Genomic DNA, 72,089 nt, shown 5'->3' on the forward strand with positions numbered 1-72,089 from the left:
GGTGGCTCTTGTAAAAATTTGGAGCATCCCGCTGAATGCAGGAGGGAAGGCAAGCCTGCAGCAGACAGAGCCAGTGACAGCCCCTTCCTTCTGCACTTACGTTGTCTCGCCGTGGAAGAGACAAGCGACGGACAAAGTGTGGCTGCTGCTCTTCCAGACACACACGTTATTTTGGCTTTCTTTCCAAAAGACGATGACTGCAGCTGTGTCAAGAAATAGGATAATGGCAACTGGTAGGAAGGGGGGAATATAGGGCGATATGTATCAATTATCAGGTTTTAGACCAGGTCATTGTAATTTCAGTCAGAAATGATCCACCACCTAAAAGTATCAAAAACCACACACACACACACAGAGACACTGATGCTGCTTTCACACCGCAAAACCTGCTTAGACCAGGTATTTAAAATGTTTTTTAAAGCGGGTTAGAGCAAGTTTAACCCCTTTCACATCGCATGTAAATACCTGGTCTAAAGCAGGTTTGCGGTGTGAAAGCAGCAACAGTGACATGGCCCTCCCTCCACTCCTCTCTGGCTGTGACCCTGGCTCGCTCTCCGGATGGGGATCTGACACTCGCTGCTGGAGTTAAATGGGGCGGAGGGATACTACCCCGCTCATACCCCCTCATCCCCCAGTACTTGAGGCAGGGGCAGGGTACACTGAGCATTAGCTGGTCCCCTCTGAGCCAGCAGTGAGCACTATTTGTCACCAGCGCCGTGCACATTTTATATGCTGGTGACAAATAGTGCTCACTGCTGCCTGGGTACCGTTCAGACAGCAAAAGAAAAGGGTCTGAAACAGGTAGGACCCTGCTTTTTTACCGTTTTAAAATACCAGTTATTTTAAAACAGTAAATTCACTCTGGACCTTTCATTCTGCTTTCAGACCGCATACTGGCTTTGACCCTGTATTTGAAAACGTCTCCAAAAACGGGTCTGCCAGGTAAAACCCCTTTCACACCGCATCTCTTAAACGGTATATTACCATTTAAATGCCGTTTTTTTTTCACCTGGCAGACCCGTTTTTGAAAACGTTTTCAAATACAGGGTCAAAGCCAGTACACACTCCCTGTATAGATGCAGTGTAGGCCCGGCCCGTTGTGTGCTCCCGCGCCACCTCCGTCGCTGTCCAGAGATGGTCCTGCTCTGGCTGCTGCTGTTGATAGGCTGCGGCGTTGTGGAGAGGCACTGTCCAGGGTTGATCTGGGCACCTCCGCTCTCATACCCCATCTTCCATGCAAGCGTCTTGTGCTGTCCAGACATTGTGCAGGGGATAATGTGTTGGGGGCCGGTTCCTGGCAGAAAAGTGACACCCCATAACATGGTAATTGTTATGAACACGGGGGGGTTGGAGCCCATGAGGCAGACATTACACAGGCAGGGAGTCCCCTCTGAGCCAGCGCAGTGCATATTTAATGAGCCGGCTGGCTCATTAAATATGCACAGCTCTGGGGACCAATAGTGCTCGCTTGCTGCCTGGGTACAGTTTCAGACCGCAAAAAAAAAGGGTCTGAAACGGGTAGGACCCTTTCAGACCACACATATTACTGTTTTAAAACGGTTAAAAATTGGCCAAATACCATTTTTTTAGTGCCGTCTGAAAGGGGCATCAGACTGCACATATTACCGTTTTGAAACGGTAAAAAAATGGCAATATACCGGTTAATATGTGTGGTCTGAAAGGGGCATCAAAGGAACCTGTCCCTGCTATGTGGGGAGTTGGATAGAGAAAGTGCTGGGAGAGATAATAGACTACTGTTGGGTAACAATCTTCCGCATGCTTGTAAATACTTTTTTCAACAAATGACTACAATATTTACAGACACATTATTAAGCAACAGTGAAACATCTGCGTGTGGTTAAGATTACCCCTTATATTCAAAGTGGCCTTAAGTTTTAAAACAAAATCCGGTTGGTTCTGCCTAAAAACCAATTGGCACTTTAAATCAAGTGACCAGAATGGCCCCAGTACCTGAACATCTCAGGTTGTGTCACAGGAGTAGGATTTGATGGAGTCATGTGGTGCTCAGGAACTGTAGACGGACCAGGTGATGAAGGGTTAAAATGGGATGGTTTAATGAAAAACTTATTCATATATAATACAGGAACGGCAGCACTCAAATATTTATTTGAGAAAACAAAAGTCAATGATAATTAAAGCAAAAAGTTCTTGTAAGAAAACTTAGGGTGACAGCAGCTGAAGACTTTAGGGGTGATGAAGGAAACTGAAGAATGAGGCAGGTAGTTTGATGAAAGACTTGAGTAATGATATCCGGAAAGAGAAGTGATTGTATGACCATTGGTTGGATCCAATGAAAGAGACTGAAAAGACTTTGAAACTTTGACTGGCGATGGATCCAGGACCGGAGTGGAAGCACACTGTCAAAACCACAGGAGACCAGTTGGACTGGACCAGAGGCAACGGACCGAGTCAGGCTGTAAATAATGCGATGGGATCAGGCCAGCAGATGAGAACTGACAGGTTAGGCTGCGAGCAGCAAAAGGCACTAAGAGAGTCAGGGATCTTTCCAAATGATGCAACTGGCTCATAACACTTTTTGCACTGACCCAGATCAGCCTAGGCATATCCCCTATATACCTAGTAGATGACTGTCATTGGCTGAATGGGCAGGCATACAGGAAAGAGTCTGACCTGAACCAATAGCTCACTTGCCTTAAATCCAGATGGTGACGCCGTCCTCACAGTGCCCCAAGCAAAGTCTGACTCCAGTGCAGCACAACCATCCCCCTGCCGCCGCTCACATGCCGCAGACCCCTGCTGCCTCCTGCATACCCTGGACCCCCGGTGGACACATGCTAGCCAACGGTGGCTACTACGGGTCAGTAGCATGCCCGCCGTGTACCGCCATTGCGGCATGTGAGAGGCTGTTTAGTGTGTATCTTCTGTTAAGTGCATATGTAAAGCACTTGTGAATCCTAATAGTAGAACATTTCTATATTAATAATTGTTATTATTATTACACCTGAGTCCATAAGTGTGTTTAATACAGATAGCTATATAGAGCCACACTGTAAAGACAACAATTCATTTTTCTTGTTTTGTAACCATGAAATCTGCATTTTATTTAAACAACGAAGAGTAAGTCAGTGACTTCATTTACACACGTAACATATTAAGGGGAGAAGATTCAATTAAGCATGAGGTTCTGTTGGAAGCTGCACACATTGCGGGTAAGTTACAAGAGGAAACCACACTTGTGCTTGCTTGCAAACCATAAAAGTGGAGCAAATATGACTGTGACTTTACCTTTATATAACTCTATATATATATATATATATATATATATATATATGGTACAAAGATGACCCCAAGTGCACCTGTAGTAAAGCAGCTACTCTAAAATAATCGCCTCTGTTAGTGCGAGATAGAAATGGGTACAAATCATGTGGCATAGAGAGCGCTAGTAAATCCACCACCAAATACACTTACACCAATAAATTCTGCATAAAATATAACAGTTTGTATAGGTGTACAAAAAAATATTTTTATTAAAAATGACTTAAAACTTCGTAATCCAGATCAGTTATTTCTTCTTATGATAGTCATATAGTCATAGACAACACGATAAACGTCCAAAACCTACGCGTTTCGTCTAACAGACTTCATCAGGGGTTGAACAGTAGTCTGTGGGTGGTAGAAATGCCAATATTTAACAATGTGTATATATCAATACATATACACATTGCAGCTTTGTATATATCAATACATATACACATTGCAGTAGCAGACTGGAAGCCTTTCTGATTTATCCACTCATAACAAGCCAAACTGTTTGAACAGCCCTGGTTTTGAGTCATATACTGTTGTGACCAATATTTGATATGAGTGAATATTTACAAGTCCTTTAAGAAATTCCAGCAAACAGATATTCACTGATCTAATGTTTCTGATCATGTTCATACTTTTGATTCGTAACCCCTGATGAAGTCCAGTTGACGAAATGTGTTGGGTTTCTGTCTGATGTTCATTCTACGAATTTATGAGTTTTGAATATCTGGACCAATATATGCTACAAATGGAATTTGTATAATTAAAAAAAAAAAATGGAATTTTATTAAAAATTGTTTACTTCTGTATCCAGTGAATTGTTATATTATCACTTTCTTTTGTGTCTATTCCTTATCCCCCCACTAACAGGGTTATGTATTGGTCTGGTGATGTATTAAACCTTTTTCTGGACTTTACCTATGGATGTTGGTACGTGCACTTTTATGCAGATGCTTTTGTGTCTGTGCCTACTGGATATATACGGTACACCTAGTGTGTTTACTTTAAATTGAGCACCCCACTGCTGGCCTGTATTTCTGAATTGGAGTGTGGATTTATTCTCTGTTTATATCTGTTTTTATATATATATATATATATATATATATATATATATCTACATGGGGAGAGAGACTGGAAAAAAACAATTTACCAACTTTCAAAAACTTGTAAAGGCTGCAAGATGTCATGTTCGTGCACATTCTTAAGGAGCACTACGGTATCCTGTTTGCATTCCTAAGTCAGATCTGCTCATACATTAGCCTCCAATGATTTCCTGAAAAAGCATATGGAAGCAATAGTGTGGCTCTGCAGTCACCCGAGCTGAAGATATATTAGTGGAGAATAAGCAAAAAGCTGCAGGCTATATATTAACCAGCAAATGGCAACATCTAACTGTGCGGAGTTCATATATTCTCCCCTTACTTGCGTGGGTTTCCTCCAGGTACTCCGGTTTCCTCCCACAATCCAAAAATATACTGGTAGGCTAATTGCCTCCCAACAAAAAAATAACCCTAGAATGTCTATGTGTGCGTGTAGGGAATATAGATTGTAAGCTCCACTGGGGCAGGGACTGATGTGAATGTTCAAATATTCTCTGTAAAGCGCTAAGAAACTGTTAATAAATAAACAAATGTAAGGAGCAATGGGGAGCCTATACTGCATACTTTTGAAAAGTAATTTCAGGGAGATTATGGATTGGCGTTGAGGGGGCCTATCACAGTCTACCCAAGATGGGGGAGGGGTGTGTGTGTGAGGAGAAAGTGAGCAGGAGAGGGGTACCTGTAGAGAGGGGGTGCTGTGGGTGGGGAGGGGGAAGTTAGCAGCTGTAAGGGGAGAAAGCATGAGGAAACCGAGCCTACCCTACAGGATAATAGGACCGCTGTGTCTCTGGTGCGGGTCACCGTGGTGCTGAGCAGATAATGGTGACTGGTGACTGGATCAGCATCTTCCAAGCGCGGAGTGCCTGTAGCTGCTGGCGGGTTGTCTGTAATCATTGTGACTGACGCATTTTTGGGGGTAGGCGATGTGCTGCTTGGGGCAGGGCCACATGCTGTATACATTTCCCCACAGTACTACCAGTCTTCCTTTCAAGTCCCACCGCTGTTCATTCTGGATTTGCACATGCGCAGTCCATATTGTAAAAGGGGGCTGCACTTAAGTTTGCAGGGCAGCGGGGGACTTATGCTAAAAGCGGGAGGGTAGGCAGGTCTGCACCCCATATTATTACCCCCAGTATACACAGCACATTGCACACATACACCATTGTACATTATACACAGCCCCCCCATATTACACCCTTACATACACTATATTACATACAGCCCCCACTCCCCCAGTACATACACCACTATGTTACATTACACATAAACACTCCCCTTCCACTTGCAGCCAGTACACACACTACTGTAATACATAACACACAGCCACCTCTTCCCAAACACACATACATTACACACAGCCCCCCCCCCCCCCCCCCCACACACACACACACACATCATACACAGCCAGGAGGAGGGAGGAAGAGGCAGCTCACCGCAGGCAGAGGAGCAGGAAGGATACTTCCTCATCTTTGCGGCCAACGCTTATGCTATGGAAATTATGTACTGTATGGCAAGCCATACTGTACGAGCAAGAATCACTGAAAATAAGCAATTACAGTGTGTAAACACTACCACCCTGGGTCCACGCCACCCTCATGTGTCCATGTCACCATGTATTACCTTTAGTAAAGTTGTGGCGAGCAAAGCCGAGCAGAGCGAGCCACCGGGCCCAAAGCGTGGCGAGTGAAGCGAGCCGGTGATGGGACAATGGTGCTGTGAAACATCATCGTTCCCTCGTGGGCTTGCTTCGCTCGGCTTGCTTCGGCCTCGGTGGCTCGTTCGGCTCTGCTTCGCTCGTCACAACTTTACTAAAGGTAATACATGGTGGTGTGGACACAGGAGGGTGGCGTGGACACAGGGGGGGGGAATTTACTAAGAATATGATTTATCATATTCTTAATACGAATGCATTCGGCTGTTATAGCCGCATGCAAACTCGTATTCCGGAGGGGAATTTACAAAGCAGTCAATTATGTATGTACATATATATGTACATATATGTATATATGGCCGCTAATACGAATTCGTATAGGCAGCCTGCAGGGATCGGTCAGATGCAGTGTGTTAAAAAAATAGAAAAATAAATAAATACATTTAAAAAATAGAGTGGGGTCCCCCCCACAGCCGTATCCAGTCCCAGGCTCACACAGCCGGGCTTGGTTGTAAAAATCAGCCAATCAGAAGCCGCTAAGCGGCCAAAATCAGCATTCGGGAGGAGGATCCACAGGATGTAAACATACATCCTGCGTCTCCTTATTCAGTCCGGTGGTTCGGGTTTCTTGCATTTTATTTTTTTGCCAAGTCCCCCTGGATGCCTACTTGGACAGGAAAGGACGTGATCTACGCCGGAGGACCCATGTAAGTATAATTTTCTTCCACAGGTACCCCCATGGATTACTTCAGGAACGGACCACCGAGGGACGGATGGAGGACGACCTACCTACGGGATCAAGATAGGTAAGTATCAGTATGTATGGGCTCTGTTGAAATAAAGCTTTCTTTTTCTTATGTGTCAGTGTGTTTATTTAACTATTGGTTTTGCTGTGGAACTAAAGGCCCCTTGTGAAGCCCTTTACACTTGTCCAACTTATTGTTTAACAAGTTGGACCTGATTGACTCGAAATATATCCTATGTGCAATATCTCTTGCAATCTCTTGGTTATACCCAATGGAACGGGATTGTGCATTGTGTCCTACACATCAGGCACATCAGATGTTGTCAGATAAATTGACTCAATTCACCTGAATTGGGTCAAATCTCACAAGTGTAAAGGTGGCCATACACACGCAGATTTATCTGCAGATCTGTCTGGTTGGAACAAAAACATGGTTATGGATGAGAGAAAATGACAGTTGACCATTTGCTTGGAAATGCTAGAAAACTGACAAACTGTCACTCATCCATAACCATGTTTTTGTACCAACCAGCCAGATCTGAAGATAAATCTTACTAGTGTATGGGAACCTTTAGGGGCCCTTAAGAGTCCCAGCAAGTCCATTAATGGGCTGCATGCTGGGACTTGTGGTTCTCCAAGTCACAGTATGCGTTCCAGGCTTGCTGGGACTCATAGTTCCACAGCAAATCCCAATGGTTTTTCTATTTTTTACACAAGTAATCAGCTCGATGCCCACCGCCCAGGGGCATCGAGGACAGCCCCAGGCTTCAGCATGGGCAGGTAAGTTCTGGAGGGGGAGACCCCTTCTTTGGGTGCTCCCCATTTCCCCAGGACCCCTGCCCATGCTGACTGACCAGGGGGATAATGCTTTGGCCGGGGGGGACTTAAAAAGTCTCCCCCTGATGTGGCATTACACCTGCTAGCTGGTTGGGCCTGGTCCTGGTTCCTAAAATATGGGGGACTCCTAGTCATTTTGTCCCCCATATTTTGGGAACCAGGACCGGCCCTTGGGCCTGGTGCTGGTTGTAAAAAAGAGGGAGGACCCTATGTCAACTGTTCCCTGATTTTTTACAACCAGGACCGGCTCTGTGAGCCTGGGGCTGGTTCCGGCCATGGAAGGGGACCCCACGGCATTTTTTAAAAATCTGATGCTTCTGCCAAATACGCCAGGAAAATGAAGTGTATTTTCCTGGCGTATTTGGCCGGCAATTAGTAAATTAGGAATCACCATTCTTTTGAAAGGTGATTCCTACTCGTATTCTATCCATTGCGTATCCATTCATACTTGTATTTACAAATACGAATGTGCCATCAATATGAATTTATGTATTTTCAGGATAGGAAATCCTGAAAATACGTATGCACATAAAAAATTTGTATTTTACTATACAAATACAATTTTTTTTATATGATTTTAGCTTAGTAAATTCCCCCCAGGGTGTCTATAGCAGATTTGTACCGGATCCCTCACTGAAAATCCTTACGTACGTTTAAGTAGCGGCTAACGTAACAGGCGTACCGGTGGCCGCAAAGATGAGGAAGTACCACAGGAAGTCCTGGCTGGCCTGATGCACAGAGTTTATTGTGACTGTGGTGGGCAGGACCAGCTGAAGTGAAGCAGAGGCCTGCTTGCCAGCTCCCCTGCTCCTCCCAAGGCACTACAGACTGACTTCCTGTCAGCGTACGCGCAGCAGCTCGGCCACCGCTACCCACAGCCCACGGCGACCGGCTGTGAAGTCTTCCTTGCACATTCCGCCCCCCATCATTTCCGGATGCGCGCATGCACAGTTCATATTTTAATGAAGGGGGGCGCAGAAACCGGTGAGGAATGTGGGGCTTTGTGGGGCAGCGGGAGGCTCAAGTGAAAGTCGGAAGCCTCTCGCATTTAGGCAAGCATGGTACAAACCCCTCCCACATCTGGCACAGGGCACCAAAATGTCTACTTATAGCTTGTCATAATCTTACTTTAGATGCCCCGAAAGCTACAGGTAGATAATAATTCATAATCAAATAATCACTGACAGATATTTATTGGCTGAGCTGTTAAGAATAAAATGTATATTTTTATATAATATTGAAATAAAAAGATTATATAAAACATGTATTATAACCATGGTTGCCTACCTTATAACACATCTGTTTAGTAGCACTGGAAGAAAATGAAGTAGAAACTGGGGGAAAAAAGGTTATTAAACTTTCTTAAATATCCCTTTATGTATTTTAATATCCTGAATAAAGTATATGGAATATGTTTATATCTTTCATAGCAAAAGAGGACAAAGAATTTCCTTTCTTTGAAAATATAATGTCACATGAAGAAAAGCTGAAAGGGCATCCTAGTGCAGCTATATCTAGAACCACTGTGTGTGGAATCCTTCGTAACAATAAAGTAAAAAAAATCTACAATAAAAAAAAAAAAAAAACGAAGCCTGTGTGGCGCTGTGTATCACGTGACTCGGGTGACGTCTAGCGGATGTGGCCACGTCGTGACGCAGCGGCAGGCTATGGCGGCCTTAGCTTCCTGGTAACGGCACCGGGCAGTAGCGGCGGTGGTCTCCGCTGCGCGCCCAGCTTGGCAGAAGCACCGGAATGGCGGACTTTGATGAGATTTACGAAGAGGAGGAAGAGGACGAGGAGCGGGCCCTGGAGGAGCAGCTTCTGAAATACGCGCCTGACCCGGTGGTGGTGCGGGGATGTGGGCATGTCACAGTGTAAGGCTTTAGCGAGGCATCTGTGGAGAGGGGGCTGGAGCTACACAAATGATTGCGGGGGCGTCTGGTGGCCCGGTTTAAATCGGCAGTAGAGAGGACGGTATTAGTCTGTTGCTGCTATGTGACTTATGCCAAGGGGTTTGGCAGGGGGTCAGTAAACAAAGCCAATGGCCTTGTAGAAGGTTGCACTGCAAGACCAGGGAGTCTGGCAAATGGTTGCGTTACCCCATGGCTTAGATCAAAGGTTCCAGTGTGGCCCTCAAGAACTCCTAACTGTCCAGATTTTAAGTATATCAATGGCACATTATAAGTCAATTTACCTGAGGTATTAAGTCGCCTGTGGCCAAGCAAGTGTGGATATCCGGTCTATGGGGTGTATTCAATGTGGCCGGTGAGGGGGTTATACAGCAGGGATCGTTGAAAACCAGGGATCCTTGCTGTGACAGCCACTCGCCCTATTCGATGTGGTGCCGGATGGGGTCCTGACAGGCATTTACCTGACAGCCACCTGCTATATTCCCTCGTGGGGGTCCACGACCCCCATAGAGGGAGAATAGAATAGGTAGCGAGCCACAGTGCCCGATGCGTGGCAAGCACAGCGAGCCCGCAAGGGGCTTAGTTGCGCTCACATGCGGTCTGAGTCCGGCCAGTCGGGATCCTGATGTCGGGCTAATGACTGTCAGGATCCCTGTACCACACATATTCAATGCGCCGGGGATATCCCGATTCCCCCAAACAGCTAGGCTGGGGGCTAATGCAGAGAACCTGCTGCATTTAGCCACGAGCCTCTCTTTTTTTAGCGGCCGCATATGCTCGCTCCAAAAAACTAGCGAGGGGGGAAATGGCATGTGGCAAGGGGTCAGTTAAATACTCGCTGTCGCAGTTCGCAGAAAGCATTGAATACACCACAGTATGTGGGCAGATGGGATACATACATTATCTTGGTAATGGGGATGCTGGTGGTCATAACTGACCCAGAATCATGATAGGAGAATCCCGAGAGGTGCTCTGTAGGTGACTTAACCCTCTCCTTCTACCCACTATCCCTCCCTACTTGCAGTCTAACCCATCACCTCAGCCTGACCATAACCCCTGTACTTTGCTGCATTAACCTAACATACTCCCTAACCCTTTCAACCCCTTGTGAATGCCTCAACCTAACCCCTCTCCCCCTGCAGCCTAACCCTAAGTCCCCCCTTAGTGCTAAAACCTAACCCCCCCCCCCCCCCCCAATCCCCAGTCTGACCTGCCCCAGCATACTTATGTTCGGGATACTGGCTGTCAAGACCATAATCCATTTTAACGATCCGGTGTTCTTGCTGCAGTCTGATACCGACAACTGACCACCATGATTATAACTGCATCCCGGGAGGATCGCTGCTCTAGGTCATTCAGTGATGGATTGTCATTTTAACTTAAGTGTTTATCAGAGTAGTTTTTGCATGGTTAGCCTAAGCTGCTGGCGGGTTGTTCTCCTATACCAACATATTGGCCCGTTGGGTAGGATTGCCATGCTAACTGAGGCCTTGGTAAAGGAAGATCACAATCCTTAACATTCATGCTTTTGCAGTTTTAGTGGCTCATTCACAACTATTATTTTGTTTGCTCCCTTTCACAAGTTTATAAACACTTAAGGGCCATTCCATGAAAATGTCCTTTTCATGTAACATTTGTTATCTGTTTTCATGACAATCTATGCATCAAAATTAAAGCATATCATGTGCCACACAAACAAAATAATCAAAACACATGCTCAAAAAAATATTTTACATGATGTGTTCAAAATATAACGTTTGTTACCATGGAATGACCCTTAAGTCAATAAAATTAGTTCATTGGTTCTGCCAGCAAGTTTTTGGCTTTGAACATATTTTCTATGTAAATAGGTGTGACCATGTGTTCATAGAATTCTCAAGTTATCAGTGTGATGGGTTAATCAGTTCTTTTTGCAGCAGTTATTTATATAATGCAGACACATTTTGCAGCGCTTAACAAAAAATATTTAATTATTCACATCTAACTAAATATTCAGGAATCGCATATTATACTGTTTTTGGATTAATCATGTATTCAGATAATCGTACAATGTTATAAATAAGGCATCTTGTTTATCGAACAAATATTATATAGTACATGAATGTTAAATTCTGTTCTTGTTTTTATATTTGCATGATGTCATCTCCAAGCGCTGCCCCCTCCCCCAGTGTGCTGGTCCAGGAATATTCAGGGTCTGCAGTGTAAACAGGGAAAATCCCGAATTGGAACAGTGTTCCAAATACAGAGTCAGATCTGGGATTTAGGTGTAAAAGGGTTGTAACCCTGATCGAGCAACCTGGCATTTCTACCCGGATTTAACACTGGTCGAACTCGTGACTGTGTGCAGTGAGAGACTTGGGTCAATCAGCCTGGGTCTCACAAAAAGGTGCTTATTATTTATTTCTGTCTTGATGTTTGCATCCAGATCCCTGCTCAGAGGTAGCACACTGTATATATCCTATTATTAAATACTTCACTTTCATAATGGCAAATTGTAGCGATGAGGTGGTGAGGGAGCTGCTGAGGATAAGAAGGGAAGCTGAAATCAGAGAAAATTACAGGCACTGTAGAGGAGGACATTATCTACAAAATATTACAAAGATGCTTGCCATGATTGCTGCACTGCTTAGAGCAGTCCCCAGACCCACTTTTATTAACTTTTGACACCTCAGCATTGTGAGCCAGAAAAATCCATTTTAAAATACATCCACAGGGGGAAATTTACTAAGATGTGTATTCTATTTCATATGCGATGTTACTATGGGTCAACCAATCAGATCCTGTCTACTATCTTCTAGAGGGTGCTAAATAAGAAGTAGATTCTGATTGGTTGCCCATAGAAACATCACATGTGAAGTAGAATACACATCTTAGTAAATTTCCCCCACAATGTTTTACATGGGTTTAGTGTGAAAGGAACAAACCTAGCAATAACCCGGGCCAAAACTGCAATGTGAAAGGGTTTGAACCTTGATCAGATCCAGATTCAAATTTATTGTCTGACCTGGGTTTGCGATGTAAAAAGAGAGATATAAGGATTGCTCACATCATTGCCACAATTATGGCTGATGGAGCGTGTGTGTAGCCCAGGGTTCATTATTGTTCTATTATACTGCTGTATGATTCAGCCAGTGAGAGGTTTTCAGGGTCTGACATTCTCTAGCATACTGTACAGCTATTTCGGGAGGAAGGTGGCACAGTATTTGGCAGTGTTTCACCTCTTCATCACTCCAAATTGACCATGGCAGTTAAATATCGCACCTTTTTGCTGATTGATGGGTTGAAATAACCAGTGTAAGAAGCCTTCACACTGCATATCGACCCCTATTTAACCCTTCAGTAAACCCGGGTTTAAATGCTGGGTTTGCTTGGCCAGGGACATTTCACTTTGGTGCTTTCACGCTGCACCTCCACCCGGCAATAACCCAGGTTATTCTGGCGATGTGAAAGCGCCCACAGTAAAGCCCGGTACTTGTTTCCTATCTGGGCGCCCACTAAGTTAATTGCGCACCATGCTATTCTCCGTAGAGAAATCTGATCGCATCGCATCGTACACATACACGATATTGAACGATGCGATGCGATGCGATCCGATTCGATTTCCCATAGGAAACAATGTTAAATGGCTCAATTTAGCCAAATTATCATAGGAACAATAGTAAATGGGCCAAAAACACCCCTGAACATTGAAATGTCCCCCCAAAAGTAGTTGACGCCACCCCGCCATCAACGTGAACCCGAAGCGTGGCGAGCGCAGCGAGCCCGCGAGGGGCGGCGGTACGCGTCCTCCGACCTTTTCATGCCCTACTATCCACTAGGGCGTGGAGTGAGAATAGAATAGTGTGGCGAGCGCAGCGAGGGGACGTGGATACCTTCACAGGTAAACGCGTCCCTTTGCGGGCTTCCCAGGTGTCCGCGTCGCCATGGACACCTGGGAAGCCCGCGAGGGGACGCGTATAACTGTGAAGGTATCCGCGTCCCCTCGCGGGGCTCGCTGCGCACGCCACGCTTCGCTCGCCACGCTTCGGGCTCGGTGGCTCGCTGCGCTCGCCACACTATTCTATTCTCACTCCACGAGACAATGGATGTGAGTGTTCCCTCCACAGGCGCCAAATACAATATGGAATGGGAGAAAAGAGCAAAATACACCCCTTAATGATGGGTGACGGTCCTCTTCTCCCAATATCAGACAAAGCCAATGGTATTGAATCAAAACAATACCGTACGTCCCTCCTAGTGGGTAGCGTCTCCTCTTCTCCCAAATTTGGAATGCAATAGCTGATGCTAACAGAGTTTCACCGTGAAGGATGCCGGTGGACCGGGAGACTTGTCCCCAAGGGGTTCACTCCAGGGAATACCCAAAAATGAGGGAACAAATAATAGTGCAACTCCACTTTTATTTTTCAAAAAACACACAAAATAAACGTTAAAAAAGGAGGACAAAAAGATAAAACAATGGCCAATTACCACAGTTGGTGGAGAACTGGATGAAAACAGCTCTCTATCTGCGCTTTTTAAATGAAGGTCAACCCGGAATCGGCCTCCACAAACAGGCAGGTAGGTATCAGGTCCAAAGTCCTCTCAAATGTCCCCTCCAAATGGTAGCTGGGAACTCCAAGCGCGCTTTCGACCGTCCCTACGGTCTTTTTCAAGGAGAGTGCTCCCAGCCACACTCTGCACATGTTAAATCCAGAAGGCTAACCAATCAGAAAGCCCTTTTCCCGATTGGCTGATTTCCAGCCAAACAGAACATAATGACACAAACCACTAGAGAGAAAAATACACATACAATTCGGGCTCCAAACAAATTAAGAAAATGAAGGTCACAATTACATCTAATAAACAGCGTTTTCTATGTATTCGCCATTGATGATGAAAAAAATAGTGTATGACTGTGTTTACAAGCGGATAATAGATTATACCGTCCAGACGCATATCTGTCCCGCTTCCGGCTCACAAATAGTCTCCATTATGTTGAAGGATCTGGCCGGCAGACAGACCCTGCCGTCCCAGCATTGATTCGCCCAACTTCCGGTCTCCACAGGCGCTACACATGTTGTCAAGGACGCCAGATCCGGATAGTGTGCAGGTCAGCGGAAGCGCCCGTGCCCCGCTTCCGTCTCTCGCATTGTGGCAGCCATCTTGAGTGGGGACTGCGGCTGTCATACGAAACGCCAGTTCCGGACAATATGTAAACTTGTGGACGCACATATGCCCCGCTTCCGTCTATGGCGTGGTAGAAGCCATCTTGGATGGGGACTAAAGCTGTCACATAAGGTGCACAATTCAAGGTGCCAGATAGGATCGTTTCATAAGCGGTCCGCCTCAAAAATACAGATGAATGACACAATTAGATACAAATATATAAAAACACACAGAATACCATAAAAACATTAAAAGCATTAAAAAAGACTGGTAGGTAAATATAAAACTAAAAGCAAAATTCCCACTAGGATACATGATTATAAGAACCATTTCACTTCGAAATCCAGGTTTAAACCCCCTGGAGCCAAGGTGTTAAAATTGTATATACAACGCATCTCCTCCTTTGCTAAAGTGCTTGTAGTGCTTTTGTTCCTTTGGTTTCCCGTAACATGTTTTAAACCAAAAAAACGTAATAAATGCTTGGGGGATGAATCATGTTTGATTTTAAAATGATGGGATAAGGAATGTGTGGCTAGACCTTTTTTGATGTTATTGAGATGTTCAGCCACCCGCACTTTTAAAGGTCTAGAAGTACGACCTATATAGAACAGGTGACATGAACATTCCACTACGTAGACCACATTACTGGTATTGCAGGTTATAAAATCGTCTATGGTGGTTGATATTCCATTTATAGATGTAGAAGTAATTTTGGAGATGCCCTGACTGGCAATCTCTCTACAGCCTTTACACAAACCGCACCGGTGAAAGCCCTTAGTGAGGATTTTGCCCTTTGATTGGGTGGTGGGGAGGAAACTCCGAACTATCTTGTTCTTTATAGTGGGAGCCCTCCTATAAATGAATTTTGGACGTTCCGGAAGAAAGGTCCCCAGGACCGAATCCATTTTTAGAATGCTCCAATTTTTGTGAAAAGATCTTTCAATGGCCTTATATTGGGCATTATATCCTGTAATAAATGCCAGAGAGAATTTGTCATTCTTAGGTTTCACCGGGGCATCTCTAAGGAGATCCCCCCTGTCTAAAGCTCCAGTCTGAATAATTTTGTCTTCGATGAATGAAGGATCATAGCCACTCTTCAAAAAATTCTTAGCCATATTGTTGGATTGTTCGCAAAAAGTCATTTCATCTGTACAGTTGCGTCTCAGCCTTTTCAGTTGACCCCCAGGGATTGCATCGAGCCATTGGGCATGGTGGCAACTGTCACGTTGAATATATGACTGAGAGTCTGTTGGCTTTTTAAAAGTTTTAGTTTTAATCATCGCGTTATCAATGAAAATAGTTAAATCTAAAAAGTCAATGCTGGCCTTATCCATGACAAAACTAAGGTCGATATTCCGATTGTTTGAATTAAGATGGTTACAAAATAAAATCAAATCTTCATCGGAACCCTTCCAAAAAAAGATAATGTCATCTATATATCTTCTCCATGACACCAGGTCCGCCCCGTACGCATTATTAGACCAGACTACGTCTTTCTCCCACTGGCCCATGAAGATGTTAGCGTAACTCGGGGCGAACCTGGTGCCCATGGCGGTTCCCGTTTTCTGTAGATAAAAAACTCCTTCGAATAAAAAATAATTATTACTTAAAATGAATTCTACCCCCTTCATTAAAAAAGACTGTAAATCAGAATTCAAAGTGCTGGTGCGTAGGTATTCTTTCACTGCTTGAAGGCCTATCTTGTGGTCTATAATGGTGTACAAAGATTTAACGTCTGCAGTGACCATAGTAAGCCCTTCAACATATTCAATAGTAGGAAGGAGATTTAAAACACTTTTTGTATCCTTAAGGTGGGAGGAATTCAATAAAACTAGTGGTTGAAGATGGTAATCAATATATTCGGATAAGTTTGCCGTTATGGAGTTGGTCCCAGACACTATCGGTCTTCCTGGTGGGTGGGTCACACTCTTATGTACTTTCGGCAAAAGGTAAATAGCAGGAATGGATGGTTCTTCATTATACAAGTATTTGACATTTTTCTCATCCAGAACTCCTTTTTGTTTATATTTATCTAAAAGGTTTTTTAGTTTTTTCTGGATAGCTTCCGTCGGGTCAGTGCGTAGCTTCTGATACACAGACCTGTCCTCGATTTGAGACAGAACCTCCTTCACATACCAGTCTCTATCCATCACGACAATTCCACCGCCTTTATCGGCGGGTTTAATCGTAATGGATTTGTTATCGCCCAGATCTTTCAAAGCTGCTTTTTCTTTCAGAGACAAATTATATTTAACTCTGTTTGGTTTGATCTTTTTTATATCCTCCTGTACAAGGTTACTAAAAGTCTCAATATAATTTCCCTTCACATGGGCCGGAAAGAACAAAGACTTCGGTTTGAATTTGTCATAGTTAATATCCGACTCTATCTGTGTGGATGTAGGTTGTTCGGATTCCTTAGACAAGAAAAACTTTTTAATACACAATTTCCTCACAAACTTGTGTATATCGACGAAGGTTTCGAAATGATTTAGATTATGAGTGGGGGCATATTTGAGACCTTTTTGTAATACACTCAATTCTAAAGGGGATAAGGCATGTTTGCTAATATTAAAAATCTTAATGGTTTCACCTGTGGGTTCTCCTGATTCATTAGATGGAACTAGTAGTGCACCCCTCTTGCTCTTATGTTTTTTCCTTTTTCTAATGATCTTCTTTTTTGTGCCCCCCCTTTTGCCCCTTTTTGTGGCAGGTTTCGCAGTCAACGTCGATGATGGTCGACATCTCTCCCCCCTAAAAAACGCACCCTGTTGGGCTCGTGTCTTAAGGGATCATATCTATTCCTCATATTGATGGGAGTGTGAATCTCCCTATCTTCTTGGGAAATTCTGGATCTGGTGTTATGGTCCTCCCTGGGCAACCAGGATTCATTAGAAACAGGTGCTCTCTGGGATACAAGATATTCCGGGGTGAATCTTCTATTGTTTCTCCCCCCTTCATCCCTGTCCCTAAATCTCCTTTTTATTGAAAAAGGGGAATGAGCCCTCCAAGGAGGGTTACCTCTATTGACGGTGTTCCGTTCGTAATTAGGCCTAAACGAATTGGGGGATCTCCACCTTTCCCTAACGGCCATTCTGTTTTTTCTCATCCTTACAGGGGTACGGTTCCTTCTGACTGGGGGGTCTCTTCGATGGGCATTTGAAATCCCATCCCTTTTATTGGAGAAATGGGGGCAACCTGGACTATGGAGATCGATTTCATCCTCAACCCCATCATCTATGTCCTCATTGGCCTCTCGTTTATCCCTGATAAATTTTCTAATTTTTCTGTCTAAAAGACTTTTCTCTGATTTTTTTATAGAGAGTTCTATCCGTTTTTCAAGTTCTTTATATTCGGGGGTGTCTTTGAAAGGACTGATGAGGTCCTTAGATTTCTTAATTTCTTCATCTAACCTATTGAGTTCACTCTTTCTCTCCTGTATAATAAGTTCTATTAATCTAAATGAGCAACCGGTAATGATTTTTTCCCAGTCGTCTTTAAAGGAGACAGAAGAGGACTCAAAGGTGGCATGTTTATTAATCTGGAGACCTTTGGGGATGATTTCATGTTTTAAATATTTTTCTAAAGTGACCACCTCCCACCAGATTTTATTTTCTTTAAGGAGTGTTGTTTCAAGTTTTTTCATAATGGTCTCAAGATCCTGATCCAACAAGTCAATATGGTCTCCATCATCCCTAAATAATTTCTCTAGGAGAGTTTTACGGTGATCTCTATAACCGAACATATAGGCAGCTCTGACTGACCAACCCTATGGGGGTAAAACAGATATGCAACAGGAAAAGATTGGGTAGGTCTGTCAATGCGCCAGGCAGCCCACTGATGGGTACACTCAACAGTGGTACCCTTGTTCCACTTAAATACAGAATACAACAAGACAATGGATGTGAGTGTTCCCTCCACAGGCGCCAAATACAATATGGAATGGGAGAAAAGAGCAAATACACCCCTTAATGATGGGTAACGGTCCTCTTCTCCCAATATCAGACAAAGCCAATGGTATTGAATCAAAACAATACCGTACGTCCCTCCTAGTGGGTAGCGTCTCCTCTTCTCCCAAATTTGGAATGCAATAGCTGATGCTAACAGAGTTTCACCGTGAAGGATGCCGGTGGACCGGGAGACTTGTCCCCAAGGGGTTCACTCCAGGGAATACCCAAAAATGAGGGAACAAATAATAGTGCAACTCCACTTTTATTTTTCAAAAAACACACAAAATAAACGTTAAAAAAGGAGGACAAAAAGATAAAACAATGGCCAATTACCACAGTTGGTGGAGAACTGGATGAAAACAGCTCTCTATCTGCGCTTTTTAAATGAAGGTCAACCCGGAATCGGCCTCCACAAACAGGCAGGTAGGTATCAGGTCCAAAGTCCTCTCAAATGTCCCCTCCAAATGGTAGCTGGGAACTCCAAGCGCGCTTTCGACCGTCCCTACGGTCTTTTTCAAGGAGAGTGCTCCCAGCCACACTCTGCACATGTTAAATCCAGAAGGCTAACCAATCAGAAAGCCCTTTTCCCGATTGGCTGATTTCCAGCCAAACAGAACATAATGACACAAACCACTAGAGAGAAAAATACACATACAATTCGGGCTCCAAACAAATTAAGAAAATGAAGGTCACAATTACATCTAATAAACAGCGTTTTCTATGTATTCGCCATTGATGATGAAAAAAATAGTGTATGACTGTGTTTACAAGCGGATAATAGATTATACCGTCTGGACGGTATAATCTATTATCCGCTTGTAAACACAGTCATACACTATTTTTTTCATCATCAATGGCGAATACATAGAAAACGCTGTTTATTAGATGTAATTGTGACCTTCATTTTCTTAATTTGTTTGGAGCCCGAATTGTATGTGTATTTTTCTCTCTAGTGGTTTGTGTCATTATGTTCTGTTTGGCTGGAAATCAGCCAATCGGGAAAAGGGCTTTCTGATTGGTTAGCCTTCTGGATTTAACATGTGCAGAGTGTGGCTGGGAGCACTCTCCTTGAAAAAGACCGTAGGGACGGTCGAAAGCGCGCTTGGAGTTCCCAGCTACCATTTGGAGGGGACATTTGAGAGGACTTTGGACCTGATACCTACCTGCCTGTTTGTGGAGGCCGATTCCGGGTTGACCTTCATTTAAAAAGCGCAGATAGAGAGCTGTTTTCATCCAGTTCTCCACCAACTGTGGTAATTGGCCATTGTTTTATCTTTTTGTCCTCCTTTTTTAACGTTTATTTTGTGTGTTTTTTGAAAAATAAAAGTGGAGTTGCACTATTATTTGTTCCCTCATTTTTGGGTATTCCCTGGAGTGAACCCCTTGGGGACAAGTCTCCCGGTCCACCGGCATCCTTCACGGTGAAACTCTGTTAGCATCAGCTATTGCATTCCAAATTTGGGAGAAGAGGAGACGCTACCCACTAGGAGGGACGTACGGTATTGTTTTGATTCAATACCATTGGCTTTGTCTGATATTGGGAGAAGAGGACCGTTACCCATCATTAAGGGGTGTATTTTGCTCTTTTCTCCCATTCCATATTGTATTTGGCGCCTGTGGAGGGAACACTCACATCCATTGTCTTGTTGTATTCTGTATTTAAGTGGAACAAGGGTACCACTGTTGAGTGTACCCATCAGTGGGCTGCCTGGCGCATTGACAGACCTACCCAATCTTTTCCTGTTGCATATTCTCACTCCACGCCCTAGTGGATAGTAGGGCATGAAAAGGTCGGAGGACGCGTACCGCCGCCCCTCGCGGGCTCGCTGCGCTCGCCACGCTTCGGGTTCACGTTGATGGCGGGGTGGCGTCAACTACTTTTGGGGGGACATTTCAATGTTCAGGGGTGTTTTTGGCCCATTTACTATTGTTCCTATGATAATTTGGCTAAATTGAGCCATTTAACATTGTTTCCTATGGGAAATCGAATCGGATCGCATCGCATCGCATCGTTCAATATCGTGTATGTGTACGATGCGATGCGATCCGATTTCATTACGGTGCCGTACGTAGAAAACCTGGGCGCCCAGATAGGAAACAAGTACCTAAAGCCCCATACACATGGGGTGATGTTTGTTTTACTTTTATGCTGAGCAATCTAGTTAGCACAGATCGCTTAGCACACATCGCCCTATACACACACAGTGATGTTTGCTGAGCAATCTCTGCTGATCAGTGTTTTTATGCATACGCAGGTGATCTGACTAGATCTTGATTGCATGTACTAAATATCTGAACTGGCGATGCGGTCATCGCTATGGAGCATACACACTGGGGTTTTGTGCTTAATTTCTACCAGTCCCGTAGAAAATAAGAAAATATCGCCCCACGTGTATGCACCCTAAGAGAAATGCTGAATAAGTCTTGGAGACCAGAAAGAATAGATGTCGAAAAAGAGAAGGAAGTGCTCTTCCAGTGAGATCATACTTACTAAATTACATACACATCTTGGCCTTTTTAATGTTATTGTAAATTATCATACATTCCATTTTTTAAGTCTGAGTGGAGAATATTCGATTTTTATACCAACATAAAATCCTTGCAGTTGGTCCTGGTACCAACACCAACCATGCTTTCAATATAGCTAGTGGAGCATTTAATTATATATTTTTGTCAGACTGAGAGCAAACTAACCCCTCGGTCCTGAAAGCTTTAGTAGGGTAATGTAGGGCAGTGGTTCCCAAACTTTTTTGAATCACGGCGCCCTAGAGCATCAAAATATTTTCAAGGCACCCCTAGGCCAAATGCTTCTTATTCAGAAAAAAAAATTTAATTAAGTGCATTGTGTTTGTATGTCACAGTTATGTGGTGAGGGACAGGATTTGCTTCTGTTTGTCCACATATGTTATGATTGGCAGCCACCAACACTGGTTTTGCCTGGTACATTGACCATAAATAATATGAATTGATATTGGTCCACTAACCCAAGGCACCCAGTCTGCAAGTGTCCTGAGGCACCCCAGGGTGCCTAGGCACACAGTTTGGCAACCACTGTTGTAGGGTATTCTTTATGTCAATGTACATTTTTAGTGGCATTGTCGGTTAGTTCAAGCTAAAAATCAATGTTTCAGCTGAGCAAAGTTTAATATCGGACAGTTGAAAATTTTGTATGATTTGTGTTACAACAATGAATATGTACATGCACGGCGTAAGTTTGTCCCAGTTGCCCGGAGGCAAGATAAATATTGATATATTGAAAACCTATTTTTTTCAGAAGACAGACTAAATACAGTCCTATTTTCTAAATGAACAAATATCATTTTAGTTTAAACAACATTGTTTAGCATCCATACCTAGGATTAAAACCTGTGACCTGTCTCACTGGAAGCAATTGAAAAGGTAATAGTTTTTTTTTTTAATAATGGGAAGATTTTGTAAATTGCACATTTTCACTGTGCTTGTCTCACCCCCAGCCTAACTAAAAACTGAGGCTTGACATAGGGTCATGCCAATGTCATTCCAAAAGCGTGAACACAAAAATGGGGCATGGCCTTGTACCTGAAGCAGTATGAAATCCCAGCGGTCGGGATCCCGGCGTTCAAAATCCCGACGCTGGAATCCCGACCGCCGAAATCCCGACCGCCGAAATCCCGACAAGGGGGGACGTGGATCGCCCCCCCTAGCGGGCTCGCTGCGTTCGCCACGCAGCGGGTCCGATCCTCGCTATGCTCGGCACACTAATTTATTCTCCCTCCAGGGGTGTCGTGGACACCCCAGGAGGGAGAAAGTGTCGAGATTTTGGCGGTCGGGATTCTGAACGCCACCCCTATCCTAGAAAATAAACAATTTTTGGACAAGTTCTCTGGACCCTGAACCACAATTGATCTGGTGAGCAGGGTGTCATTCTCTTAGTTTTGTCTGTAACGAGTTCATCCTCATTAGTCATGGGCTTGATTGTTATAAGTGGCCAGTTTACTGCAATTGTTAGAGGCATGTGAGACATCTGTTATGTCTATGGTTACCAGCAAATTGTAGTGTGCCAGAATTATGTTCTTGGCAGCTCTAGACCTGATCATTAGAATTTCTTATCACCATTGTTTGTGGCTACAAGAAGTTGTGTTTTATGAAGCACATCCAGGATCTCTGATATTAGCCCATCCCTGCAAAGTGGTCATGTGATCATATCACATGTTTGCCAGTAGCCATTACTTCTCACAATAGAATCTGCTGGATATGGCTGCTGCTGTCTTTTAGATGGCACTAGCTAACAAATTCCAAACTTTTTTTTTTTCCCCCAGAAATGGGGGAACCTCCATCCTACTCATAATATGCATACATGTTATGGGTATCCAAAAAATGTCAGTCTTCAGAATAATACCTGCAAAATATATTTGATAAATATGACCTTTACTCCACATTATCACTCATCCTGTGTTGAGCACTACAATAGCCTCAGAATATAAATGGCTGCACATACGTTTCTCGACACGCATTGGGTTGTCACTAGGGTGACCAACTCATCCCTTTAATCCGGGACACATATTAATTACACAGGTTCTTTGGCTGGCTTTCACCTGGTTTTAAACTGCCACAGAACCTGTGTAATTAATATGTGCCTGCCAGAGGTGTTATTCTGCATTGACCCCCCCCCCCCCGACTGTGCCTTTTGAGCAGCTGTCTGAAAAGGGGGCATGCTCTAATTTAAAGGGGCGGGTCCTCACACGGACCCCATTTTCTTCTCTTTGGGGTCGTGTCCATAATCCCTGGAGATGGTGGGTGCGGTCATCAGTTCTGAGACTTTGGGGTCACCACTGATATCCCCCACCTAGTGACACCACTGATGCCCATCCAGTAGCTACATGTGGCAGGACATATCGGGTCGGTCAAATGTGTACACCGCTTGAAGATTATCCTTTCTTGGCAGATTGCGTTTGGGACCCTTTTTTCCTTCTACCATAGTATTGTTTTGTTACATTATCTTTCTAAATCACCCAGTGTAGTACGCTGTGTTTTAAAAAAAACAAAACAAAAACCTTAATAAATGGTTTGCATTTAAGGAACAATAATTACTAAGATCTAGGAAAATCCACAAGGAGATGGTGAAAGCTTCAATTTTAGAAGAGTGTGTCTGCGAGTAGGGAAACAACCCTCATGCTGCATATTTCCAGTTTGGTGCGGCTTCATTAACCGCATTTACATAAATCAGGCCTACTCCAGCCAAACGGTGCTTTCAAAATATTTTTCATCTCTATGTGGAAAAGAGTAATAAAACGAATCTTTGCTGTTCACACTAGCTAATGGTTTCTGCATACTTTTACATCAGCAAATAATGGATAAGTGCCAGACAGTCTAGTTCTTTATTTAAAAGGGAAACTTCTAGTTGGTAATAGGTTCTGAAAGGGAGATGGACATAGGAATGCATTGAGTGACGATGAGCAACAGTAACAATGCTGACCCTTCCCCTCCGCAATAACATTGCAGATTCCCTTGCCCCCCATAGGGAAGAGCCTGAAAATGTGCGCTCTTGGCTACTGTGTCTGTTCTAAATGAAACACACCCTAAAAATGTCACCTATTTTAGAAAGTAACCAATCAATGTAAAATATTCTCTATTCTTTGTAGGAACCATTGACATGAAAACCGCTTAGAATTGGTTGTAAAGGGCTGATATAGGTTGTATCCTTCTGCTGTCAGGATTTCTGAGATGTACCTACAAAATGAGCCATGTGCTCTGTATGTGATTTCTGTATAGGCCCTTTGGTATTATCAACAGTAATCTTCTGTCTGCCCATTACTGAGAGATCCGTAGGGTTAGATGGCAGTTGGGTATTCTGTGCATTTATATAGACTCGCGTGAGAGCCCATCGTCCATTGTTGAATGCATACAGACCGGACGATATACTGAGCAATATTGCTAAACTGAGCAATATCGCTCATATTGCCCAGTGTGTACAGTGCTTAACTGGCTCATCTGTGTTTTTATGATGACCAGGCAGCGGTTATTGCAGTGTTTTCAGTGAGGGGAGAAGTGATTGTGTACCCAGCATTACTAGTAGACAATTAGTTATTCCCGTGGCCACCGATGTAGTTAACTATATCGGCAGTGGAGCGGGAGAATGATATTGATCGTGCAGACTGGACGATATTGTTCACGATATCTGTCAGTGCCGAAATTGTCAGATTGAGCTGCATGTACAGACGAGAGGGGTCATTAACAACCTGCAGCAGCGCATCGTTAACGATATTGACTGTGCACCCTGGATGATACATGTGCAATATCCTTGACTATATATCACCCAATGTGTACCCAGCTTTAGTGAATTTGCTGAGATGTGGATACAGATTAGTTATCACTGCGTTGGTGAATTTCAGAGGATCGGGAGTGGTACATATGATGATCGGTCGACACCATATGGTTGACGGGTTCAAAAGGTCAACATGACAGTGATTGACAGTTTTTTTTTTCTTCTTAACATTTGCTTGAGTTACTGTCCAAGTGGACTACTATCAGCAACCATAACCTGTTGCGAGCGCACCTTGAATGTCGTGTGTCTGGCACAGTGAGGGCCAGATTCTCTAAGCTTCAACAGTGATAAAATGGAGAGTGATAAACAGCCAGCCAACACAGTCTGTTACATGGCAGGTAGGAACTGTTTATCACTCTCCATTTTATCACTTTTGAAGCTTAGAGAATCTAGCCCTGAGTCTACTAGGATACGTATTTGTACAGATGTTGGGCATATAACATGAAATGTATAAAGATTAGCCCAAAAATATGTCGACCTTTCATCTCTCGACATATGGGGGCAGATGTACTGAACCTTGGAGTGAGAGACAGTGCCAGCTCCTGTTATTTTTCAATCACAGCCACTAACACATTGGGGCAGCTGTAGTAAGCCTTAAGTGATAAAGTGGAGGGTGATAAAGAGCAAAAGTACCAGCCAATCAGCTCCTGGCATTTTTCGAACCCAGCCTGTAACCTGGAGCTGATACTGGTACTTTTGCTCTTTATCACCCTCCACGTTATCACTGGTTTAGGCTTAATACATCTGGCTTATTATCTTTATCCACTTTATCCCTCTCCAAGGCTCAGTAGATCTACCCCATGGAGTGCTATTGTATGTAAAATCAAATTCTTTTTTTTTTTGCACCACCTTAAGAGCACAAATATTAGAACTAGATTACGTTATGTAAGAACACAAATTCAAAGTCAGGTGCCATATCATTTTTCCTGGCTGTATGTACAGAAATGTAAAATATATACTTCTCATGAAGATGCTGGTCTTCACTATCTATACTGGTGCGTAATGTTGCAGGGTCCCTCTGGTTAGTATGCAGCATGTCTTCAGTAAGTAAATCCCTATACACTATAGGCAATGTTGTTCACAATATCGCTCAGAAAGGGCTTTCTGCCCGATAATTGTTAACCATGCGCACTCCCACTGGTCGTTAATGCCCCCCTCACTCGTCCAAACATGTGCGGACGAGGGAGTCCTTGTTAACAACTGTCAGGCCGCAGCATGACCGTCTCTCCCTGACATCGCCGGCATTGGCAAGTTTGTATGCACTTGTATACCGGGTTTCTGCTTACCAGCGGGGACTCGTTAAGTGTGTATTGGGCATAAAGCTGCTGAATGCTGACATCTACAAAGTTATTCTTCTGTACATAATTGCATCATACATACAAATAAATAATTGGGTCAACCCTTTAACATTTCATATTGGCAATCACAGCACTGAAGGTGCCCATACATGTTACAATTATTGTATACAATATCGCATCTCATCGCATCTCGGTTTTGCAATTAGATCTAGTACAAAAAGTATGTGCAGCACATACTTTTTGTACTAGATCTCATCGCAAAACCGATATGCAATGAGATGCGATATTGTATACAATAATTTTAACGTGTATGGGCACCTTTAGGCCCATATTCAATGCGGCCGGCAAGGGGGTTAAATGGCGGGGATCACAGAAAACAAGCGATCCTCACTGTTTAACCTCTTCGCTCACCGTATTAAATGTTCCGGGGGAATCCACGCTGTCACAGGACAGTGAGGATTCCCCCGAACAGTGAGGCTCGCTGCTAATGCACTGCTTGCTGTCACAGCTCGTCCCCGGCATTGAATACACCCCATAGTATGAATATACTATATATATATATATATATATATATATATATATATATATATATATATATATATATATATATATATATATATATATATATATATATATATATATATCTATATCTATATCTATATCTATATATATATATATATATATATATATATATATATATATATATCTCTTCCAAGAAGGGGAGCGGCACTCGGTCAGTGAAAACACGATACACAGGATTTCTGCAACGTTTCGATGTTTTATTTTACATCGTCTTCAGGCAACAAGTCCGAGTGCCGCTCCCCTTCTTGGAAGATATTTGTGGGGTTCCTCCTGAACCACCTTTGGTCCGGGCACCGGTACCATTACACCGATTGAACTGCGTGTGTGCTGCCCTTCCGGGACTATATATATATATATATATATATATATATATATATATATATATATATATTCGCTTATTTCGCATGCTATACAGCAGGACAGGCCAACCTGTGGCTCTCCAGATGTTGTAAAACTACTGTGTGCCTTGCCACAGTTTTAACACTCCCTTATAGCAAAACTGTGGCAAGGCATGATGGGATTTGTAGTTGCACAACATCTGGAAAGCCACAGGTTGGCCAGGCCTGCTATACAGGCTTACAGGCGATGTCCTGTGTCCTTATTGAATCCTCTAACATTTTATTCCTTCTTTTAGGTTTGGCCTTAGCAACAAATTTGAAGCCGAGTTCCCTTCAACTTTAACTGGCAAAGTATGTATACATGAAATGGCCCTGTGCACCGAATCTAGAAATCTGTAATGTAAGTTATTTATTTTATGTATGTTTCACTCCTAGGTAGCGCCAGAGGAATTTAAATCCAGCATTAACAGAGTCAACAGTTGTCTTAAGAAGAACCTTCCAATTAATGTCCGCTGGCTGCTATGTGGGTGCCTCTGTTGCTGCTGTACACTGGGATGCAGCATGTGGCCAGTTGTGTGTCTCAGTAAAAGAGTAAGTTATTCCATAATTTATGTATCCATGTGCCGTTTGGAGATAATGTTGTTTTTTGGCACCTCGGTGTGTAGTTTGGCTGACGATTTAGCGTTATTTCTGCTGGGGCTTCCTGGTATATTGAGGGTCTTTTAGGACATGGCATCCTTGATGTGCTCTGTACTTGGACCCAGAGCAACATTCTGCCTTTTTTTATTGCCATATAGCAGCTTACCCACCTTTGGGCAGCCTCAGTGGGCACATTGAGTAGAGGATGAGCTGAGTGTGCCACCCTTCAGAGCAGTATATTCCTTGCTCAGTTTCCTAAAGAATATTGTGCATGTTGGAAAATGTTGTTCAAAGGTTATGTAAATTTGCCATGATTCTCTATTGCCTGTGAAATGTATCCAAATGTCCCCTACTATGTGTATTTTTAGGAAGTACGTATGATCAAATCTGACATACTGCTGACATCAACAGAACCCTGTATATGTACATGCGTCATTAGGCTGTATGCACACACACGTTGAGAAGCAAACACTACTTGAATCAGTTATTTTAACCTTTCCTTGTGGAAGGATTTAGATGCAGTTCTCAAGGTTATGTGCAGCTACAGTACGTGTATAAGCTACATACACATTAGACAATGTTATACTATATGCACGATAACGACAAGTTATAATTACATTTTATGCATATAGTCTAGTGTGTACGCACTATGGGGTGTATTGAATATGTGCCAATATTTCCAAACCGGAAATATCGTCACTCGTCTTTTTTTTTTTTTAAGTCTGATCTGTTTTGTCAGAAACGGATGCAGATTTTTAAATTCACTGACATTTTTCAACAATCCATGGACTTTACGACACTAAACAGCCAGAGCATTGAACTCTGACTCTCGAGTTACTGTCGGATGAAATGAAAATAGCCTGGTATTCCGACTGCCGGAACGTTCCAATATTGAATACCCCCATATGGCCATAAAAAAAATGCACGCTCTCATGAGACAATAGCGATATCCTTGTCGAAGCAAGGGGTGTGTGGCCGCACACTGCAGTTGTGCCCATGGGAACGCCCAGCGTTTCCTGGGTTTTCCCATGAAACCGCTTGCCCTCTTCCCATACAGCGGCACTGCAGATCTAAGACACCAGAGACTGTCTTAGCGCTAGAGAGTTGTGACCATCAAATGATTTCAGCCCCGCACGCAAGCTGCGAATGGATGTTTATGCAAAAGATCCATTTACATGCGTGCGGGTGTAACCTGCAGGCGAGGTGACCGGGGGGGGGAGGGGGCCACTCGTACTTGGGCCCAAACTTGTGAGGGGCCCCAAGGCTCTGAGGTGCTCAGGGGCTGTACGCATGGCTGTAGCAGTGCAGCCCTAGGTTTATAAAGTTGCTGCCTGCTCATCTGGGTTCCTGGAAGGAAACTTACACGTACCCCAATCCAGTAACCCCCCCCCCCCCCTTGATTTGCCCACTCTTCCGGCTACCAGTACTATTGTGTTAAATGACATCATGCCCTATTAAATTGCATAGTGAATATTAATTATTTATTAACGGTTTCTTATATTAGCTCACACATATTCCACAGAGAATATTTGAACATTCACATCAGTCCCTGCCCCAGTGGAGTTTACAATCTATATTTCATACCACATTTACATGCGCACATAGACATTCTAGGGTTAATGTTTTTGAGCAGCCAATTTTTGAGCAGCCAATTAACCTACAGATGGTGCAGCTCTCAATGGAGCTGCTCCTGGCAATAGAATCGGCAATTGCCGCTGTGCATGGGGCTCGCGCCCCATTCTGTCAGAGCCCGTCACCGCCCTCCCCTGGCTTCCCGCTGCTCCCCCGTAACCCCCACTCGCCCTGCTTGTCTCCGCCTCACGGAATCTGCTCCCCGCCGCTTTGCTGATGGGGCAGCTCGAGCGTGTGAGACTCTCACACCTCCCACTCATATTGAGCTCCTGTCCGCCAGCTATGGAGATCTGGCGATTCTTCAGGCTGACTGACAGGCGCTTCATCTGTACTAGTATATTTTTGGATTGGGAGTAAACCCACGCAAGCACGGAGAGAATTTACAAACTCCGCACAGTAAGGTCCATGGTGGGAATCAAACCTATGACTTCAGTGCTGTGAGGCAGTAATGCTAACCATTACACCATCCGTTAATGATAAATTTTTATCTAATAATAAAAACGCATTCAATGGAACAAAAATCTGGGTGTGCAGTTGGGGGGCCCCAGAGATATCAGTGTACCGGGCCCCAAGATTTTTGTTTACAGCCCTGTCTGCAGGCGTTCGGGCGGCATTAAGATGACCTGCAAATCAACCAGAATGACCTCCTATATCCTCTGATTGAGCTGCATGCACAATGACCGCATACTACTAGATGTGGCCACTTACTTTATCCTTTGTAAAATCACTCGGTGTGTGTGTGCTCTATATTTTTTATCAGGGAGCTCAAGGGTAATCTTTGACAATATTGCATCATTTGCAGTGTCATCTAAAGTGTACTGTAAAAAGTTTTTACGTATATAATTATAAAATCTGTTTGTGCCAACTGGACTACTGTACAGAAGTCACTGTGGTCCAAATAGTATGTGATAAAGTAGCTGATGAAGCGTACCCCAAATTATAACTGGTGTGAATATAATTTCACTGTCCTGTATGTTGAACACGGTTTAGGATAATACTGGAGATGTAATCCCCAATAACTGCCATATTTTTGCAGCCACCGTCACAAAATCGATGGCTACAGGAACTTTCTCCGATCCTGTATGTATTTGCACAGTGTGGGGTAAATCGTACATGCAGAAAGGACTTCAGTTGAATGCGCCCCCCAAATTGTGATTCAATTCACTTTTTCACAGTACATAACGTTGAATAATAGTTGAATTTACCTTTGGGACTCTTATTACATCTGTGTTTAATATTATAAAGTTAGCAGTTGAAAAATTGATGGTTGCTTGATTTCAAGACAGTTGCAGATGTTCTTTGACTTGTGCACTTATACAGATATGTCCTCGTACATCTTTGTTGCATGGTCATACCATGCCAAATCATCACAGCTTCCTATCTGACCATTCACATTTTCATGAAATTTGGTAGGATGATAGACAGCCTAAAGTAACTTTCATATGTGAAATTTTAGCCCTTCATTATCTAGGTCTTGTTTTGATGCTAAGGTACCAATAGTTTTCATAAAAAAGTTTTAGGTTTAAATATTGATTTTTACATTTGAAGGTCACATGACCTTGAATCTGTAAAAGTGTATGTTCAATTGTGTGAAGCCTTTGTGAAGCGTCGAAAAAAATACTAAGCATGGGGCTTATACCCTTCTTAAGGTGCATCCACACTGGGCATTTTTACTGAATATAGCTGGACTGAAACTCGCCCGTGCAAGCATTTTTCACAGGGGAGGATGGCTTTCCATAAAAAAGACACAGCAAAGCAGTTAGTGCAGGCATGTCCAACCTGCGGCCCTCCAGCTGTTGTGAAACTACACATCCCAGCATGCCTTGCAATAGTTTTAGCATTCCCTAATAGCAATACGATGGCAAGGCATGCTGGGATGTGTAGTTTCACAACATCTGGAGGGCCGCAGGTTGGACATGCCTGAGTTAGTACAAGAGACCGGTCACACCAAATCCTAAAGCAGGTGTATCAGGCATGTCCAAACTATGGCATCCCATCATGCCTTGCCACAGTTTTGTTGCTATTAGGCATGGGTCCTCAAACTGCGGCCCTCCAGATGTTGTGAAACTACAAATCCCAGCATGCCTTGCCACAGTTTTAACACTTCCTTATAGCAAAACTGTGGCAAGGCATGCTGGGATCTGTAGTTTCAAAACACCTGGAGGGCCGCAGTTTGAGGACCTATGCTTAGGGATTGCTAAAGCAATGGAAAGGCATGCTGGGATGTGTAGTTCCACAACAGCTGGAGTGCTACAGTTTGGACATGCCTGAGGTAGATGCTTGGATGACTTCCTGACAGTCTGTTTTCCGACGGTCACTATACCATCTTCGGAATGCCGACTGTTAAATGCCTGACAGTCGGGATCCAGACCTACAGGGGCTATTCTCCCTTTGTAGGAGTACAGGAAGCCCATATAGTGAGAATATAACCTGAGGTGAGCACAGCGAGCCCGCATGAGGCATACCGCACCCACAGCAGTGATGTCAGCAGGAGTATGAAAAAGTCTCAGCCAATCAGCCTCCCATTTGGGTACCCATTTATTTGTATTGTGTTTTTTATTTTATTTGCCCGCCTCTCAGCGTGTCTCCCTCCCCCCCCCAGAGCTCTGGTCTGATTGCTGCACTTAAGATATATGTGCAGCCTGTCCGACATCCGACCCATTGCACACAGGACCACGCATTGCATCGGATGTCATACAGTACACATGCGATGAGGGCAGATTTAACAGCCAGATCCATCAGAATCAGGTGAAATCAGGCCCAATTCGCACAGTGAATGCTTCAAAACAAGACTAAGATGAACGTTCTACCACAATTGGAGCAGTTATTATTCATTTTAGTTGACCTTTTCAAGCAGTATAACTTTTTACATTTTTTTTGTCAGGTTTGCATCCCTATGTGTGGCACAACTGCGCATACATTTTGTAATAGATCTCATCTCATTGCAAAACCTGTGCGATGAGATGTGATGCGATATTGTATACAATAATTATACCGTGTATGGGCACCTTAAGACAGAGTGTCTTTTTGTGCTTTATGATGCACAAAAGAAAGGCTGCCCGGCTTCCAATCAATCAATTGCTAGTTGGATCCGCTCCACCATACGGCAGGCCTATGTGGCTGCACAATTGTCGGTACCAGCCTCTGTGAGAGCTCACTCCACAAGAGCGGTGGGCGCATCCTGGGCGGCTGCTCGGGGTGTTTCAGCATTGCAGCTATGTAGAGCTGCCACTTGGTCGTGTCAACATACCTTTGTCAAATTTTATAAGTTTGACGCTTTGGCCATAGATGATACCCAGTTTGGGCAGGCGGTGTTGCAACAGGCTCCGCAGGTTCCCGCCCTTTCTGAAAACTTTGGGACCTCTCCAATGTATTGAGACCTCAGTATTCCATATGAATGATAGTAAAAATAGGATTTTTATACCTACCAGTAAATCCTTTTTACGGAGTTCATATGGGATACTGAGCGCCCGCCTCAGTGCGGTAATCTGATTGCGATTACTGTGATCTTGTTCCGCCTCAGTGCGGTAATCTGATTGCGATTACTGTGATCTTGTTCCAACTGTTCTTGCAGGTTGCAAGACAGTGACTTCAGTACTCTGTTTGTACTTTACAGGTCCGTTGGCCTGAGTTGGAGTGTCTGAGTTTTGGTGACTTGTTGCTCCCTACAAATCACATTAGTGATTTTTCTTCTACGATCCCCATGGCAGCCATAACACTGGGATGTTTCCCTTCCCCCATAGATTAGACAGGAGTTTTTTTCTCTAGGACCGCCCACCTTGGGTATAACAGCCTCCTCCTCCTTCACCTCAGTGTCTTTTTTTCCTGTCTCCGTTTAGAGAGGACAGAGTAGGAGTATTTGTTTATTTTAAACAGGGTTACCTCTTATTATGGAGTGGCTTCCCGGGGAGGAGAAGATGTGAGGGGGATTGGATTCATCTATACCCCTGCACATATGCCCGTTATGTTTGCAGTGACTACATATGGAGTTGGTATGTACATACGTTCTGGAGCTTTTTGTCCAGCATGGATACAGCAGCTGTGGCCGGGAGTCAAGGCATAAGAAGGCAGCTTGGGCTAAGAGACATGCGGCAGTCCGGGCTGTAAGCCGCGACTGCACGCTGCGGTGTTAAGCACTGTAAGGGCGGAAGTACGCTGAAGTCTTACTTCCGTCCAGAGCTACCTGTGTGTGCACAAAGTGTGTTCCCGGAAACAATATTTGTTCCGCTCAGCCATCCTGACTGTTGCACGGACGGCGCATTAAGGGTTATGGCGCCCTATTTAAACAGAGCTAAAACGCTACTCATGGCATCACATGCTGTGCTGGAGTTAGCTGTTGCTGATATGGATGTGCCTTCTCCCCCTAAGCTGGATAATGCCCCTGGGAGGTAAGCCCTTTGGTTTTGGGCATTAGATGTTTTATTTTCAAGTTACTTAGTATACATTATTATTTCTTATAGTGTGCCTACAGAAGGTACCCCTGTACCGAAGAAAAGAGTTTCTAAGAAGAAATATATTGAGTCAAATTGCATGTCATGTGACAAAGAGTTTTCTGCTAGTCAAAACAAATCATTATGTGAAGATTGTGAAGTAAAACATAAGGATCCCATAAGGGATGTTACAAAGAAAAAATCAGATCATACTGAGATATTAAAAGAACTTATGTCATGGATGAAGCAGAATTTCGTATCTAAAGATGAATTTGTACAGTCACAAACAGCAAAAAGATCCAGATCACAAGCTGGGTTGAGTCAGGATGATGGTTCATCAGGAATGGATGATCCAATAAAGGATTCCACGGATGAATCGGGTGAAATTGAGGATGACAGAACCTTCAATCTTGATATTGTGGAAAATGTACTAAAGAACATATATAAGGCGATAAACTACCAGGAAGCCCCAGGTACTTCCGTTGAAAAGGATCCTCTATTCGAAGACAGATCCAGAAAGGGAAGGACCTTCCCAGTTAACAAAGTAGTAAGAGAAATGATTGCTAATAAGGAGTGGACAAATGTGAACAAGAAGCTCACCCTTAGTAACAGAGTGGAGAAGATGTATCCGTACAAGGATGAATAATTTATTGGATGGTGTAAAATTCCAAAGGTAGATGCAGCGGTTGCAGAACTCACGTCGAGATCAACAATACCTGTAGAAGACGCAGCAGCCTTCAAGGATTCTATACACAAGAAGGTAGAAACCTCTCTACGAGAGGTGCATACTGCTTCTTCAGGAGCGCTCAAATCATCGGTGGCGATTGCATCTGTATCCTGTGCCCTTAGACTCTGGGCAGCCAACCTACATACTGATGTAGAAGACAAAATATCTAAGTCATACATATTACGCAGCTTAGAAATAATGCAGAAATCCATTGACTATTTATGTGAAGCATCTCTTGATTCTGTGTCGTTTGCGTCAAAATCCATGGCAGCTGGTGTGACAGCAAGGAGGGCGTTGTGGCTAAAGCCATGGAGTGCCGACGCAAATTCTAAAAATAAATTAAACAGCGTTACCCTTTGAAGGAAATTATTTATTCGGGTCTAAACTTGACGCCATGATCCAGAAACTGTCAGGAGGTAAATCTGTCCGGCTCCCACAGGACTGAATAAATCGTTTTCCTTACCCAGGAACACCTAAACCAGGCATTCCCAACCACGGTCCTCAAGGCACACCAACAGTGCAGGTTTTGTAGATATCCAGGCTTGAGCACAGGTGACTTAATTAGTATCTGAGGGATTCTGATTAAACTATCTGTGCTGAAGCCTGGATATCACTAAAACCTGCACTGTTGGTGTGCCTTGAGGACCGTGGTTGGAAATGCCTGACCTAAACCATCTTTTAAAGAGGCGAGAAGTTACAGGCCCAGAAGACCATATTATAGAAGAGGGAATACAAACCTATCCCGTCAGTCCTTTCGGCAACCATTTCGGGGAAAATTTCAGTCTGACAGGTGGAAGACTATGACTATCAACAATGAATCAAGATAGGTGCAAGACTATTGAATTTCCCAGAGGTCTGGAGAAAGATGATTGGGGACAGATGGATCCTGAATATAATACAGAAGGGTTATTCAATAGAATTTGCAAGATATCCGAGACCAGATCGGTTTTTAAGATCCAGAACACCAAGATTGATGGAAGAAAGAAGAGAGTTGTCACTAAAGATAGAACAACTGCTAGAAATAAACGCTATAGAAGAGATTCCCAGGCGACATCACAGAAGGGGGTTTTACTCAAACTTATTTCTGGTGAAGAAAACCAATGGGGAATACAGGACAATCCTGGATCTGAGAGATCTGAACAAGAACATAAAGAAGATTAAGTTCAGGATGGAGAGTCTGACATCTATAGTGGCTGGAATAAAGAAGGGGGCGTTTTTAGCTTCAATAGACCTAAAGGACGCTTATTATCACATTCCAGTAAACACCTATCACAGAAGATTCCTCAGGTTCTCGGTGTCAAACAGGCACTTCCAGTTCACATGCCTACCCTTTGGGCTAAGAAGATCTCCAAGGGTATTCAAAGGTCCTGGTCACCCTGATTGCAGAATTGAGAAAACTAGGGGTCCTGATATGGCCATATCTGGACGATCTGTTAATTGCTGGAGATTCGGAGGAAGAAGTTCTACAAAGCATAGATCGAACATTGTCAACTCTACAGAGGCACGGCTGGGTCATAAACAAAGCCAAGAGTCATCTTTCACCAAGCCAAAATATTCAGTTCCTGGGCGTCCTAATAGACACTGTAAACTTCAACATTGCTCTTTCGCCAGAGAGATGTTTGAGAATTCAAGAAATGATAGACAGTCCTATATTCAAAGAAGGTGACATGATTATGGCAGTACAATTGTTGGGCATGATGACGTCCTGCATAAAAGTTATACCATGGGCCCAGGCAAATATGAGGAAACTACAATGGTACCTGTTACCTCTGATCCGAAGAAGATGCAGGGACCATCATCTAATAGTGCTAAAAGACCCAATAAGAAGATCCATATTATGGTGGACAAGAGACCTGGAGGAGAAGAAATCCAGTCTGGAGAGTCCGAGTTATGTGGTATTAACCACAGATGCCAGCCTAACTGGTTGGGGTGCACACATGACGAATGCATCAGTACAAGGAGTATGGTCCCTGGAAGAAGCAATGAATTCCTCAAATGTAAGAGAACTTCAAGCGGTCTGGGAAGCAATAAGACAACTGAAGAATTACACAGAGGGGAATCATGTCAGAATTATGTCAGACAACGTGACGGTCTCACACCTAAATCATCAAGGAGGCACCAGGAGCAAGAAGCTGATGAGAATGTCAGAGGATATTATGACATGGGCGGAGAAATATCTTCTCTCAATCTTGGCAGTGTACATACCGGGCAGAAGAAATATAATTGCAGATTTCCTGAGTCGAAAGCTGCTGGATCCAGGAGAATGGGAACTGAACGAAGATGTATTCAGAGAGATAATACAGAGGTTCGGAGTTCCGGAGGTAGACCTGATGGCTACTCACTCCAACAGAAAGGTGAGGACATTCTGCTCAAAATACTATCATGCCCAAGCAGAGACATTGGATGCCTTTACAATCAAATGGCAGTTCAAACTAGGGTACATATTTCCACCTTTTCCCTTGATAAACAAGGTGATGAAGAAGATACAAGAGGACAAAGTAGACCTGGTGGCAATCCTACCATATTGGCCACGGAGGGGTTGGTTCTCGAATGCCCTAAGACTATCTGTACAGAAACCATGGGAGTCGCCCAACAGACCGGATCTGCTGAAGCAAGGTCCAGTGCTACACTCAGAACCCGTGACATTATGTCTAAGGGCGTGGAGCTTGAGCGGCAAATATTAAAGAAGTATAATCTCTCATCACAGGTCACTGATATGATGCTGAAGGCCAGAAAAGACGTCTCCTCATTAGTGTATTACAGGACATGGATAAAATTCATCGAATGGGGTCAGTTCTCAGGTAAATATTCCAAGATTTCCACTGGGGAAGTACTATTAGTATTAGGTTTAGCAACAGCCACCATCAAAGCACAAATTTCGGCCTTAAGTGTTCTACTGGATAGACCATTAGCTGAAAAGACGATGGTAAAGAGGTTCAGCAGGGCCATGAAGAGAATTAGGCCTCCGATCAAGTCGATTGTGGCCCCGTGGGATTTAAACCTATTGCTTACAGTATTAACCAAACATCCATTTGAACCACTTATAGACATTCCGCTCAAACTACTTACCTGGAAAGTGGTCTTTATCGTAGCAGTCACCTCAGCTAGGAGGTTGAGTGAGCTGCAGGCGCTGTGGATTGAGGAATCCTATCTGACTGTGTTTCCTGATAGAGTGGTTCCTAGAACACACCCACAATTCCTACCTAAGTTTATCTCAAGATTTCACCTCAATCAAGAGATAACGCTTCCCGAGTTTTACCCAATGCCTCAGAATGAAGAGGAGGAAATGTGGCACAAATTAGATCTGGTGAGAGACATGTCTATATACCTGGAAAGAACCAAGACTTTTAGATCCACCAAGCATCTATTTGTAATTCCAGAAGGAATAAAGAAAGGAGGAGCACCAGTTAAGCAAACTATTTCAAGATGGATAAGAGAGGTTATCCTATTTGCCTACAAAAGTGAAAACAAAGTGGCGCCCCCTATCGTCCAGGCACATTCCACTCGGGCAGTCTCCACATCATGGGCGAATAAGGCGAAGGCATCTATTACAGAGATCTGTAGGGCTGCTACCTGGTCCTCAGTCCATACTTTCTCTAACCATTACGCACTTAATGTATCTACTGCCCACTTTGGGAACCATGTTTTGCAAGGAGCTATATCCGTTTGACTGGCTTCGCCATATTAAATATTTCATGCAGCTATCCCTCCCGTGAGTTTTTACTTGGGTATGTCCCAGTGTTATGGCTGCCATGGGGATCGTAGAAGAAAGAGTCGAATTATACTCACCGATAATTCCTTTTTCTTCCTAGAGATCCCATGGCAGCCACTTATTGCCCTCCCGTGTTATTACTGTGTTTTTTTCTCCAGGAGTATGGAGACTTTCAAAAGACACTGAGGTGAAGGAGGAGGACGCTGTTATACCCAAGGTGGGCGGTCCTAGAGAAAAAACTCCTGTCTAATCTATGGGGGAAGGGAAACATCCCAGTGTTATGGCTGCCATGGGATCTCTAGGAAGAAAAAGGAATTATCGGTGAGTATAATTTGACTCTTTATGTTATAATGTTACAATAACGGGGTTAACTAAATTTAGTTAAGTATGTTGTTGTGGTGTGCTGGTGCGAATCTCACCACATTACTTGTTAACGTTAATCCTACCTCACATACATTCATCCTTCCTTTAGGCGGCACAGTTTCTTAACTGGCTAGCGAGGGGAAGTAGAGGGGAGGAGCCAGCATACCCTGGTTGAAGAAATTTATGTGCCCGTCTCCTGTCGGATGACCTCTATTCCCAATATATTGAGACCTCAGTATCCCATATGAACTCCGTGAAAAGGATTTACCTGTAGGTATTAATCATATTTGTATTCCATCCAAGCAACTAGATGGATGGAGGAAAGTTGGTCTGATGTGTGCCCAGCATTACAAAGGAGTCATTTGGTCTGTCGAGTGGCCTCTAATGATCAGTGGTGGTACTTCTCATAGAGGTGAGGAGTAGTTAGTCTTTTATAACATGAAAGCTACAATTTAATCCTACCAGATTTCATGAACATCTGTGATAGTTGAGCTGCAGAGATAAACTGCATATGCATTTGCAGTATTATCTGTCTTGTGGTCTGGTAATATATGGGAGCAAATGAAAATCAACTACTTGCTCCAAAACCGGAAAACCAACACAGATAATTGAGACAAATTGGTTGCATTCATCTAATTTAACAAATTTGTCTGAACAATTATTTGTCCGTGTTCCATTTGGGAGCAAATGGTTGACTGTTATGTGTTCCCATACACTACCAGCTTTTTTTTCCCCATCCAAACAGATAAATATTTATATACCCAGTTCCTTTTTTTTTGGCATCAACCCAGACTCTGCTAGCGTGTGGGTGTTCTTTTTTGATGAAAATGTGTCTTGGGATGCATAGCCGTGCGACTAGGATACACCATATGTACATATACAAGTGTCACACATCAAATTAAGCATTTTTGGCAGCATCAATAGATGACATTTTTTTTTTCTATTTCATCATGTTAATTACATCATATTGTGTTTTGCTTGATTATAAGAGCATATAGGTTCAAGAGATTTTTGCTTGATTTCATTTTCAACTGTCATCCATTCAGAAGTGATTCAAAGTAAACCAGTTGTGTGGGACAAGAAAGTTTCACCATTGTGCGTGTGTCTATTAACGTGCCATTGTTGTGAGTTTAAAAATATTACTCTCCAATTGAGTGTCCCATTTTGGTTTTGTGTGCTGTCACCTGCCCTTCGATGGGAACCAGTAAAGTGCGGCAGAGATTAATTGGGCTGCACGTGCAGGAGCCCTTTTACTTTCACCCGTCACAGCTGAGAAAAATGAAATGCGTAATGATGTGCACCGCAGACTGATCTCGAGGTCCCAGCTTAGAATTATGAAGTCATCGTTTCTTGTATTGTGTGCAGTAAAGGATAGTTGGTCATCTCTCCAGCACTGTGAATTCAGTGCAATCTTTATAATTAATTTGCAGTATGTGTATATGACCATCTATTAATATAATTGATGTTGGCATATATTACATGCTTTTAATTTATGTAATTGAAAGGAAACTACAGGCTCAAGTAGGATTTTGATAATGACCGTAAACCTTTATAATGGTACCAGTTAGATCCCCATTGCCATCCATCAAAAGTGAGCGAGGCATTGAGTGTATGTAAGTGTCCCCAAGGCATTTCTTTGGTTATGTGAAATCATTAAACTCCATGTTCTAATTTAGTGTGCAGTGTAAACATGTCCTTGCTATACTATATACAGGTAGTGCGAACATAGCATTCACATTCAGTCTTTCTTCATAAATCCCTTGCCATTGATTTAGCAGCGGGTGGGCAGGCAGATGCCTGCTCTGCATATAACCTATTGCTGCTTTATACCATTGATAGAGTAGCCTTTCAGAGTCAATGAGCTTCTGTCAATATAAGCTTGTCAATGCTACAACTCCATAGACTTGTGAGGCAGTGTAAAGGGTCAGCCCCTTTCAGGTTTGCTGTGATGCAGATGAACTGTAATGCTTAAACAACTATTGGAATTTTTATGTCGTCTCCTTGTTCTTTCTATTTCTTTTTTTTTTCCTCAGTCCCACCCCTTTTTTTTTTTTTTTCTTCTTCTTCCTTTCCCCCTTTTACAAAGTCATTGACGAGACATTCAGTGCTTTCTAAATTGGAAGTTGCATTGTGATAAAGACCCAGTACAGATTTACGGAGGGCTGAAAGCAGTTAGATCATGTTCTTTTCATGGTGCGATTAGAATCAAATCGATTTCCCTACAGCCTTCAGCATTCAGATGGCAATGGGAACAAAGCTCGGGGGCTAGACAAGGGACAAAACGACTGAACTGAATGTTAATTACACTCCACAGCCTTATTTTCTTTTGATTTGAAGCTGACTGGCAACTAAATTAACACAAAGTGTGACCATAACTGCAGCCCCATTCTCATTTAAAAGGGGAACCGTCTCTAAAAAGACTACTTTACAAAAAAACAAGCCTGGGTCTACTGATCTTTGTCATCTTGGGGCACGGCTTCACTTTACAAAAAAATGCTGAGATAATGAATGTAATAAATTTATAACGGTGACTCTCGAGTCCAAAGTAAACTCTTAGGTTCCCACTCGAGGAACATTTCGCCCAAGAGCCCAGGAATCGCCTTGGTATTCATATCAATTTAACTATAATTGGTAATTATGCAGATTTTAAGTCAATGGTAATTATTTGACAGACGTAATTGCATATTAATGTCCGGTTGCAGAATATGTAAAATGAACTTGGTGATTTTGCAAGCGGTACTTGTGTTAGAAATGTTAATGTGGCTTATCATGAGGTTTGTTTGTTAGCAGAGCTGCAGTCAGTGCGGTGCAGGATGGGCGTTAGTTTCTCATCCCAGACTGCAGCTGCACTCAGTTATTTGATTAGCGGTGCACTGAGCTGTCACTTTGCACCTGCAGCTGTCTCCGTCTTTTTTTTACACCTGGCATCATGATTGATTCTGCCTGGTCTAAGACTCCTGTTATGCGCCAGCACATACAAGTACCTTGCAGTGCATCAGAAGACTTTCCCCTCGCTCTTTATTTCATATGCCCATAAGTTTTTTAACCTGAACCTGAAGAGCTTAAAACTTTAACGAGAACATTCGTGAAAATGTATTGACATTCAGAATATCTGTGGTTTGCTAATGGGTTACCATTGCTTTTGTGTTTAACCCTTTGCGTGCCAACGTTGCTGTTGGCGATCCCCCAACATATTTGCTAAAAATGCAAGTGTCGCTCACAGCGACTGTTCTTTTAGTATAAATAAATACAAATTAAGCCAAGTCAATTCATTGAAGTTTAATTAAATATTGCACCCCAAGTTAGTCGCTGTGTGCGGCACTGCCGTTTTTGACGAGTATTTAGAGGATCTCACAGCAACGTTGGCACTCAAAGGGTTAATAAAAAGGTTTGGCAATTTTCCCACGTTTGTTGACAAATCCCCTTGGCACTCAAAGGGATAAATTCTAAAGGTCAATAAATTTAAGGACATCATTATTACAAAATAGGTAGGTGTTCTTTGCATTTGTTTCACACGCTACTTGTGTCTAGACAATGGACAGAAAATATTTTGTTCTCTTGGAAGTTTTGTCAATAAAAAATCTATGGGGTGAATTCAATTTTTTTTGGGGGGTGGCGATAATTATTAGGAGGTCCACTGAGCTGCCAATAATATGTGACCTCATTGCTTAGTGCGCAATCACCTGGACTCTGTATAACTTGCCAAGGATTAGGATCCCGATGACCAGTATAAAGACATTGGAATCCCGGACGCCGGTATTCAGACGGGAGAGCGCAAAAAAGCACCTTGCGGGCTCGCTGTGCTCGTCATGCTGCGGGCCTGGTGGCTCGCTTCGCTCGCACAAGTTCTATTCTCACTCTATTGCTGTTGTGAACCCCCAAGTTGGAGAATAGCCGGTACTTGTGTATTATCACGGCACCTGATTTTACTACGTACGCAAACGTAGTGAAATCGCATCGCATGCCATTATTGTATGGCATGTGATGCGATCTTAACCGTTATAATGGCATTTAATGTACTAAACCATTAAATGACATATAATGTCATTTATTTACGCCCCCCAGTATCGACGTAATCCCGAAGCCTGGCGAGCGCAGCAGGATGCGTCCGACCTTTTTATACCCCCACTATCCACGTCAGCGTGGAGTTGATTCTATATAGTGTGGCGAGCGTAGCGCGCCCCGCGGGGGGATGCGTATTATGTTACATGTATTATGCGTCCTCTCGCGGGGCTCGCCACGCTTCGGGCTTGGTGGCTCGCTGCGCTGGACACACTATATAAAATCAACTCCACGCCGACGTGGATAGTAGGGGTATGAAAAGGTCAGGCGGACGCGTTCCGCCGCCCCTCGCGGGGCTAGCTGCGCTCGCCACGCTTCGGAATCATGTGGGGGGGCCTAAATAAATTACATTATATGTCATTTAATGGTATAGCACATTAAATGCCATTATTATAGGTCCAATCAGAACCGATATCTCATCGCATGCCATACAATAATGGCATGCAATTTTTTTTATTTTTATCATTCACTACCCTGAATAGCCCACTACGCATATGCCGTAGTGGGCGCCGTGATAATACACAAGTACCGAATAGCCCCAGTCGGTCAGGATCATGACTGTCGGCCAGTTGAATAGTTGGAATTTCGGGTTAGTCAACCGGCTCCCGTACACACTGAGCAATGTGTGAGATTGGTCTTTGTGACGTGGCAAATCGGCCCAACATCACTGTATTCTATACCCAGCTTAACACTCAGTGATTTTAGGTTTCTAGGCAACAAAGATGTAATTAACCAATTGATGCAGTCACAGCCAGCCATGTTATTACCCTGCACGCTTAATCAGAACATAATTTGGCTCCCTTTTGCTTTGTTTTGAGTTGATGTTTCTGTATTACCAGTTTTTAGTCACTGATCCAGGTTATGGTAGGGGGTTGTGGATATGTTACGAACAGCTGCATTTAGTTGTTTCTTAAAGGGAATTTATGTTTAGATTAAGGGAAACTCATCATTTTCAGCTCTATACGAACATCTCTCAAAAAACCTAATGATATTACTGATGGGACAATTTATTGAGAATATTTGGGTGATATCTAGGCTTGTGGGGGCTACCCACAAATGTTAAGCATTCTCAGGATATAAGTGAAGGAGTGAACTGCATCTGATATTTCCAGTATCTGCAGCTATCCCCCCATTTCGACAGCAGTCGCAGCCCAGATGGTCCTGTGATTACGATGATTATTATGACTATTCTATGAAGGCCTCTTTAGTAAGGGCTTCTTAATCATGCGCTTTTTCAAACTGAAATTAATGTAGTAATCTAGTTTCCTATAGCCCTATACACACTAGAAGATAAAGTGAAAGATCTTTCAGAAAGCCTGTTCTGAAAAATATCTTTTACATTATCTTCTAGTGTGTATGCTTGAAGTAGTTCAAAGTGCTTGTCGTTTATGATCCCCCTCCGTAGTGCAGCATGTCAGGAGGCGCGCACACACACCCCCCGACCCTCCGATGCCGGCAATCTCCGTAGGGGCCCAGGATAGCCTAGTGTGTATGGGGCTTAATAAATTACTGTTTTGCTATATAACCCCCACCCCTCAGGGGAAACCAGCAACAATACAGATGCTTTTGCTCAAGAAGTTATAAATAAAATCAAAGTATTGAAGTTTTTTTTTTATAGTGTTTAAAGTTCTTGTATGTTTACTTGAGACTGTTGCAATGTGTTTTTATTTTACTGTTCAATTTTCTTTTGCTATAGGAAATGGCTTGGTTACACTGTATTCTGTCTATTGCGTTAATGTCTAACATTGAGATGTACAAGTAGTTTGTCCCAAAGGAGACTGGGGATAACAGATTGCCTAGCCATTCTTACACATTAGTGCCTTGTAATATAGCTGGTGTGGCCTTAGCCATCCTTCCCTTTTCTCCTAGCTTTTTTTTTGTTTGATGACCTTAAATGACTGCATCAAAACTACGATATGCTAGTAGCCAGAGGTGTAAAATGCAGTAGCCATTTGGTCACATCTAGGAACAACCGCATCAATTGAAATGGGTCTTTTAACATTTAACAAGTGCCAGGAGTATATTACGCCCCTTTTCAACTGCTGCAATAACCCGGGTTATCGTTGAGTAAACCAGGGTTGCAGTTCAGTAGGAAAATGTAAAAAAAAAAACACAGGTCCACACCTGGGAATCCAACCCAGATAGCGAGCAGGAAGTCAGGAAGGACACGGGTAACAGGGCAGTGTAAACTGATGACCTGGGACCCGGTAAAAAGCATAGGGAGAGGCCAGTCTCAGTGCGTTGAGGTATCAATGACTGCACCTCTGAAGTGCGAAGGGTGCCTTCTCACAAATAACCCAGGTCACCAATACATTGTGAAAGGGTTCTGACATAGGTTTGTCCCAAAACTCAGTTGTGACCCTGATTTTCAGTGGAAAAAAAAAGATATTTGTTTCTGGGCACTGAATTTCAGTAGTGAAAACAAATCCTTTTCTTCAGATTTAAGGTTTCTTTTTCAATTGTGGCACACAATTTAATTGCGAATTGTAGGTTAATTGTTGTAGTTATTGTCATTACTCCAAGTGGCCAATCTGTAAACAATTAGGCGCACATTTCTTTTATATGAAGATAATCTTAAATTGTTTTGAGTAGATCCTGTAGCATTCCCTGTGGGTACTTTTTATTGCTGTTTCAGTTACTATTTAACAGCAACCCTTTGATAATATTACAGACCACCCTGTATTCGGTCACTGTCCTATAGTTGCAGCTTTCTCATACAATAAAAAAAACAGCTGCAAAGATTTTTTTGTTTTGTTTTGTTTGTTTGGGGTTTTTTTCCCCTCTCCTCTCTGGATCTACTCAAGGGTAAAATTCTCCCCATTTGTCTTGCAGACACGAAGATCGATTGAGAAGTTATTGGAATGGGAAAACAATAGGTTATACCACAAGGTGAGTACCACGGGGAGCAGCTTCAGTGTTGAAACTTGAATTGCACAGTATGGAAACAGATGCTTTTGTTCGGCAAAAAATATGAAAGGTGGATAAATGGGCGAATGTGTGCGCCACAGTAAAATAGAGCTCATTTTTCTTCTTTTGCCATCCTTCTCTTCCAGCTGTGCTTGCACTGGAGACTGAGCAAAAGGAAATGTGAAACCAATAACATGATGGAATATGTAAGTTAAAGGGCTGTTTTGTGAGTCTCTCTATTAAATGATCATTTATTTTGCCTCTGATCTTATTCTTTTCCCCGATTATTAATCAGTAAAGGTGTCAAGAGCTTAATCACCCGAGTGGAAGGATTTTCTCCGGTTCACGAATGCATAGACTCTTGTGTAAGGCTGATTTATAAAGTTATGGAGCGCTCGGAGACAAGTGTTTGACTGTGCTGTGAATAAAAAAAATAATAAATTAATTGCCGAAATAAAATAGCCCAGGCGGCATTGATGCGGTGTGAAATTTGCAATTGTGTATGAAAAATAAGCACGTCTTTGAGTGCATGGCAAGTTTGAATCTTAATTAGCATTTTACTTAATGGCCACATTCAAGTGCACTTTTATTGTATAATTCATACATAAATCTAAATCTATTTGAAATTAGGAAATTAAATACTGTACAATCTTCTATCTTTATGGACTTGGCTTGGATTTTTTTATAAATTGGTTAATTTAACCCCTATATAGTTAAAGCTCACATTTTTGTAAAAATCTGAATATCCGTTTAGAGGATTTGCTCATAAATTATGGTTCCGGTGTAATGCGTGCTTTTCCAGCTTCAAAATAACTCCTACAGTGTAGCTCATAGTATTATATTGCAGCCTAGAAAAGATCTGATCTGATTCCGATGGATTGGGCTGATTTATATCGGAGGTGATTGGATCCAATGCGTGTTCCTGTGTGGATCATATCCTCAAGATCATGATCTCTCGAAATCGGATCATCAGCCGCACATTGCTTTTTAACACCTCTGATGTATCGCATCAGGTTTCCCTTGAAAAGCACCCCAGTAGTTACAATGCGATTGTAAACATTATTGGACCATTCCATTGTTACGTATAAGATATCTGTTTTAATATATACATTTTCGTAAAAACTTTACACAAGGAAGTTTTTATTTAAAAAAAAAAAAAAAAAAAACATGGACCTAAAATAAAACTAGGCTTATTTTTTAGGTAGAGAAAACATATTTTATACTCCACACTAAATCACAAAATATAGTAATCCTGAATGGAACAAACCAAGTCCGCCACAGTTTTTTGTAAACTTTTACTTAATAATTACCCCGCCCCCCCCCCCCTGCACAAAAAGTGGAGCCTGTTTTAAACTTTTATGGAAAGCATACTTCCAAAATTCTACAGTGTCAATTATGGGACATTTTTGCCTTCTTGCTCTTTTCTATTACATATATTGAACAAGATTTTCAAATCCAGTATTAAACTGTACTCGGGCTTAACCTGTGTATTAATGTAGAAGTTACTGTACTTTTCCTTGTTGCACTTAAACCTCTGTAAAGAGAATCAATATTCATAAGTACTTGCACAATAGACCCTGGAGACTTGGTCATTAATTAGTTCTTAAAAGACCATGATTAGCGGTAAGGCATACTTTAATTGTAAAGGTGCCATCAAAGGAATTGGCCTATTGTTCGGTGATACAAACATTCTGAACTCTATCACTTAGTTTGGCAGTTAATAATTAGCTGATGCTTACTTTAACAGATTTCGTGACCTTTCAACCATATGTTTGTATGCTTCTTTTCATTGCTTGTGGGTGTTGTTGTTTATTGCTCCGAAACACCCACTGGGTAGCATCATCTGATGGACTGGGAACTCTAAAGGGTATACTTTGTGTTTGTTTGATTTGACCCTTTTTGCTGCTTTTTTCCTTAGTCTGGTTTGTTCTAAGGCTTTGTGAGAGTTTCTAACTAGGCAATAAATGTCACATTTGTATTGGTGATATGATTGATGGGACAGAAAGCTGATTAATGTATTTTTTTTTTTTTTTTTTAAACAGGTCATCTTGATAGAATTTTTACCAAAGACACCGATTTTTCGACCGGATTAACTGTGTCTGTGATTTTCTTCCCCCCAAATGTCGTCCCCTCACTTTTTTTTTTTTTTTAAATGTTCATATGGACTTATTCCAGTACCCTGTATTTACAATGGTGCCTTGCTTGGTGCTTTCCCAGTGGTGACATAACAATGGTTCTACTAAATCTTGTGGTTTTTCCTGTGTTATAAGGAATGTATTTCATGTTTCTTTCCTTTGTGTTCACAAGTATGATAGCTCCATATACAGTTTTACCGTAGTTCAAGTTCATTTACATGGTTCATTATTTATTCTAGAAAGCCTGCCTGTTTTATGTGTGTATGAATGTGTAATCCTCCAGTACCATAACAAATAGGCGATGGTTCAACACCAAAGGGTCTTTTTTAAGACAGACCAGGGAAACAAATCAGTTCAGTATGCAAGCAGTACTACCTACTGGACAGATATGCTTCCTTGGTCTGTTTCGACAAAGACCCATCCGGGTCGAAACATTGATCACGACTCTGATGGTATTAATGATTTGCAATTTTCTCTCCTTGTGAGTAATCAGGGAGGACCCTCTTTAGCCTATGTGCTATGGTACAGATATACTTCGGGTGACTTGACACCTGAAGAACTTTGATTTGAAAGGTGCTTTTTTGTCTTATTATTTTTTTTTCTCATCATTATTATCATGTTCCACTTTGGGAACCAAGATGTCAATGCACCATTAGGAATTCATGTCTGCCCGAAATGATCATCCTGTCAGCTGGATCTGTATAGGATGTCTTGAAAAATGTTTTAGCTGATATGTTCATTATGGATGTTGGAAATACTTGGAAAATGTGTATGCTGCGATTTGCTGGAACTCAGGACCATATAGATGTGCTACCATTACACTCTTGTCCTTATTCTGTATTCCAGACTCCTCCTCCCTCTTCCATTACTAATATGTTGACCTGCGGTTGGAATATCGTATCACCATTAATATCATTTCTTAATTCTTACCATGTTCCCCCTCTAGTTGACTACTTCTAAGATACTTGACTTATACATGTTCTAGATATTACTTTGCCTATATTGGTTTACGCAGCTTGTCCGTAGACACAAACGTCATTAAAAAACAAGTCAATACAGAGAGACCTGCTCATTGTTGCACAGTAAAATCAATACACAATCTTAGTTATTTTAATTATTTAGTTTTTTTTTTTTTTTTAAATCGAAGATTTTCAGATTTCCATTATTTTTTTTTTTATTTTACCTTGGTGTTGTCTTAACATCACCAGTTCTAAAACTGTGGTTTATGATATGTAGCATTTTAAATACAGATGCTCTGTTTGAAACTATATAAAGAATATAATGTTTATTACTACTATAAAATCAATATTCCTTTTTATGGTAAATACATTGCTCCTTATAATCAGCCATGGAGTCTTAAGTTCTGTCCATTATGGATGTCAAACTGTTTTTTTTTTTTTTTTTTTTTTTTTTTCCTTGCTTTTTTATTTCTTTTCACTTTTTTTAATGTGTTTATTGGATTGTTGCTTTTTTTTCTTTCAAAAAAGTAATTCTACTATTAACCCTTTCATTATCAGTAGTGCATAAATTTTGCTCAAGGCCCTTCCCACCCTAAGCCATTAAAACAAAATATCATTGGTTGCCCGCATTCATTATACCGCTGTCGCCTGAGCAAGCCAGAGGTCACCCTGCTGACTTGTTGCTAGGCCCAGGTTATCTTCCCCATGCTGAAAAAAAGAACAAGAATAGCAGTGCTGTAAAAATCTGTATCTAAATGAGTGAATCAATTAAAGTATATTTAATAACGTGGTAAAAAAGCTGCTAGGTCAGGGTTGCACCACGCGTTTTGCTGTAAAGCTGCTAGGTCAGGGTTGTACCAATGTGTCTTGCTGTAAAACTAGCAGCTTTACAGCAAAACGCGTTGGTGCAACCCTGACCTGTGCTATTGGACTTGGACCATCTTTCGGAAGTCCCGGCCATCCACCACCTGGCAAAACGGTTGCATACTAGTTGAGGTACCTGGCTTTGGTCTCACCATCAAAATCATCAGGATCTACACCTACAATGGCACCCAGGATATAAAATTAATTTTTGACTCCAACAGTTGGGACTACTTCGATTCATTCACCTATTGGGTTGTTTACGCTAATGCACATGGTCTTCCATTTTTCCTGAAATGTGTTGTTTTATTACATGTTATTAAATATTGTTTTTAATTGATTCACTTGTTTAGATTTTTCCAGCGCTGATTTTTTTTTTTTTTTTTTTTTTTTTTAAATTGCTGCATATGGAGCTGACTGCTTTGAGCCATCAGCACATGGCAAGCACTCTAAATTAACTTTTGTTAATTCCCCTTTTTTCTTCTCTGAAAATAATAGTTAAAACCACCAGTTAAAAACTACCAATAAGCTCCTAACTATAATTTTTCAAGCATAGCTTGTAACTGGAAAGGAGCTGATTAGGTGGTACAATGCTTAGAACATCTCCACCAAAACATCTAGTGGTACTTATGTAATATCTGGGCGCCCGATTTTTTTTTATCGCATTGCATGCAACCAAATCGCATGCGATGCGATCGACCCGATTTTTACATTGGATCCAATGTTAAATGGTCCCTGAGACCCGATTTTACATTGTGTCCAATGTTAAATGCCCCGCAGACCCCATTTTTTTTATTGTATACCCACCCTGTTCATACCCCCACTATCCAAGTGGGCATGGAGTTGATTTTATATAGTGTGGCGAGCCATCGCGCCCGAAGCGCGGCGAGCGGATGCGGAATACATGTTAAGTAGTCCGCGTCCCCTCGCAGGGCTCGCTGCGCTCGCCACACATGAACAGGGTTGGGTATACAATAGAAAATGGGGTCTGGGGGGCATTTAACATTGGACCCAATGTAAAATCGGGTTATTGTATACATTTCCAATGATGACAAAAAATTTAGGGAGGAGTAAAATTTGGTAGAAAATCAGGAATTTCTGAACCTGTTGTTAAAGGTAACATTGTAGCTCCAGATTCTATTCTATTGTTTTCTCCCCTTCGGTGCATAATCACTGCTGTGTTTTTTTCAGTTTTAACGAAGGAAAATCATGTGTACAGACAGATGTCCATATGTTGTTGCTGTAAGATGCTTGGCTTGTCATCCTATTTGTACATTATTAAAATGGGAGAATTATAAATGATGAAAAGGTTCAGATGGTTTTACTCTTTATTTACTGTCTTATATAAATGTATTAATATTATTTGTAAACATTTTCTTACAAACCTAAAAAATGAAGCAATCAAATTCCACATACAATGAATGAATGGGGGTGGTCTTCTACCCCATTGTGTAAAATTACAGGATTTTTACATTTCTATAATGCTGTGACCAGACCACTCAGTTATGTCAATCTGATGATGGCTAGGCAGGATTTCTGCAGTGAAGGAAGGGGATGGCTCTATAGCCCCAAACACGCTGCTCAACTCTCAGCTGAAATCTGCACAGTTTATTCATCTGAGCGGCAGGAAGCTATGAACGATGATCAGGGCCGTTTAGCTCCCAGGGCGAAAGCTGCACGGCTCGTCCGCCTCTAGAAACGGCCCTGACGGTGATGCGTGCTCCCACATCACCACTGCCCCAGCCACTTATATGCTGGTATTACCAGCAGGTGAGCAGCAGAGTGGACGGCTTTCCATAGTGTCTTCTGAGGTAAATCGCTGAAATGGGCGAGAAACGCTTGTTGTGTATGCACAGAGCATTTTTCAGCACAGTGATTCACCCCATCGTCTGGCACCATACACGCTGGGCAAATGGCCAGTGTGTGTGGACCTTTTTGGAAGGAGATATGTGTGTTCTGTTTTACATTTTTATAGAATATATTTTAAGGTGTTAACAAATTCCCCTTATTGGCTGTTATTTACATTTATTGTAGGATCAAAGGTATGCACAGACTTGCACAGTTTAAAATGTCACAACCATATATACATCAAATGAATGGAGTGTTGCTTGTGAAGTGTCCCAGTGGAATCCTTGGAATTGCATCCTGACAGTTAATAATTTTCTGCAAAATCTTAACATAGGGGGTTATTCTGATTCACTCGGAAAGGCACAATCCCTCTAATGGACAAAGCCATATGCACTGCAGGTGGGGCTGATGTAACATGTGCAGAGTTAGATTTGGGTGTTATTGTTTCTGTACAGAGTGAATATTGTCTGCTTTATTTTTACACTGTAATATAGATATCAGTTTGAAGTACACCCCCACCCAAATCTAACTTTCTCTGCACATGTTACATCAGTGCATGTGGTTTTGTCCATTAGAGAGTGATTGTGCCTTTCCTAGTGAATCAGAATAACCCCCATAGTGTTTCTGGTTGAATGGTTTCCTTCATCTGGTGTAGGAGTTAATGGAATTGTTTCATGATAAAAGTGATCGTGTCCAATTGACTTTGGTCAGTGTGGACCCACTGCTTATTCACAATTGTGCCCTCATCCATGTTACCATCATGAAACTGTTTTTCCACAATTTTTTTAAAGTAATTCCAGACCAGGGGTGGCCAAACCTGTCCTCAAGTTCTACCAACAGTGCAGGTTTTCCAGGCAACCTGTGGATCTATAGTAGGAATGAATGCAGCATGTTTTAAAATGTGACAGTTAGTAATGACTACAGCTGTGCACCAGCTAAGTAACCTGGAAAACGTGGACCGTTGGTAGATTTCGAGGACCGGTTTGGCCACCCCTGTTCCAGACCATATGCATTTGTCACATTGATGAATCGTACACGTTTCTGAGACTTACAAGGTTTTTGTATTCCATCTTTAGTGGTAGAGCAGCATCCAATAATTTTATGTTTTGGTCAGCTTTGCAAAGATTCCCAGAATGCATAGTGTTTCCAGCAGCACTAACACATCACGTAGGTCATAAGGAACAAAACGTATACAATTCAAACTGAATGTCTGGAAAATGAGAACATGTAGACCAGTGGTCTGGAACATACATAGCAGCAGTGTACAATACAATCTGGTACATTGGGCATATTATTCAATATAACGAGGTGGCACAAGATAAGCTAGTACACTTATGAAAATGAATCCAGTAACAAATGTATTGCCCTGGCCTTCAAAGATAAGTGTTTGTTTTCATTTTATTTATGGAAGTATTGGAAGGCAGTGTACACTTTCTGCTAACACTTTTAAAAAAATCAGAATACTGGTTCCAAACAAGAAGAATTAGGGTGACTCAAATTATGTGAGAGTTCTTACATTTCATGGCTTCTTGTTGGAAATAAAACTGTTAGAACAATAATTCAAGCTGCGAAAGTAGGAAAATATTTCTGTGCTATAGGCCACATAACCCATTTACAGACATCCGCTTCAGTTTGGCCTCCTGAGACGAATGGGTCTGGTATATTGAGGATTGGTAATGTTTAGCATTAGCAGAATGCTACTAAAGCAGTGGTCAGGGAACTGGGTCCTCATTACCCCACGCAGTGCATGTTTTGCAGGTCTCCTCACAATCACAAGTGAAATCATTAACTCCACCTGTGGACCTTATAAAATGTGTCTGAGTAATTAGTACACCTGTGCACCTACTGGGTTACCAGCAAAACATGCACTGTGTGGGGTAATGAGGACCGAGTTCCCTGACCACTGTACTAGAGGTACACCAGCTCCTGGTGCTAATAAATAAATCTGAATTATTTTACACTTACTGCAGGTCAATAAGACCAAATAGTTGGTCAAAAGAAAAAAAGCTAGTGACTGCGCCAGTGGGCAATATAAATAAGTTAAATATTACATGTTCTTTGAATTTAAGTTAGAGATTTCTTATCTCTTTTTAACTGTACATTTATATTTATGCTAAATGATAGCATACTCAAATGCTTATACACATGGATATATATGGTTAAAATACTTTTGCTGCTGCCGCCACATAATCTCTAAACATAATTGTAAATGAGGAAAAGTTAATTTTCTGATACAGTTATAAACAGGTTTGCAAGTGAAATGGTATTTACCAGGTATAGGAAGTCCAGACCTCAATGTGAAACTCCAGGAATTAGGAAGGGGTATCCAATGTCAGGGTCCGGATCGCTGTGGGTATTTTTGCTGCCCGTGTGCCAACTTGGACAGCTATGTTTGGGTAAGTGAAATGTTTGTTTAATACACTGAAGACGATGTCTCATATCAATTTCTGTAGATTTGCACGTAATAAATCATCACATAAAACATATAGTTAAAGTCCATATCGTAAAGTGCGTAAGTATTTCCACAATGTGTGCAATTGCCAGAATGAGTGGCAGGTAATTGCCAAATAGGGGGGCAGATGCACTTACCTTTGAAAAGTGATGAAAATGGAGAGTGATAAATCACCAGTATACCCCTGTCATGAATTGTATACCCCTGTCTGTAACATGACAGGAGGTGATTGGCTGATGCGTTATCGCTTTCCACTTAATTGCTTTTCAAGACTTAGTGCATACAAAGACGGGGTGTTTGGGTTTTTGTACATTTTTGAAAATGCTGTAAAACCGCATTATTGTAAAAGTAAAACTAATTACAATAAGACAATGGTAAAGGTGGAGTGCATAAAGGGCCCAAATTATGTTCTTTCGATGGGAGAGGTGGAATTTTCAGACAACCAGATTTTTTGGACTCCTTCACATACAACAATCTGGAACCTCCCTGAATAATATAGTCACACTCCTGTAGCTGCTGCAACTCATTTCAGGTAGCAATAATCCCCTTTTCCATGCAGGATTGTTGGAGTGTGAAGTACTGGGTATTTATAGTATGACTGCTAACTCCTTCCGGGTCCCCGGGTCAAGGATGGTTTTCCAAATTAAAAACCATATAGTGCTAATAATAATGATTTGAACACATATTTATGGTGTGTTGGATCATGTGTAATGGGCATTAGGGTGTGTGGCATAATGTGGTGTTCCATATTTTGTAAGGGACCTGCTGCATCTTCCCCATGCCAAGTTCCATAAAAGTCCCCTGACCCTAGCAGAGTTGCACAGGTCCTGCAGGCATCTCACACTAGGTGGCTTATTGAGGGTAGGGGTATAATATATCAGGGTGAGATTTTTTAGACGTGCAATTGTTGGTCAAAAACGGGCAAATTTGCATGCTTTCTGATATTGCACATGTAATTATGTGCGAATTGCGGTAAAATTTGCACGTTTTCACTTTCATTCATTATGGGGTACTGAGGTCTTATAACCTTGGGGAATAGAGGGTATCCGACAGGAGACAGGTACATAACATTTTCTTCAACCAGGGTGTGCTGGCTCCTCCCCTCTACTTCCCCCTACCAGCCAGTTTTAGAAAATGTGCCCTCAGGAGAGGATGCACACTCCTGGAGCTCCAGAGAGTTTTTTCTTCAATTTCTTTTAGTTTGTTATTTTCGGGTTGCTGTTTGGGCTTCACAGCTTCCCTGCGATGAGGGAAGCCGGGGGAAGGGACTGCTGCAGGCCTCTCAAGGAACCGAGCTGATCCCTGCTGCAGGTCCACCGACCTGAGAGGGTGCTGTTACCGCGGGCATTGCGCTGCAGCGAGCACACCCCCAGCTGCTGCACACCCCTGGCTCAGCCTGAAAACGTCGGTGGTGAGTAATAACCGGGTCCCCTCAGTGGGGACGCCGGTTTTATGTGCGGCATGATGGCGATGGCCCTGCACAGGGATCGCGCGCAGCTGTTTTAACACTGCAGCCACGCCGACAGACTGGATGCCAGGCATTGCCACTGGACCACCAGGGCATATACCACTTTGTGGGTCAATCCTTATTAAAGGGTTACCAGGCGCCAGTATAAATATTAGCATAGCCCGGGCGCCATCACAAGGGGCGGGGCTTAGCTCAGAGCGGGACCTGAGCGCGCCTGTACACTGCTTCCTGCTTCTTCTCATGCTGTGGGCGCCATTACAGCAGAGCAGAGATCACTCCTCAGTGCAGCCTTGAAGGGAGAGAGATCAGTCAGCAGAGACAGCAAGTATAGCGCTTGATAGCGCTTCTAGTGTGCTATAAGCCACTGATAGCAGTTCACAGTATTAATAATATTGGTGTCTGTGCATAAAAGCCGGTCTATCTAATCGGTAGACCAGGTTACAGGGTGCTGGTGTCCCCCATATTCCTCTGAGTCCCCCACTGCTAGTTAAGCAATTTTACACTGTCATTTATATATGTGAAACTGCACATAGTGTGTTTAGATACATATATATACTACTGTACATTCACTGTGTGTGTGTTCAGCGTGGCTGCAGTGTGTTTAAGGGGGTATTATTTTCTCCAACATGGTGAGAAAAATAACTTGCATGATTTGCAGCAACAAGTTTGCTCCTAGCTCCACATCACAGGTTGCATGTGAGCAATGTATGTCACCACAGCTCAGTAGCATGTCTCCGCAGCGCAGTAGCTCGCAGGCTGACTCCCAGGAACCTTCATGGGCTACTGGTATGAAAGCCATGTTAGAGACTGTCTCATCACAGCTGGCGACAAATAATTTGCAGACTAAGCAAATCCAACAGGATCTAAAGGTCCTGTCAGCAAGGGTGGATATTCTTACACCCATGCCAGGGGTGTCCCGCAAAAGGGCGCTTGATGCCGTGGCACCTGACTCCGATATGGATGATGGCGATGGTGACGCAGATTATATTGTAGATTCACAGGCGTTCCAGTCTTGCATTCAAGGTACTGAAAACCTTGTCCTTGCTGTTAGAGAAGTACTAGATTTACCTCTAGCCACACTGGTCGAGGGTGACCCATTTTTTGTGTCACTCAGAAGGCAAGACATAGTCTTTCCCGAACAGTCTGATTTAGAAGAGGTGTTCAAAGCTGCCTGGAAAAATCCAGAGAAACGCTTCACATTGTCCAAGCGTTTTAAATCTACCTTCCCTTTTGACCCCACGGGCAGGAAGGTGTGGGAGGAGCCCCCTATAGTGGATGCTTCGGTGTCCCGCCTTTCAAAAAAGGTGGTGCTCCCAGTCCCAGGTACCTCTACCTTAAAGGACGCTGTTGATAGGAAACTAGATGGCACAGTAAAGGCTATGTATGCAGCCTGTGGGGCATCTCAACGCCCGGTGCTTGCTAGTTGCTGGATGGCAAAACCCATCTTCACATGGGCAGGCCAGATACAAGAAGGCCTGTTGGGTGACATGGATGTACCTACGGTAGCTGAAAAGCTACGTCACATCCAGGACACAGCAAAGATGATGTGCGAAGCACAAAAAGAGGTAGGTTCGATTAATGCCCGCAACTCGGCCATGGCGGTGTCGGCCCGCAGGGCCCTGTGGTTGCGGCAGTGGGTCGCTGACGCGGACTCCAAACGCAGCGTAGAGAGTCTCCCCTTCACAGGGGATAGGCTCTTTGGGAGTGAACTGGATGATTTGATATCAAAAACTACGGCTGGTAAGTCCACATTCCTCCCGTCAGCCTCCACCCTGGTAAGACGCCCTTTCACAGGGGGTTTACAGCAGTCCTTTCGGACCTCTAAATTCAGGTCCAAGGCCAGAGGAGGCTTCACCGCCAATAGAGGCGCCAGAGGTAAGCCTAGGAAGGCAGTGGCTGCTGCTACAAGAGACCGTAGCACAAGTGCAGCTACCCCTAAGCCCGCCGCATGACGGGCCACTCCCACCTCGGGATATTCCCGCGGTGGGGGCAAGACTGAGGTTCTTCAGTCACGTGTGGGATGCATCCGACCCTTGGGTCAGGGCCATTATTTCACACGGTTACAGGCTAAAGTCTAAAGTCCCTGAACCGCTACTTGAGGGTGTTCAAATTCCAAATGGAATCCCTGAGGGCAGTGATTGCAGATCTGGAGGAGGGAGAATATCTAGCATCCATCGATGTGAAGGACGCGTACCTCCACATACCGGTGTGGGCCCCACACCAGGCCTTCCTGAGATTTGCAATCCTGGAGGAACAATTCCAGTTCCAAGCCCTACCGTTTGGACTTTCAACGGCCCCACGAGTCTTCACCAAAGTGATGGCGGAAATGATGTCTTTATTAAGGGCTCAGGGGATAAACATCATCCCATACTTGGACGACTTGTTGCTGAAAGCGGGGTCAGTGTCCAAGCTGCTGGGGGCCATAGAGACAACAAGACATCTCCTGTCTCAGCACGGATGGATCCTGAATATACCAAAATCTTCACTGATTCCGTCCCAACGTCTCCAGTTCTTGGGGATGATTTTGGACACCGTAGAGAGAAGGGTGTTTCTCCCAGGGGTGAAGATTGCAGCAATACAACAGCTGTTGAGGGAGGTGCTAGCCCCAGAAAGAGTCTCGGTCTACCTCTGCATCAGACTGATGGGAACTATGGTGGCCTCATTCAAGGCGCTGCAGTTCGGGAGATTCCACTCAAGAATTTTCCAGTGGGACCTATTGAGCAAGTGGTCGGGCTCACACATCCACATGCACAGGTTGATTTGCTTGTCTGTGAAGGCAAGACAGTCCCTGCAGTGGTGGCTACATACGCCAAATCTCCTGGCAGGGAGACGATTCGGGATCCAGGACTGGATCTTGCTGACCACAGATGCCAGCCTTCACGGCTGGGGGGCAGTTGCACAGGGAATGCGATTCCAGGGCCGGTGGTCATACATGGAAACTCAGCTCCACATAAACATCTTGGAACTGAGAGCTGTACACTATGCTCTTCTGGAGGCTCACTTCCTCCTGGAACATCAGGCGATACAAGTCCAGTCGGACAATGCAACGACTGTTGCTTACATAAACCGCCAAGGCGGCACAAAGAGCAGAGCGTGCATGAGAGAAGTCTTCAAGATTCTGACCTGGGCAGAGACACATGCTGTGGCGATATCTGCCATCTTCATATGGGGTGGACAACTGGGAGGCAGACTTCCTGAGTCGTCACGACCTCCACCCCGGGGAATGGAGTCTGCATCCTCAGGTATTCGGAAGCATCTTAGATCTGTGGGGGCTCCCACAGATAGACTTAATGGCCTCAAGGACCAACCACAAGGTGGAAAGGTATTGCTCAAGGACAAGAGATCCTCAAGCAGAGGCAACAGATGCTCTGACCGTGGACTGGTCATACGACCTAGTATACCTGTTCCCGCCCCTCCCCCTCTTGGGGAGAGTTTTACAAAGGATCAGACATCAGAGGGTGCAGGCAATCCTGATAGCACCGGATTGGCCCAGGAGAGCATGGTACGCAAGTCTGCAAAACATGCTGATAGAAGACCCGTGGCGGCTGCCTCTAAGAAGAGATCTTCTAGTACAAGGCCCCTTCGTCTACCAGGACTTAGGGCGTCTTCGTTTAACGGCCTGGAGGTTGAGTGGAACATCCTTGCTCCGAAGGGATTTCATTCCTCGGTCATAAACACCATGACCCGGGCCAGGAAGGCAGTGACGGCCTCGCACTACCATAAGATCTGGTGTAGATATGTGTCTTGGTGCGAGTTTTCTGCCAGCAGATTTTAAATTAGACAGTTTCCTGCATTTCTTGCAGGTGGGCCTTGATAAGGGACTTCGGCTGGGGTCTTTAAAAGTTCAAATATCGGCCCTTTCTGTCTTTTTTCAGAAAAAGTTAGCGGTCTATCCTGAAGTCCAAACCTTTTTGCAAGGAGTCTTGAGAATACAGCCTCCATTTGTGGCGCCAACGGCACCTTGGGACCTAGATGTTGTCCTGGAGTACCTTCAGTCAGCCTGGTTTGAACCAGTGGACACCATTGACTTGAAATACTGGCTCTGGCCTCAGCCAGAAGAGTTTCTGAGCTTGGTGCTCTCTCTTGTAAGAGTCCATACTTGATTTTCCATCAAGACAGGGCGGAACTTCGGACAAGACAGCAGTTCCTGCCTAAAGTGGTCTCGGCGTTCCATATGAACCAGCCGATTGTGGTTCCTTCTTGTTCAGGACATAAGGATATTCCTGAGTCACTTGATGTGGTTAAAATCCTGCAGATCTACGTTAGAACATCAAGGTTCCGTAAGAAGGAGTGTCTTTATGTGTTGTATGACGCTCAAAAGAAAGGATGCCCGGCATCGAAACAATCGATTGCTAGATGGATTCGTTCCACTGTACAGCAAGCATATGTGGCAGCCCATTTGACTATTCCGGCCTCAGTGAGAGCCCACTCCACTAGAGCTGTAGGAGCATCCTGGGCGGCTGCTCGGCGTGTGTCAGCATTGCAGCTATGTAGAGCTGCCACCTGGTCTGGTCAACACACTGTCGTCAAATTTTATAAATTTGACACTGTGGCCAGTGATGATACCCAGTTTGGGGAGGCGGTGTTGCAACAGGCTCCGCACGTTCCCGCCCTTTCTGGAAGCTTTGGGACCTCACCAAGGTTATAAGACCTCAGTACCCCATAATGAATGAAAGTGAAAATAGGATTTTAACACCTACCGGTAAATCCTTTTCACTGAATTCATATGGGGTACTGAGCGCCCGCCTCAGTGCGGTGCTCTGTTGCACAGGTTGTAATCCTGTTATTGCCTTCTTGCTAAATTGCAATTTCTGGCATTCTGTAAAGTTATAGGTCCGTTGACCTGTTTAGGAGCAGCTGAGTTTTGGTGACTAATTGCTCCACAAAAATCGTAATATCATTTATGTTCTAATAACACAATGACGGGGTTAACTATGTTTAGTTGAGAGAGTTGTTGTGTTTGTTGTGGTGTACTGGTGCAAATCTCACCACGTTATCATAATGCTAATTCCTACCTCACATACGTTATCCTTCCTTCGGGCACAGTTTCTTAACTGGCTAGTAGGGGGAAGTAGAGGGGAGGAGCCAGCACACCCTGGTTGAAGAAAATGTTATGTGCCTGTCTCCTGTCGGATACCCTCTATTCCCCAAGGTTATAAGACCTCAGTACCCCATATGAATTCAGTGAAAAGGATTTACTGGTAGGTATTAAAATCCTATTTTTACCTGTCTCAAAAGTTGTACGTTCACATATTCAAAATTGCATCCATATGTTTTCTCATAGAAAACATCAAAATCGCAAATGTAGTAGGGTGCAAATTTTCAATTTGCACCCTTAATATGACCAAAACTCACAAAGCAAACAGACCAGGTCCAGCCTGGCGAGTTTGACAGAACCATGCACAGATCAGTGAGATTTGTGCATGGTTCTGTCCAAAAAAGTGTTTTTAAGTTCACTTAAAAAAAAAAATGATGTGGGGTCCCATACTGCGGTGTCATGCCACAGCCGTGGGACACTTTTTACACAAGATCCCCTGGTCGAAAGATGGTGACCATGTCTGATGGTAGATGCCGGTCTGATAAAATAAGTGTAAAACTAGAATAAAAAACATTGATTTTTACAGTAGATCTACAAGTTCCAGAAGGCTTCCCCCTGCATGCTGGGACTTTGCACACCACAAGTCACAGCTGATGTGAATGTTCAACTATCCTCTATAAAGCGCTGCGAAATATGTGTGCGCTATATAAATAACTTAATAATAAATAAATGCGGGGCATTAACGGGCCCCCTTAGACTTGTAGTTCACCTGTAAAAAGAATGCTAAAATAAACACACACACACACACACACACACACACACACCAAGAACAGTACAACTTTATTGCATAATTTTTGCACCAATATTTCACTATCTATTCTATCACTATCTTGCACTATATTTCACTACTATATGGTATACTGGGTTCTCAATACATTGGGGAAGAAGATGTCCTCCGCAGGAGACAGGCACATAGAACTCTTTATTGTGAGTGTACTGGCTCCTCCCCTCTACTTCCTCCTCCACATCCTCAGTTTAGAAAAATTTGCCCTCAGAAAGACTGCACTTACAGAGCTCCTGAAGAGAGTTTTTCTTCATTTAATTTTGTTTGTTATTTTGGGGAGCATGTTTTGGACTAAACAGCTCCATGCTTCGTGGGAAGCCAGGGGAGGGTTACAGTTGCTGGCCTGTGTGGGTGATTGTTGTGGTGGGCATTGTGCTGCAGCGCTTCACACCCCCAGCTTGCCGCACACCCCTGGCTCCGTCCGAAGATGTCTGCGGTGAGTGTTACCCGGTGTCCCCTCTAGTAGGGTACCCCGGTTGAGGTGCGGCATGATGGCGGCAGCGGTGTCCCTGCACGGGAACCGCACAGCCCCCTGTCCACACTGGATGCTTTACACTGCCTCTGGACCATCAAGGGAAGGTGTTAATATCTTTGCTAGGAATAGCAACAGTGCCAGTATAAAGATTAGTAAAAGCACCAGCACCAATGCAAGGGGCGGGACTTAACTCAGAGCAGGGACACAGCTCTCTGGAACCAATTTCCTGCTTCTCTCTGCATGCTTTGGGCGCCATTATACAGCAGCAGACACTCCTCAGTGGTGCTGGCAGCTCCAGACTGGGTGGAACAGAACTTGAGCAGAGACAGCAAGTGAAATTGAGCTTATAAAACGCTCATTACATTGTTTATAGCCTTGCACATACTTGTATAGATATTTACTCTGTCTATTTATATCTATTCAGTGGCAAACGCAGGATTTTCAGAAGGGGGTTTCCAGAGGGGTGGAGCAAAGCACGGAGATGGACACTTAGGTGACCCAGTATATGCTGGGTCAGTTAAAGTATTATAGATAGACCAAATATATATAAATAATAATAATAATAATAAAAAAAAAAAATATATATATACATACATACATACATACATACATACATACATACATACATGGGTGTCAACAGCAGTGTAGACCCCCTGGGCATAGCAATGTATTGGGGCCCCCTACCGATCCTCCAGCGGTAGGGGTGGGGGAAGCTTTGATGTCCTGTAGGTAGGGGGTATTATATCAACCGCTCAGCATGTAGGGCCTGAATCAGTAATTTCCACTAATTAGCTCTTTACTGCACAGATGGTGGAAGAAGGGGGCTTTGGGCTGAATGAAGGGGCCCTGATACGTAACTTCCATGGTGGTAGAGGATGTTTAATACGCAGAGGAGGGGTGTACATTGGAGTGGGCTCATTATTCATAATTTTCTGGTGGGAGGACAGCTTGCTTGACTGCAGATATCTCCAGTTCCCGGAAATAGATTTCTTAGAATTTAAAAACTAGAGAATCCCTCCTACCAAATGGTATTGGGCACTAGGGGATCAGAGTTCAGGAGGCAGAGCAATCTGCCCACGAGTATATAATACTACATACCAGCTGCTGGAAGGCTAATATCTCTGGTTCTGGGCACAGTAGAGACAAGCTGCTAGTGTCCATCAAAGGGGGAGAGCCCCAGCATTTGGAATATACTGTCAGAAAAACTCTGTCAGACAGAACCTGAAATATCTGACTGGGAATAACAATGAACAGGCTTGGATGGGGACCACTGCTTTGAAATCAGATATCTCCGGTTCCCAATTGCTGATTTTTACAATTCTTATACCCCTGGAAAGAGGAGACCCTCAGCTTTCAGATGAGGGCCCTTAGACTCCTGGGGGGTTTCTGGGTACTCAGAACCCCCCCCCCCCCCCCCTGCGTGCGCTACTGCTATTACTGCTAACCAGCTCCTCAATCTGGGAGCTCAGGTTAAGGGTGTGCTGGTTCCCCCAATATCTTTGAGTCCTTTCCCCACTTGCTTGTTAAGCATTCTGGAAACACATATAAGTGTGCGGCTAGATAAGACAGACAAGGTAGTTATGGCCTGTTGTGTGCGGCACAACTATCTACGCAGAAAAACTGTACCCCCAATGTTTCAACCATGGATGACAGTGAAACAGTTGAGAAACCAGTATGATTGTTTGGAGACCAATCTAAACACAAGAAATGCTACTATGCATGCAAAATTGACAAGGATGAGATGATCTGCTAAACATTGCTATGACATGCTACCTTTGTACTGTACTTTATTTGTACTTTTTATCTTAATTTTCAATAAATATTTCAAATATGTGTAATCTGTGTACTTCAGGCATGTCCAAAGTCAGGCCCGGGGGCCAATTGTGGCCCGTGCTGTCATTTCAAGTGGCCCGCAGCCTCCAGCTGGAAGCAGGCAGAGCATCAGATGTGGGAAGCACAGCACAGGACACTAAAGGTGGTGCCCCGGCGAGCGCACCTTTACCTTGCTGTCTGCTGCAGTGAGGAGGCGCCGGCCACCAGAGTCAGATGTGTTTGGCGTCCTACCCCTGCTGCTGCAATCGTATATCACCCTTCTCCACAATGACAGTGACAGCAGTGTTTGGGGAGGGGGGCAACAAGGGGGAAGCTTGCTCCCGTAACATGGAGAGCGGAGGAGGGCGGAAGCGGGAGCCTATGGGTCACCTGACTTTGGACATGCCTGATAATGAAGCAGCATACAGGAGTGAGATTCAGTTATTAACCGAGTGGTGTAACGCCAATAATCTTTTCTTAAATGCCAGTAAAACAAAAGAAATGGTCGTTGATTTTAGGAAAAAGAAATCTAAACCAATTCAGCCAGTAGAAATCAATGGGACAGTTGTGGATCAGGTTCCTAATTTTAAATTCCTAGGCACTTACATTTCAGAAGACCTGACATGGTCAACTAATGTTAATTGTCTAGTGAGGAAGGCCCATCAACGCCTTTTTTTTCTTAGGATGCTTAAGAAACAACAATTATCGACACCAATTCTATTAAATTTCTATAGATGTGCGGTAGAAAGCATCCTAACAAACTGCATTACTGTGTGGTACGGGAATTGCACTGTGGTAGAGCAGAAGCAAATCCAAAGGGTAATAAAATTGGCTCAGCGAGTAGTGGGGGTTCCTCTTCCATCAGCTGGTGATATTCAGAGGAAACGCTGCTTGCGTAGGGCACACAGTATTGCTAAGGATAGAACCCACCCAGCAAATGTGCTGTTTACTTTGTTACCTTCTGGCAGACGGTTCAGGTGCTTGAAAAGTAAAACAAGTAGGATGAGGGATAGTTTCTTTCCGAGGGCGATTTTAGAAATGAATGTTGAAATGGGTTAGGAGTTGGTGGCTGGGTTTGCCTATGGACTATCTTGTATTTTATTTATTGATGTTTTGTATTGGATGGATGCTAAATTGAATTTTGTCACCCTATTTGGGGTGATGACAATAAAGAGGTATCTAATCTAATCTAATCTCCTGTCCTTGCAGTGCCTGCTTTGCCTCTCCTTCCTCTGGCTCACACAAGGGGCTGGGAAACATACAGAGAAGGGAGGAGGCAGAGTGGGGGACATAGTGAAGGAGGGTCAGGCTGGGGGACATACAGTGAATGGAGGCAGTGATGGCCATTCAGAGAAGGGGGAGCAGGGGCAAGCTGGGGGACATACAGTGAATGGAGGCAGTGATGGCCATTCAGAGAAGGGGGAGCAGGGGCAAGCTGGGGGACATACAGTGAATGGGGGCAGAGTGGGATACATAGTGAATGGGAGTCATACAGTGAAGGAGGGTCAGGCTTGGGGACATACAATGAATGGAGGCACTGATGGAGATTAAGAGAAGGGAGGCAGGCTGGAGGACAAAGTGAATGGGTGCAGAGTGCGGAACATACAGTGAATTGGGACATACAGTGAAGGAGGGGCAGGCTGGGGGACATACAGTGAAGGAGGGGCAGGCTGGGGGAAATACAGTGAATGGGGGCAGGCTGGGGGAAATACAGTGAAGGGGCAGGCTGGGGGACATAGCGTGAATGGGGGCAGAGTGGGGGACATACAGTGAAGGAGGGTCAGGCTGGGGGACATACAGTGAATGGAGGCAGTGATGGCCATTCAGAGAAGGGGGAGCAGGGGCAGGCTGGGGGACATACAATGATTGGGGGCAGAGTGGGATACATAGTGAATGGGGGGTCATACAGTGAAGGAGGGTCAGCCTTGGGGACATACAATGAATGGAGGCACTGATGGAGATTAAGAGAAGGGGGCAGGCTGGAGGACAGAGTGAATGGGTGCAGAGTGGGGAACATACAGTGAATGGGGGCAGTCTGGGGGAAATACAGTGAAGGGGCAGGCTGGGGGACATAGCGTGAATGGGGGCAGAGTGGGGGACCTTTCTGATGTAATTAATGATTCAAAGAATGTCAGGCTGAATGGTCGGCCCCCACAAAAAGTTTTGAAAAAAGATTGGACACCCCTGGTGTACTTACTGTGCCATAAAGGGTTTCCTCAGCAGGTTCAGGGGTCTGAGATGACGAGCACGGAACAGGCTGGGCAGCAGCGAAATTGCAGATGGACTCCCTCAGCAGCTCTTGGTCCACCGTGAAAGCCAGCAGGTCATAGTACCAGAGCCTGGGTACATAAACTTGGTCTGTACCAGCCCCTGATTTTTTAGATCCCTCGACCTTGTTCAGCTCTTTTTTTAAATACTGTCCTCATGTTGGCAATCCTTGCCCGCACCCATTCCATGTTTGCCGTGGGGTAGTAAGGGAGGCTGACCTTCACCAACTCCTCCAGCGCGACAGCTCTCTTCTGCCTGTTGGAATAATCTCTGGATTTGCTATTCCAGAGACAATTCTGGTCTCTGTAGGCCTCAATGAACTCCATAAATTCAACATTCTTCTCAGCCATTCTCAAAATGTCTGTTCAAAAATAAACATAATGGACATTACTTTCATGATACACACAATACATCAATACAGCATTTGTCATAACTGTGGTTGAGTACTCACCAAAGAAAAAAGTGAAAGGAACGAATGTATATTTTGGTGTTTACGTCCACGTATTTCTCCAGAATCAAGATTCTTTTGTGTTGCACGCATAGAAAACCTGTCGCACGTGTGCAGAGAAAACTGTGTGATTGGTTAATAGCGCTCGAATGTCCTGCCCATGCACGTGTTCAGTGGCACAAACAACGTGCCTACAAGGAGCCATGTACTGCTCTCTGACCACTATAGGTGGACCACTATAAAGACGAGGTACGTGTCAGCCGGCAGGGTGACTATGGACAGATACGGCAAAGTGACTGGGTAGTCGCTTACCGCATCTTTATAGCAGCTGGCAGTGTGACTAGGGACAGATACGGCAAACTGACTGGGTAGTCGCTTTCCGCATCTTTATATCAGCCGGCAGTGTGACTATGGAGAGATACCGCAAAGTGACTAGGTAGTCGCTTTCCACATCTTTATAGCAGTTTGCCGTATATGTCCATATGCCCATAAACATGGGGAGAGGTGAATGCTTCTTGTGCTGTAGGAGAGATCATGCAGCTATGGAACACCCACATGGGCGTTCCAGCTTTGGCAGTATAGTCGCAAGAACGGCCAGCATATCGATCAAACGTGCGTACACACTGCACTTTTGTTCTGATATGGGCCCGTCCTGTCGGATGAAAATTAAACAGCAAAGAACCTTCGACCGACCCAGTATGGACGGACAAGACAGTTTTTGGACATTTATCGCTTGTACAGAGGGAGTCTGGACAGCGTACACACCTATACAATCTGGACGGCCGTCCGTCCGTCCCAGAACGGAAGAACTGCCCGACGATTGTATAGATGTGTACCCAGCTTTAGAGACTTCACATAGCTTCTATACACTTCACACTGACTCTGACTGGTGTTTTACTGTGTGTTTGTGGTGGGGTGATAACTTTTCTAAAATGGTTAGAAAGTTAACCTGCATGATTTGCAGCAATCCGTTTGTTCCTGCATCCACTTCACAAGTCACTTGTGAACTTGTGTACCCCAAGACTAGTGGGGGGTCTCCACAGCTCAGTGCTATTCCCACCCAAATAAGAGCAACAAAGCTTATTAGGGGAATGGAGAATTTAAGGTATGAGGAAAGATTAAGCAATTTGGGACTTTTTACACTAGAGAAGAGATGTTTAAGGGAGGACATGCTCAACATGTATAAATATATTAGGGGTCAATATAAGGAACTGTCAAACACCCTTTTTTTCTGCTAGAAAGGATTCTAGGACACAAGGGAAAAAGGTTAGATTAGAAGAAAAAAGATTTTGTTCATCCATGGGTACGACTAAATAACATAATCTGTCTTTAAAATATCAGAACATACTATACAATAAGGGATAAACTATTATAAATATAGGTTGAACTAGATGGACGCAAGTCTTTATTCAGCCTCACCTACTATGTAACTATGGGCCTTCTTAGATGGACAAAACCATGTGCACTACAGGTGGGGCAGATGTTACTTGTGCAGAGAGAATTGGTTGGTTGTGGCCAGCCTGGAAGAAGGGGAGTTCCCAGCGTCCCCGGACGTTAAGGACACATACCTTCACATTCCCATATGGCAACCGAACCAGGCTTACCTCAGCTTCGCAATTGGAAACGAGCATTTCCAGTTCCAAGCCTTGCCTTTCGGCCTGTCCATGGCTCCGTGCATCTTTACCAAGGTGATGGCAGAAAAGATGTCCTTGCTAAGGGCTCAAGGGGTAAATGTTATCCCATACCTGGACGATCTGCTGATAAAGGTGAGAACAGAGGATCTGTTGAGAGTGGATATCACCACCACAATGCACATACTGTCTTCGCACGGGTGGATTTTGAACCTTTAAGTGATAAAGTAGAGAGTGATAACGCACCAGCCAATCAGCTCAAAACTGTCATTTGTCAAACCTAGTGTACCTTGATATTTAGGAGCTGATTAGCTGGTACATTATCACCGACCACTTCACCAGGCTTAATACATCTGCCTTCTTCAGGCTTAATACAACTGCCCCTCTTCCTTATTTATTACTACCCACTAAGGAATTTCTGAAATCTTACAAGTTATATTTTCATAATCCTTGTGCATCCATGATTAAATCTATACATTCCGAAAGAAAATCTGATTATTTCATGATTAGGTGAGAAGCTTTGACCATTACGGCAGCACATATAGTACATGTCAGCTATTGGATCATTTAGTCATTCATGCTATTCCACTAAGCAATTTGCTTACACTGATGTTGGTACTAATTGAGTAGAATGTGTGGTTTCTTTCTCCGAGTAAAGTAGGATAACGGGCAGTGTAATGTGCAGGCAGCTTTGTAATTTCACTAAGCTACATTGTATCACAGCTCTTTGCAAAGCAGCACACGAGAGATTTCATGTAGGCCATTGTTCACTTTTGTGGAGAGAAAAGTAACTGTTCATTGTGTGCTCATTTCTCCTTCCCCTTCCAAATATCTCTCTTTAGCATTGTGGTAAATGCTTCCAGGCAAATGCTTACGCCATGCTGGCTACTGTTATCCTAAATACTCTCAGTTCTTCCTTTGCAATCAAGATTATGTTGCTAAGGAGATTTTGCTTTTATTGGTGCCATTGATTTGTGTTAATACGTTTTGAATACCTCTACGTATTCTTCCAAAGACAAGGCCAAAAGAAAAACTTCCCTGAATTTGGGCATTTACATCACAAATACAGCATTGGTGTAATGAAGCCGATATAAAGTGGACAGTTGAAAGGGAACTAAAGAAGGGCACTGAAGTGAGTAATGAAGACTGGGCTAGTACAGATCTCTGGCCTTCTCCCCCACCCTTTCCCCTTTCTCCATCTGCAGCAAGAAGCTCCATATAGCAGAAGAGCGCCCCCTGTGCATAGACCACCCACTCATTACAGCTATACGCAGCCCTGCCTATTAACTCCTCACACCATTCTCCCATAATCTTTTATTCATTCTTTCCTATATCTGCCTTCTACATTTATAACCTTGAACAGAGTCCAACTTTCCCTGCACTGGAAACCATTTTCATGCAAGTCGAGTTTTCAGTTGCAGAGTTTATTAGTAGACATAGGAAGTTTATGTGCGTTCTCTTATTTTTAAGGAAGGTCAAGCATTAAACTGTCTCAGGTCAAATTAAATATAGGTATGGTTTCATTGGCAGATTCTTTATTATGTGTACTTATTTTTATCTTTTTTTTTTTTTCTTTTTTTTACTTAACTTCCAAGATCTCCCTAAGAATTGTGACAAATGGGAGAAAAAATAGCAGTGCCCACAAAAATAAAAATTCCCACACGTTACCCCTTGTTTTTAAGAAGACTTCATATTTTTAGAAAATACCTTTCGCTTTTTTGCTTATTCTCTCAAAAACATTTAACCAAGTGGCGAAAAAAAATGGAAATTTAACCTATTGTTACCCGCTGCTGCCTGCCGGGACCTGCCGCTGCTGCATCTGTCTGCGGTCCCAGCTCTCCTGGCTCTTGCTGCTAATGAAAAGTGACACTCACAAAATGGCTGCCCCCATACAGCAGATAGTTTTTGAGGATGCTAGAGGAGGCGGCGGCCAAGTTCCATTCATAGTGACACTTACTGCCCTAGCAATGCTAGCAACAGCAGCAGTGGCTTCAATTACAATCTTGGCGGCGGAGCCAGCCACGGCTCTCACAGGATCTCCTCTCCCAGGTGCCCCTGCCTCAGTAATGCTGGCAGGCACCGCTTCTCCCTCAATTCCCAGGGGGAATTCTCACAAGACCTTGCTCAATCCCAACTTCAGAGGCACCAGAACCCAGTGCTCCAGGATGCAGCCTTGTCAGCCTTTTGGTTAATCAGGCCCCATACAGATGTCTCCAACTCAGCGACCATCTATACCTGCATCTCCTCTCACTTGTTACCGTTTATCTCTTCTAACGGCAACCCACCTCTAGTAATATGCAGATAACTGGGCATTACTGGGTTGGCCCCTTTCACATCGGCCTAGTCCCAACATTTTCTGGTGTCAGAGGGCAGTGGATTCTGGCCAGTGGGTGGAAGGGTCTGGGCTACAGACTGCAGGGATCCGGCAGCGGCGGCTGATCGCTTGTAGTGCTATTTGACGGGCAGCGGAGCTGGAGAAGACTAACCGGACGCTGATTGGCTGAGAGCGTCTGGCCAGTCTTTTGAAATCCAGCAGTGCTTCCCGCCCTGCTGCCCGGCAAATAGCACTACAAGCGCCCAGCTGCCTCTGCCAGATTCCCACAGTCTGGTCCCTGGGGTATTGCTTACATCTCAGCTGTATTGTGTAGGGCTGTTACAGTGGCAAGTTGTTACAGTGAATGATTTCTCTCCCCTTTGGCCGCATGCGAGGGAATGTGTTCTCATACACCGAGTATACGCAGTCTAGCGAACAGGTCTGAATAAGGCCCTTAATGCTTTGTAAGATGAGTATCAGAATATATGTGACCTCTTATTAATTCACTAAGTGCACCTTAATTTGCAGAGAGCTTGAATAATAATTGGATAATTCATAAATGACACACTAAGTAGATATGTAAAAAGACTTATAATAAAGGGGTACCCCCTAGGCTTCTCCCGTCCAAAGCTGAAGCCCGGGCTGTCACCGGCGTACGTGGGATGTGGACGCCGGCCTGATAGGGTTAAATCATCCATACAAAACATTGTTTTTTACAGGTGAACTACAAGTCCCAGCAGGCCTCCCCGCATGCTGGTACTTGGCAAACCACAAGTCCCAGCATGCGGGGCATTAATGGGCCCGCTGGGACTTGTAGTCCACCTGTAAAAAGAATGTTTAAAAAAAACACACACACAGAGAAAAGTACAAGTTTATTACACACACACACACACACACACACACACACACACACACACACACACACACACACACACGTCAATTTTACACCAATATACTTACAGTACCAGGGTCCAGCTCTGAATCCCTCCTCCACTGCAGGCTCACCCTGCACTGACAACACCTCCATCCCTGCTAACAGCTTCTATAGCGCTGTCACAGCTATAGAAGCTGTTAGTGTGGTTGGCTCTATGCGTCTCCATGGAGGGCTGAGCTATGTGTCTCCATGTGTCTCTTATGTAAAAAGTGTCTTCCGGCTGTGGCATGACACCGCAGGCTGTTGGAGCCCGGTGCTGGTTTCAAAATATGGGGGACCTCCAGTTTTTTTGCCCCCCATATTTTTGGAACCAAGACCGGTCCAAGAGTCCGGGGCTGGTTTCAGAAATACGAGGGATCCCTACGCTTTTTGTCCCCTGTATTTTTGGAACCAGGTCCGGCTCAATGAGCTCGGGGCTGGTTATGCTCAGGAGGGGGGACCCCATTCCATTTTTTTATTTATTTAACTTTTCCACATTTTTTAAGACAGAACCATGCACAGATCTCCCCCACCCCTTCCCCTTTCTCCATCTGCAGCAAGAAGCTCCATATAGCAGAAGAGCGCCCCCTGTGCATAGACCACCCACTCATTACAGCTATACGCAGCCCTGCCTATTAACTCCTCACACCATTCTCCCATAATCTTTTATTCATTCTTTCTCATATCTGCCTTCTACATTTATAACCTTGAACAGAGTCCAACTTTCCCTGCACTGGAAACCATTTTCATGCAAGTCGAGTTTTCAGTTGCAGAGTTTATTAGTAGACATAGGAAGTTTATGTGCGTTCTCTTATTTTTAAGGAAGGTTAAGCATTAAACTGTCTCAGGTCAAATTAAATATAGGTATGGTTTCATTGGCAGATTCTTTATTATGTGTGCTTATTTTTATATTTTTTTTTTATTTTTTTACTTAACTTCCAAGATCTCTCTAAGAATTGTGACAAATGGGAGAAAAATAGCAGTGCCCACAAAAATTAAAATTCCC

At 43.5% G+C, this 72,089-nt stretch overlaps 1 protein-coding gene across 1 annotated transcript; it reads left to right on the plus strand.

Annotated features, from left to right (window-relative positions):
- Positions 1 to 9,238: 9,238 nt before the first annotated feature.
- CHIC2 (cysteine rich hydrophobic domain 2) lies at positions 9,239 to 49,097 on the plus strand. Its single transcript, XM_083168377.1, has 6 exons — positions 9,239 to 9,495; positions 27,442 to 27,496; positions 27,581 to 27,736; positions 45,543 to 45,599; positions 45,764 to 45,823; positions 47,660 to 49,097. The coding sequence occupies exons 1-6, from the start codon at positions 9,374 to 9,376 to the stop codon at positions 47,708 to 47,710; spliced, it is 501 nt and encodes a 166-aa protein (XP_083024503.1). The 5' UTR covers positions 9,239 to 9,373; the 3' UTR covers positions 47,711 to 49,097.
- Positions 49,098 to 72,089: the final 22,992 nt, after the last annotated feature.

The sequence above is a fragment of the Crinia signifera genome, chromosome 1 (genome assembly GCF_055691185.1).
Source record: "Crinia signifera chromosome 1, ASM5569118v1, whole genome shotgun sequence".
In the NCBI taxonomy this organism is placed as follows: Eukaryota; Metazoa; Chordata; class Amphibia; order Anura; family Myobatrachidae; genus Crinia; species Crinia signifera.

Bases quoted from the DNA above. Each gene is read 5' to 3' on its own strand.
- CHIC2 (XM_083168377.1), top strand. From the start codon at position 9,374: ATGGCGGACTTTGATGAGATTTACGAAGAGGAGGAAGAGGACGAGGAG. The intron at 9,496-27,441 runs GTAAGGCTTTAG...TCCTTCTTTTAG, and splicing joins GGATGTGGGCATGTCACAGT to GTTTGGCCTTAGCAACAAAT. The intron at 27,737-45,542 runs GTAAGTTATTCC...TTTGTCTTGCAG, and splicing joins TTGTGTGTCTCAGTAAAAGA to ACACGAAGATCGATTGAGAA.